The sequence below is a fragment of the Zea mays genome, chromosome 4, assembly GCF_902167145.1.
Source record: "Zea mays cultivar B73 chromosome 4, Zm-B73-REFERENCE-NAM-5.0, whole genome shotgun sequence".
NCBI lineage: Eukaryota > Viridiplantae > Streptophyta > Magnoliopsida > Poales > Poaceae > Zea > Zea mays.
In genome coordinates, this window is record NC_050099.1 from 249346652 (window position 1) to 249418558 (window position 71907).

The 71907-nt window shown below is 45.2% G+C and overlaps 2 protein-coding genes across 2 annotated transcripts; both read right to left on the minus strand.

Annotated features, from left to right (window-relative positions):
• Positions 1–6391: 6391 nt before the first annotated feature.
• LOC103654992 (WAT1-related protein) lies at positions 6392–8539 on the minus strand. The gene is made up of 5 exons (XM_008681814.3): positions 8107–8539; positions 7622–7738; positions 7145–7538; positions 6894–7045; positions 6392–6795 (listed from the first exon to the last, which is right to left on the minus strand). Exons 1-5 carry the CDS (start codon positions 8346–8348, stop codon positions 6648–6650), a joined length of 1053 nt encoding a protein of 350 aa, XP_008680036.1. The 5' UTR covers positions 8349–8539; the 3' UTR covers positions 6392–6647.
• Positions 8540–30033: 21494 nt separating this feature from the next.
• LOC103656048 (binding partner of ACD11 1) lies at positions 30034–32149 on the minus strand. Its single transcript, XM_020552391.2, has 6 exons — positions 31888–32149; positions 31517–31549; positions 31308–31407; positions 31154–31229; positions 30698–30781; positions 30034–30612 (listed from the first exon to the last, which is right to left on the minus strand). Exons 1-6 carry the CDS (start codon positions 32147–32149, stop codon positions 30034–30036), a joined length of 1134 nt encoding a protein of 377 aa, XP_020407980.2.
• Positions 32150–71907: the final 39758 nt, after the last annotated feature.

Genomic DNA, 71907 nt, shown 5'->3' on the forward strand with positions numbered 1-71907 from the left:
TGGATTGTTGAGTAATTAGACAAATTCCAGTTTAAATTCCGAATATAAATCATGACCAAATCAGAAGAACTGAAATAACAAGCCAAATCAGATGATGCGTACTGATTAGACTTACTGATAGTTGGCGCGCGCCAGAATCAGCTGGGTCGACGATGTCGAAGTAGCGAATCAACAGGGTCGACGAGGTCAGAAGATCACGAGCAGTCGCGTGAAGACGCTTCCCAAAAACCTTATTCGCCCTCTCCCGGTGCAGGATCTAGAAGACGAAGGGTTCCAGAGACCTGCTCTCCTGATCGCAGATGCACCTCTGCGGTCGGGACGAAGGGAACTAAAAGGCGGCTCAGCTATGAAGAGAGGCGAACGCGAACTGGGATCTGGGATGATCTAGAGGCTAGCTGCCGGGCTCCTTTTATAGGGCCGAGTCCGCGACCCCCGTGCTTATCCACCCACGAAAATCTCGCAATCAGTTGAGATTTTGTAGCGATCGGTTAGGATAAGCGTAACAGCCAAGAAACCAAAAAATCAAACGGCAAAAGGTAGCCGCGCCCCCGCAAGGCGAGGGGCCGGATTTCGGCGGACCATTCACGCGCATGTCGTGCGCCCGCGCCCTTCGCCCCGCCCCGGCCCGGCCAGGCGAGCGAGCGCGCGCGCGCGTGTGGCTCTCCACACTCTCTCCTCTCATCCATGACTTGGTGAGTGAGTGTGGCTTCCATATTTAAGTTAGCTCTACTCCACAAGAGCTAGCAATATGGTGCTATTGGTTCCACCTATCCCTTTGCCATCCACTTATATGGGCTTTTGAGATTTTTCTGGGATTTATTAGAAATTCTTAATTGGGCCAAGCCCATAAATCCTAACAATTTCCACATGCTTCGTACATTGATGTTGTACGAGGTTGGAGGCTAGATACATCGCACTGACATTATCACAGAATACCACATATGCACGACATTTCCGCCACAGCGTTTGCCACGCCTCGATATTCTGCTTCTGCACTGGATCTAGAAACTATATGTTGCCGCTTGGAGGACCAAGCAACAAGATTGTCACCCATAAAAACACAATAACCAGATGTGGAACGTCGAGTATCTGGACATTCATCCCAGTCAGCATCAGAGTATGCCTGCCACTAGATCGAGATTGTGACTACGATAGATATGATATGCAGACCGTAGTCCAGTGTACCGCGCACATAGCGTAAGATCCGCTTGAGCAAAACCATGCGAGTGTCACGAGGAGCATGCATAAAAAGGCAGACTTGTTGAATAACACATGAAATATCTGGTCGAGTTAAAGTGAGATATTGTCAAGCATCGCCTAGGCTTCTGTAAATAGTACGTGGGTTGCGAAAGAAGAGAAGCAGCGAAAGAAGAGGACTTAGAGTTTGTGTCAACTAATGTATGGCACGGATTACAGTTCGACATGTGTCAACAGACTGTCATGTGGGACCTGGTTTGATAGCAAGTGGGGGCATCTCTGCCTACAAAAAGGGGAAACGTGTAGACCAAGGGGCATCGATGAATCATTTGCTGTTCATCTTCTTCCTCTCATGTACCCGACTCCTCTCTCTAGTACAATTAGCTGCTACTCTGAATTTGTCTAGAAACATATGCACAATGTTCCTCTCGGTATTGGTTTGAGATCGTGAGACGAGTGTTGCTAACAACATGTGTGATCCACCGTGGGACGTGGATGGGAGAGATGATGCTGTACCTGCTGCATGTGAACTGGGTGAAGTGCAGGCGAGAAAACCGTGGGCGCAGCGCAGAGGCGTCCAAAGCTGCTGGCTGAGGAGTGAAATGTGGTGCTACAGGACCGCGCCGGGTACTGCGCCGAACAGAGACACCGGGATTTGTTGCGAATGTGTGGCCGGTTGTGAGGCTGTGGCCAGTTGTGTGGCCAACGGAAAAATAGACTCATCAAAAACAACATGCCATGCCGTGAGATAATAATTTTCAAGCACCTGTAACCTTTGTAGGCAATGCAGCCACAAAGGTTACATACAGTACAAGACTATCCATTTCTTTCGCAGGCACAAGACTATCTATCTATCTATCTATATATTGCAGTCAGACACATTGGTGGCTATATACAGTACTACTATGACGAGTGTGATGTTTATATCTCTCTCTGTCTCTGTAAAGGTTGATTTCTGACTACTCTTCTCTGATCTGCAGCGATGACACGGCTTGGGCGGCCATGAAACCAAAACAGGCAACGGCAATGGCTGGCCAATCCCCCAATCTGCCCACCTCCCTTTGGGTCTGGGAGCGTGCCGCATGGCTGGCGCGTATCAGCCCACCATCAGACGTGCTGTGCAGTGCTTCCACGGTGAATCCAAAGGCAGCCGAGGGGTTCTTCTTCTTCTTCTTCTTCTTCTTCTTCTTCTTCTTCTTCTTCTTCTTCTTCTTCTTCTTCTTCTTCTTCTTCTTCTTCTTCTTCTTCTTCTTCTTCTTCTTCTTCTTCTTCTTCTTCTTCTTCTTCTTCTTCTTCTTCTTCTTCTTCTTCTTCTTCTTCTTCTTCTTCTTCTTCTTCTTCTTCTTCTTCTTCTTCTTCTTCTTCTTCTTCTTCTTCTTCTTCTTCTTCTTCTTCTTCTTCTTCTTCTTCTTCTTCTTCTTCTTCTTCTTCTTCTTCTTCTTCTTCTTCTTCTTCTTCTTCTTCTTCTTCTTCTTCTTCTTCTTCTTCTTCTTCTTCTTCTTCTTCTTCTTCTTCTTCTTCTTCTTCTTCTTCTTCTTCTTCTTCTTCTTCTTCTTCTTCTTCTTCTTCTTCTTCTTCTTCTTCTTCTTCTTCTTCTTCTTCTTCTTCTTCTTCTTCTTCTTCTTCTTCTTCTTCTTCTTCTTCTTCTTCTTCTTCTTCTTCTTCTTCTTCTTCTTCTTCTTCTTCTTCTTCTTCTTCTTCTTCTTCTTCTTCTTCTTCTTCTTCTTCTTCTTCTTCTTCTTCTTCTTCTTCTTCTTCTTCTTCTTCTTCTTCTTCTTCTTCTTCTTCTTCTTCTTCTTCTTCTTCTTCTTCTTCTTCTTCTTCTTCTTCTTCTTCTTCTTCTTCTTCTTCTTCTTCTTCTTCTTCTTCTTCTTCTTCTTCTTCTTCTTCTTCTTCTTCTTCTTCTTCTTCTTCTTCTTCTTCTTCTTCTTCTTCTTCTTCTTCTTCTTCTTCTTCTTCTTCTTCTTCTTCTTCTTCTTCTTCTTCTTCTTCTTCTTCTTCTTCTTCTTCTTCTTCTTCTTCTTCTTCTCCTCCTCCTCCTCCTCCTCCTCCTCCTCCTCCTCCTCCTCCTCCTCCTCCTCCTCCTCCTCCTCCTCCTCCTCCTCCTCAGCCGGCGCTTTCTCCAGGGCGCCGGCGCTTCTTCTCGGCCGGTCCAGCTCATCCTTGGCCTGATTGTTGCTCATGGTAGCCTTGTCCATGACAACCGACCGTGCCCTGTTGCTATTTATCTACTACTAATTATTACCTCTGGTAGACTCCTCTCTACTAACAACTAGGGGCATGGTTAGGGAAGTTCAAAGCTCATTCTTTGGACTCCTTGGCAGGTGGTTTGATGAGGAACTATTGCTAAGTGCTAAAGACATGTGTAAACAAAGCAACATCTGAACCTAGAGTGACTTTGCCTTCAAGTGTACATCGAGTGGGAGAAACACTTGAGGTGTTGGATCAACTTCAAAACACTAAATCGAGCCCAAAGGTGAAGTGTTGAGTAAACAAAGCAACTTTTGAACCAAGGATGTTTTGGCCATAAGTTCTGAAAAAACCAAAGAAGATCTTAGGTCAAGGAACAACTTTGCTTTTAGAAGTGAATAAAAAATGAGAGGTGGTTTGGAGAAACAATAGTCGCACTAGAAACCCTGAACTAGTCCCAAAAAAATTCAAAATCTAGAGAGATTTAGCTACAAGTCCATATACCAAAGTTGTAGAGCTTAGAAAAGTGAACAACTTTAATATTTGGAGATTTCCATGTTGTGTGGAGAAATTTGGAGAAATTTGCAAAAGTTCAGATTTAGGTCAATTTGGATTCAGCACAAAACAATTGGATTTAGCTGTTTTTCGACCCCTGTAATTTTTAAACTTAGGGCTTTTAGTTAAATGTTTGTATAACAAACCTGTAGATTAACTATAAGAGAACATTCTTTATTATGTGTGATAGCCCTAAAACTCTATGCAACTAGGTGAAATAGTGGTTTAAATTAGAGATGTCAGGTTTCAGGATTTCAGACTTAGTGCAAATTCAGAGTCTGAATTTGTGTGTTTTGGTGCAGCTTTGGAGCTCTCTTCTGCTCTATCCATAGAGTTATAGCTTATGGCCACTATAACAAAGTTGTAGAGCTGTTATAGTAGTACAGGTTTGATTAAGTGATCTGACCCAAAAACTATATAGAATTGAGTGTAAAGCTTGCTCAAAAGTGGGCTATCAACTTTTGGGTTTCAGATTTAGCTAATTGACTAAGTTCTGAATTTCAGTAAACTTTAGCCATGTTTGGACCTTTGTAGTGGCTAACCTGTTGGGAAATAAATTAGGTCTCTTATAGAAAAGCGATAGAGCTATAGTAGAAGATCAGGTTTGGTTAAAGGCCATACCCTTGAAGCTATTTGGAACTAGGAGAAAAGGTGAGCTAAAGTGGAGCTGCCAGATTTCTGGAGTTTCAGATGGCGAACAGTGAGCTGAATCTGCAATTTCAGTTTTGTGGCTGTTTTGGAGTTCATTTGTGGCTAATCTAAAAGGTTTTAGGTTGTGGTGTTTATAGAGTAAGTGAAGCCCATATGATTGTGAACAAGTATACTTAAGTGAGTTTGGTTTGGTCCTGTATAAAAGGTGGAGTAAAACTTGCTCAAAGTTGGGCCGACAAACTATGCTTTGACTGAATTTAGTTCAGTTTTAAAGACTGAAAGGCAGTGAGTGATGCCTAGTTTGGAGCTCTATGGTAATTAGTTCAAAGAGATTTGGGTCAAGAGTTCCACAGCAACATCAACATAGTCTTTTATTCCCAAGAAAATTAGGGTAGGCTAGAGTTGAAACCCAACAATATGTCACCAAAAAGAGAAAGAGAGAGAAAGGGTAAGAGAAAAGGCTATTGAGAGCACTAAAAGGGAAAATGCCTAATCATGGTTTAGGCACGTGGATAGCTTCTTTCCAAGCACTTCTATCCAAACACAACTCCATTGGGATATTTCATTTCTTCAAGTCCCTTTTAATTGCATCCTCCCATGTCAAGTTTGGTCATCCTCTACCTCTCTTCACATTATTGTCCTGTCTTATGATGCCTCTGTGCACTAGTGCTCTAAGGGTCTCCGGTGGACATGCCCAAACTGTTGGAACCAGACCGCCGACACATGGCGTGTCCGTCGGGGCCGCTCCCACACACGGCGCGCCCACCCAGGCTGTCGGGCCGCGACACACGCGCCCGCACGTATAACAGCGGGCTTTAGATCTCTTGGGCCAACACTCCCCCAAAAAGCTAGCAAATTAGGGGTTGCACCCTCAACCTTATAAACCATGCTTTCACACCCTCACCACACAATGTGGGACTATTCCCAACAATCTCTCCCTCACACATAGTGAGCCAAGATTTGTCTGAGAATGCATTAGGGCAACCTGGCTTTGATACCAATTGTTGCCCCAAGGGGGAATATTCCGGGGATAAAGTAGGTAACGAAGGGTGTAATTGTCTTTGACGGGGCAGAGCCGACCCTCGGTTACCTATAAATACCTCCGTACTGCACCATTGCAGGAAAAAAAAGAAAAACACTGTTGTCCTAATACACTGTGTTAATCGACATAAAATTGTTTCTCATTCTTCCACTGTTTGAGCTTGGTTGGCCGCGAGTTAGAGAGTTCCAACAGTTTCTCACTCGGTCCAATCTTGTGTGCTCACATATCCAATGCAACATACGCATCTCTGCAACACTTAGTTGTTGGATATGTCGTCTCTTAGTAGGCCAACACTCAGCCCCAAATAACATAGCAGGCCTAATCATCGTCCTGTAGAATTTGCCTTTCAACTTCTGTGGCACTCTTTTGTCGTATAGGACTCCCGATGCTTGACGCCATTTCATCCATCCCGCTTTGATCCTATTTCTAACATCTTCATCAATATCACCATATCTCTGTAGCATCGATCCCAAATAATGGAAGGTGTCCTTCTTTGGTACTATCTGGCCTCACAAGCTTACATCTTCATCCTCACTAATTGTAGTACCAAAGTCACATCTCATATATTCGACTTTGGTCCTGCTAATTCTAAATTCTTTTGACTCTAGGGTCTGACGCCATAACTCTACCTTTCTGTTTACTCCTTCCCGGCTTTTATCTACTAGAATTACATCGTCAGCGAAAAGCATACATCAAGGGATATCTCCTTGTATATCCTCGTGACCTCATCTATCACTATGAAAAATAGATAAGGGCTTAAATCTGAACCTTGATTTTGTCCTTTGTTAATCGAGAAAACATTTGGAGTATGCCATAATAATGAGCTTGTTCAGCTACTGTTGCACAACACTTGTCAATCAAAAGAAGAAGAAAAAGCACATACAAAACTCCTCCTCTTTTATGTTAGAGAATAAAAACTGTTTTCTTCCCACACATACATAAATACATACATACAGATCGACTATATATTTGGTTAATTAGTTCCTTCTTTTTCTGCTGTGATTAGTTATCATCATACATAATTACTCTCTCCTTGTTCCGTCGTTGCTTGCTTTGATTTAACAATATTGGTGGTTGGAGGAGCATCTGATGCCGCCTCTTTGGTCTTTGCCCAGAGGACAAAGTATAACCCAGCAATTACCAGAGCAGAGCCCAGGGCGCTGGAGAATCAAGAAGCACATGGATGATAGATAGTTAGCTTTTCTATTTTTTATTTTAATTTATTTTTTGACTGCCTGCATGGTGTATACTGTCGTACCTTCCAACATGGAGCTGTTCATGGAGAGCGACGACGTTGATAGCTCCTGCTATGAGTTGTATGAGAGGCGTGAATGCAGTGGTGAAGACTGGACCTCTTTGCTCGATGCACCAAGACATGGCCAAGAAACCAACTCCAGACCCCATGATCCCCTTGATGATTATTCATAAAGTAGTAACAAATTAATTACATACTGAAAAATTGATCGATCTTATTGTGTTGACGATTAATTAGTTATATTACATACGTACCACAAAGAGCACAGTGATGATCTGCAGCTTGGTTCTGAGGATCCACACCGAGAGGTCCTTCCTCTCCGTGGCCAGCCCCACAGCAGCCATCTGAAGGAAGCTGAGCAAGAACATGAGCGCATTTCCAGAGTAGAGAGCCGGATACTTCTTCCCCAGTCTCGACTGAAGGATGAACCAAAAGGACCAACACGCTGCGCCTGCGAGCAGGGCCACAGACCCAATCGCCCACTGATGGTGAGCAAGAACATGGTGGGCTGCTGCTGCTTGGGCTGGTGAGGGTTTGGTCAGTGATGGACCTTGGTAGAGCGCAAGCACGATGGCTCCTGTGAACCCTACTGCTGTGCCAATCACCTTCGCTATGCCGGCTCCAGTCTTGAGGTCCAGTTTCTCCATCCTGCAGGCAAACATATATATGCAGTTATAAACACATCAATTAATCATATATATATATGATTAATCAATTGATTACGTACGTACCCAAAAGGGAGTGCTACGAGAAAAGTGAACATGGGAGTCATGTTGATGAAGGCACATGCAAATGTTGCTGTGGTGTATCGTAGCCCCACGAAGAACAGCCACTGGGTAAGTGAGGCACTGCAGCATGTATATATATGCACAAGGAAGTTAAGAAGAAGAAGAAGAAGAAGAAGAAGAAGAAGAAGAAGAAGAAGAAGAAGAAGAAGAAGAAGAAGAAGAAGAAGAAGAAGAAGAAGAAGAAGAAGAAGAAGAAGAAGAAGAAGAAGAAGAAGAAGAAGAAGAAGAAGAAGAAGAAGAAGAAGAAGAAGAAGAAGAAGAAGAAGAAGAAGAAGAAGAAGAAGAAGAAGAAGAAGAAGAAGAAGAAGAAGAAGAAGAAGAAGAAGAAGAAGAAGAAGAAGAAGAAGAAGAAGAAGAAGAAGAAGAAGAAGAAGAAGAAGAAGAAGAAGAAGAAGAAGAAGAAGAATTAACGAACTACTTATATATACCCAAGCACTGCACTGAAGAAGAGATAGACAAAGATCTCAAGTGTCATCTTAGGCCGTGTCTTCCTCTCCCGGTAGTAGGCGATTGGTGCGAGGAAGAGGAAGGCGGTGAGCTGACGAAGCGTGATGAGGACAGTGGTGTGCATCCCTTGGTTGAAGGCCATCTTTGTCAGCGTGTTGAGCACCGCGAACACCACAACGACGGACACCATTGTTGCCGTAGGCTTGCAGTCACCCCAGCCCATAATGGATGGACGCTCTGAATCAAATGGATACGCCAGCAGCTAGCTGATCGATGTTGCAGCACTACAATACCCTAGAATTAATGGAGCTCTATCTATGTATGCTGTGAATTAATTCACACAGACCCGGGCCTAGCTAGGTATTTATACATGTTGGCCTCCAGCTTAGGCAAGCAATCCTGTATAGCTAGCTAGCTCAAGAAAGAATGATGCCTTGACTAAGATAATATATTATGTCTGTCTGCAGCTGGTGTCCAGGGCCGGGCAAAAGATCGAATTAAATAGGTCAAATTAATAAAGGACGATGCTAGCCCTCTAATTTGGAAAAGCTAAGCATCGGAAACTTTCTTTAGAATAAGGAAACTAGCTGTCTTTGCATTATGTGCTACTAAACACAACCCCTGCTTTAATCTGCCCATCTTTCTGAACAATATATACACAATAATTTAACTCCTTACACGTACGTACGTTGCTGTCAAAATAAAACTGGACGGATAGATGTGGCTTATCACGGCACCTTGCAACCTCAATCTTCACGTGCTTACTCCCAATCATCTGTGAGTAAACGAACTAAGACAAAAAAAAAGGTTATGTCCATCAACCTGATGCAGGGGTTGGTGTTCCTTCTTGATGAGTCGGACGGTTCGCGCGTGCGTATAAGTGGCGGAGTTCACCGGCAGCGTCTAGATCTCGCTCCTGTGAGGGACCCCGTCGAGGAGGAGAGATCCTAGGCTTTGTCTTAGGATCAAGAGGCCACCCAAGATACATCTAATCGACGTAGAGCTGGAAAGATGTGAAGATTTAGAGTGAAGAATCTAATTTACTGTCTACTCTTAAGGCAAAGGTAAAAAACTAGATGTATATTGATTGATTGATCGATTGTTGGCGTTTCAATTGGCCGTAGCTCTCCATATATATATATATATATATATATATATATATATATATATATATATATATATATATATATATATATATATATATATATATATATATATATATATATATAGTAGGTATAACGGGAGCCCTGGGCTTCCAATAGTTAAAGGAAGCCCAGATCGATCATCCCTGCAACCTGGTTCAACCCAGCGCACCGACTAGACCAGGCTGTCGGTTGCACCACCCGCGCCCACGTCTGTGCGCGCAAAAAAGGAATGCATGCATGAGTCAAACACGTCCCTTGCATGCGCATAAATTTAGGAAAGATATGTACGACGGTTTGTATTTTTAAATGTTTTATTTCCTCCATAAATTTAGGATCGCTGCAACAGCCATGCAACTAGACTCGTAAGGACCATTTTATGATATATACTGCTATTAAATATGCTACCCTGTGTAGATAATTATGCAATTCGGTATACTGCGTAAAAATCTGTTACCACCTGCATGCACACGAATTTATGATAAAAATAATGTTTAATGAAAGGAAATGAATTACACGCATAGAAACAAAAATTCGTATTTAATGTTTTATTTCCTTCATAAATATAGGATCCCTCCAACAGCCATGCAGCTAAACACATTATATCTAGTTTATGATATATATTAATACAAATTATACTATATGGTGTAGCTATTTATGCAATTCGTTACACTGCGTAAAAAATCTGGCATGTTGTTCACTGGTGGACGCATCTCCGGGTTGGAGCGTAATAACCTTAAGTTTTGAGCATAAAATCCTTCCATTATAAGCGTAAATACCGAGCCAATGTGAGAGGTTGATAGCTCTAGTAGGTTGTTATTACGATCCTATTTTTATGGCAGATCCGAAAAATATGGCAGCCACATGCATGCGGTTATACAGATCCAAAAATTATGGCAAAATGCATGCATGAGTCAAACACGTTCTCTTGCATGCGCGTAAATTTAGGAAAGATATGTGTGGCGGGTTCTATGTTAAATGCTTTATTTCCTCCATAAATTTAGAATCGCTGCAACAGCCATGCAGCTAGACTCGTAATGACCATTTTATGATATATACTGATACGAAATATGTCATTGTAGATAATTATGCAATTCGGTATACTGCGTAAAAAATCTGGCATGTTGTTCACTGGTGGATGTATCTTCGGTAGAGCGTAAAAACCTTAAGTTTTGAGCATAAAATCCCTCAATTATAAGCGTAAATACCGAGTCAATGTGAGAGGTTGATAGCTCTAGTAGGTTGTTATTACTATCCTATTTTTATGACAGATCCGAAAACATGGCAGCCGCATGCATGCGGTTTCTATTTTTATACAGATCCAAAAATTATGGCAAAAATCGTGGGAGCTTCCATTGCATGCACACAAATTACGAACAACATAAATCAAGGAATTGCCTTTCCAATGTGCATGCAGTAAACTGATATACGAACTCCATGTTTAAGCATAAAATCGTACAGTTTTTGGCGTAAATAATACATGTGGTAGGCATAAAACACAATAATCGAAAAGAAAACTGCGCCGGATCGGAGGATGTCACGCGCGATCATCGTTGCGTGCATCTCGGGCCTTCCGTGACGCCGCTCGCTCGAACATCGCGCCTCATGCGTCGCCGTCGCTACTCGCACGTCGACGGGCGTCGCTTGCTCGCCGGCCTTGGAAGTGTCGCCTCCTCGGGACCTCGAGGACGCCGCCGGTTGCCCGCACAAGGGCCCCGCTGTCGCTCGCCCTCTAGATCGGGGAACCGCCGCCACTACTCTGGATCGAGGAACCTCCGCCACCGCGCGTCGAGGTCATGGAGTTGCGGCCACCGGCTGGGGATCCACCGCCGCGCACGCTCTGGGGCAACCGCCGTCGTCGCACACGGCGTCGCTAATGAATCGGGGTGGAGCGTAAAAAACTGAACCCTAGCACTCCGGGTCCTATTTTATAGACGTCCGGATGTGGTCCGGCTCGACCGGATTGCACCGTCCGACCTGGGCTTCCTCTAGTTATTGGAAGCCCAGGGCTCCTAATATATAAACTATATATATATATATAGGGGGAGGTATGGACCCATTACAAGCCTTTTCTCGAGTTAATCCCGCAGATTTAGCTAACCAATGGCGCAAGAAACTCGGTGAAAGGGAAATGGGATTAAAACATTTCCTATAATCGATTTTGGTGTTTGACGTTCATCACAAACCATGTGGACTAACTAGTTTGCCTAGTTGTCATTTATCTCAGGTGCATAAAGTTCAACACAAACCAACAAAGAAATTAAGTTGGTAAACTATACAAAGTTTGGAGCAAAGACAAGCATTGGTGCTGCCAGTGGCGTACCGGACACTATCCGGTGCCCAGGCCAAGGCACCCATGAACTGGCCGCTCTCGGGTTTTCCCCAGAGTCGCTCTGCTATAATTCACTGGATTGTCCGTGTGCACCAGACATGCCCGGTGAGCCAACGGAGCAACAATCAACTGCGCCCAACGGTCGACTGCTGTGAACAGTGAACAGTGAACAGTGCAGAGTGCAGAAGTCAGAAGTCAGAGTTGCGAAGTCAGAACGCACCGGACTGTCCGGTGCCGCAAGAGGGCAAAGGACTTCAACGGTCAACCGCTCCAAACCCCAACGGTCGGCTGACGTGGCACGCACCGGACAGTGAACAGTGTCATGTCTGGTGCACCACCGGACTATCTGGTGTGCCCATCGACATCAACGACTAGAATAGTAGTTGGGGCTATAAATACCCCCAACCACCACCATTCAAGTCATCCAATTTTTCTAAACTCCACATTCACTACAAGAGCAAAAGCATTCACTCCAAGACACATTCAAAAGATCAAATCCTCTCGAAGCCTCAAAATCAACTCATTTGCTTAGTGACTTGAGAGAGGGTGTTTTGTGTTTCTTTTGTTGCTCCTGTTACTTAGATTGCTTTCTCATTCACATTCTAATTCTTCTAAGTGCTTTGTAAAGCTAGCAAGAGACACATAATTGTGTGGTGATCCTTACGGGATCTTAGTGACCCAAGTGATTAAGGAGAAGCACTCAACCGGTCTGTGTGACCGATTGAGAGAGGGAAAGGGTTGGAATAGACCCGGTCTTTATGGCCTCCTCAACGGGGACTAGGTACTTTAGAACCGAACCTCGGTAAACAAATCACCATGTTCATTTATGTTGATCTCCACTTGATTTGTTTCCCTTTCTTTCCTCTCTCTAAAAGTTCCCTTACTTATATTGATTTGAGTTTGCTCCCAAGGTTATCCGCATTGATTGAGCAACTCATAGCAAGGAGAACTATCTTCCACACTCCGAATTATTTCTAACACTAACCCCGGGCATAGTGCGTGTTCAAAGTCTATAATATTTAGGTTTCGCCTATTCACCCCACCTCTAGGCGACTTTCACTTGGAATCCTAACTGACTCTGCGCGCGCAGACCGTCCGCGCCACTAGTGTGGAATGTCTGGACCGTGGACCGTTCGGCCTATGAGCCAGACCGTTCGCCCGTCTGTTTGGTGCTCAACAGCAGCCCCTCTCCGTCGTCGCCGTCGTCATGCCTCCGTCGCTGCTGCGACCGCCACCTCACCGTCGGCGCCCTCGCCGACACTCGCCTCGACCAGCGCCCTCACCGCCCTCCAGCGAGGCCAAGCTCGCGCCTCCGCTCGATGTCGTCCGTCTCAGCCCCGGCCTCTCTAGCGAGGTCAAGCTCGCGCCTCCGCCCAACGTCGTCCGTCTCAGCCTCGACCTCGCCCACGCCTGGTGCCTCCGTCGATCATTCCCACGTCGTCTCACCGCTATGTGAGTATATTCTTGATTTGGTATGTATATATGTATGTATGTATGTATGTGTTGTTTGATTGTAGTTATTTTATGTAGAATTAAATGAGTTGCATTTTAAATATTGTTTAGGTCGTTATGTCCGACGACCGAAATGTGATTATCTAACTAAATTAGTTTGTTTTAATTTACTTAGGTGTGTTTAAATTTATAATTTCTGAGTAATTATTAAGCCCTAAAAAATAAGGTCATTTTATATGTTTTGTCACATAAAACAATGTTATTTAATATATAATATTGTATTAGAGCTTTATTAGTCGAATTATGTAATAAAGCACGATGATTCTATTGTATCGTAGAGTCAGCAAACGGAACCTATGTGTCACCTGTTTCCGCCCAACACACCTCACATGCGACGTATGTGAGTTGTGTTGGGCCCGTTGTCGGTGTTTTAGGTCCGACCGCGCACCTGGGGTTGCCCCTCAAGGTGCTTTTTGGAGTAGGACGGTGTTACCGACTGTAGCTCGATGGTTCGTGCTAGATGCACGAGAGACAGTGGACAGTTGTGTACAGGTTCGGGCCGCTTTGAGATGCGTAACACCCTACGTCCTGGCGTGAGTACTTTATGTGGTGGGTTACAAGGAGGTTCTCTAGTGTTGGAAAAGTAGAGAGCCGGTTGGGTGACTAAGTAGTGAGGTAGATGTCTTTGAAGGGGTGCCCCCTAGGCCTTATATACTCGACCGTGGGGCATTACATATGGATATGATAACAACGTGTGCCTAAGTAATAGTGAACTGACTGAGTCTATCTTCCTACAATTCAGTCGACCCATCCTCGCTCGGTTCCGATGTACGAGGCTCCTGTGCGGGAAGGTTGGGTCAGTGTTGAATTCATCGGGCCGTCTGGGCTTGCGTCGATCCGATCTTGTGTCGATCCATTTCACTAGGCGTTCTTTCCCAGGCCCACGAAGGGATGACCTCGCGAATTATTGGGCCCACGGGCCTTTCGTGAGGTCTTTTATCCTTCTGGTGGACCCGGGGGATATCCGTCCCCCACAAACCCTCGATCTTTGGGTTGATTTTGAAATAACCGGCCCAAAGATCTAAGGTCTAGCTTGCAGTTTTTTAATTTTGATAAGGGATAATTCGAAAGTAAGTCTGTCGGGTCATTGCTCCTGAACTCTGAGTGACCCAGTAAAAGCGATCTTTTACTGTCTTCTTCCGTTATTACTCTTCAAGACTCGGTGTTCTGCCTTGAGTTTATGCTTTGGAGGTCAGCATTTTGATTTTTTAGGACCCGAATTTCATTGGGTGCACCGAAGGTGCATCCAATGGGTGTAGCCCCTGAGCTTCGAGTGGTTTTTTGTAAATAATCCACTCGAAGGTCTTCATTTTAAGTCTTCAAAAATCACTTTTATCTTCCCTTTGTGCTTTTTCAGAAGTCAGCCTTGTCTTAGTTTCACCCTATGCTTTAGAGGTTAGCATTCTGCCTCTCGGGGTAGATGATTCATTGGTGCACCCAATGGGTGTAGCCCCCGAGCTTTGAGTGGATTTTTGAAAATAATCCGCTCGAAGGTCTTCATCTCATGCTGTCTCTTTTTTTTCTTTAGAAATCATCCTTTCCTTTTGTCGAATGCTTTAGAGATCAACATTATATCATCAACATTATGCTTTAGAGATCAGCATTCATTTTTGTCTTCAAAATCGGGCACGAGATCTATCCATATCTTGCTAGATCTTGCAATTTATTTGATCTGCGACTGATTGGACATTCGATAAATGGCCTTTGGCTAGTCTTCATATCACTTTGTGCTTCAATGCTTCTATCGATTAGACTTGTACCTCATCAGCTATATTTGGCTTTCCTTTGATCCCTGTTGATATCTTCCTTCTGTCTTGAGGTATTCATTGCGTATATTGTATGGATGTGACTGCTTGGGAAAATCTATTGAAAATTCCTGGACGTCCCCCCCAATGGGTGTAGGCAAGGGACGGCTTGGTGCGCTGAGCGTTTAGCAAACTGCTTCCGAGTAGTAACTTGATGTGACCGCGGGTGTAATCATATCGCCCAAGCAGTTGACTGGATTCCCAATGGGTGTCGTGTTACGTGGAACGACGTCAGCCGCCTGACGTGTCTCCAGACGGTTTGAATTGCATATTGAATTTTTGCGACTGCTCGGTAGTCGTGGTAGGAGGTGAGCGGTTGCCTTCTTCTTCTATAAATAGTGTTCTTGCTTCTCCAGCGTCTTCACATCTCTTACTGCTGCTTGTTGCTTACTCTCTTCACTTTCCTTCTACTCTGCCATGGGCAAGAGCAAGAAGGGTGGTAGTTCTTCGCATCACTCCGGTGATAAGCGAAAGCGTGAGCCGACTCCTCCCTCGGAGGACTTTGGCGACTCGGAGTACTCGGAGGAGTAGTTCTCCTCCGAGTCAGAGGGCTCACTGGTCCATGCCTCTCCCCCGGCGTCGTCTGATGACTCAGACGACTCCCAGGGGATTGCCGCAGAGGTGTGGACCTATATCCGGGTCGTCGAGCGCACCGGGCTCGAGGGCTCGGATGAGTCGGAGTACTCCTCAGACGAGGAGAACTCCTCGGACTCGTCCGAGGAGGGCGGCGGCGACGGCGACGGCGGTGACGACGACGACGATGGAGGTGATGGTGACATCGGCGGTGACGGCGGCAAAGGCGACGGCAAGGGCGGTGACGGCGGCGGCAAGGGTGGCAGCGGTGATGGCGGCGATGGCAGCAAGGGCAGCAACAAGGCCAGTGGCTAGACGCCACTTGTTTTAAATGTTAGTATAGATTAGTAGTAGAAGTAGTATTAGTGAAATAATGTAGTAGTAGTTAGTAGTATAGTGTAGCGAAATATAATGCAGTAGTGTAGGGTATTGAACAATGGGGAGAAAATCAGCTCATAATGAGTTGATTTTTAAGTTTGGTAATGCTTCCCTTTTATAATGAAAAAGAATTTCGCCCCATTCTGTGTGCATCCTTCTGCTTTTCCGTCGATCGTCGATCATATTTATGCTTACTGCAGATGTTGTTCTTGGATGTAACGCTTGAGTAACGACTTAGAATCGTCGAGTCGCGTTTCAGATTGCCTTCTTCGCTATGCCGGCGTTTTCAGGAATAACGGTCGAGTGATTACCGGCGATGTCGGCGTTTTTAGAAGTAAGAGCCGAGTGATAACGAGCCACGTTGGTGGTTTAGAAATAACGACCAAGTGGTTACTGGCGATGTCGGCGTTTTAGAAGTAACGGTCGAGCCCTTTGGAGCCACATCGCCACTCTTAGAAATAACAGCCGAGTGACTACTAGCAATGTCGACGTTTTAGAAGTAACAGCCGAGTTACAACGAACCACGTCGGCCGCGTTGGAAACGGCGGCCGAGTGAAGTCTAATAACGTCAGCGTTTTTAGAAATAGCAGCTGAGTTATATTGGGCCGCGTCGACCGTTTTGGAAATAACAGCCGAGTGATGACATGGCACGCCAGCGTTTTAGAAATAACAGCTGGGTGATGACTGGGCACTTTTTAGAAATGGCGTCTGGCCCGAGAAAACCCCATATGTACTGCACTGTCGCATGCCTCTGCATTATGAGCCCTAGTCCTGCTTTTCTGCATCCAGACCTTCCCTGCTCTCTTGCGATATTGCTCCCGCTCCGCTCGCTGGCGAGATTGAGATGGCGCCCAAGCGGAAGACTCAAAGTTCGTCTGTCGCAATCATTCCTCCCATCGATCCCAACAGCCAGTTGCCTTTCGCAGGTAACCACATGTCCGTCGTTTCTGAATCCGATCTTCTCCATCTTGTGTCTGTCGGAGTCCTTCCTCCAAAGGAACTCTGTTCTTGGTGGATCTGTCGTGGGGTCACTGTTCCGACAGAAGACACTCACGAATCCGTCATTTACATTCCTTTTCTCATCCCCGGCCTTGCTCTTCCCATTTCTCCTTTCTTCTGCCGTCTCCTTGATTTCTATCACTTGAATCTAACCCATCTGAATCCCAATTCCATTATGCAAGTTTTCATTTTTGTTCATTTGTGCGAAGCCTTCCTTGGTATTCTGCCACACTTTGGCTTATGAAAGTATTTGTATCACTGTCGGCCTGGGATGGCCGGGGGAAGCACCAGCTCGTGGGGGTGTGAGTTTGGAGATGCGCCGTGGGAGGAAAACCGAGTACCTCGACATCCCGCTCAAGGACAGCATCAAAGGATGGCACCTGGAATGGTTTATCGTGGAGAATCACGGGAATTCCCTCCCCCTCGGTCAAGGAGACAGCCATATGTTCGCACTCCAAGCTGGACTGAATCCCCCACAGACTTGGAGGTAGCTGAGGCCGGGGCTCTGCTTGCCAAGGTTGGATTGTTCAAGGAGAGGGGTCTGACTGTCGAGGCTGTGGTTGCCGATTTTGTTTTCAAGAACATTCAGTCACTAAAAGACAGAGTGTATCCAGCTTATCTGTATCGAGGCCTTGCTGATTCAACCCGGGTTACCAACAGAAAGATTTCTGCTGTGGATTTGGTGAGCCGGCTTGAGATGATACTCAGAGGCAAGGTGTCTAATGTCGGTGCTCCTGTTGCATACTCAGCCTGGAATCTGCCTCCTTTCAAGGCCTTCATCAGTTTTGTGTCAAATCCTCCTACTGGTGATAGCGGTTTGGGTCTTAGAGTGCGACCTTCTCCCGAAGAGGTTGAGGCTTTGGTTGCTTCACTTGGCGAAATCCCCGACGACGAGAAACAGGTTCATTTCGAGGTGCCTTTGAATCCGAGTGACGCAGAAATAAGTGCCATGCTAGACATGTTGGCTGAAGATTCCTCTGATGCAGCCCCTGCTAAAACACTGGTTGTAGCACCCATCCCCGAGTCTGGCAAAGCTTTGGATACTCAGAGGTCTGATAGTATTCGCCCGAAGCGTCCTCGCCGAACCAATCCTCCAACTTCTCCTGCTGAGGGGAAGAAAAAGAAAAAGAAAAAGAGACGTCTTCGTCGGGTGTCATGCTTGAATCAGGATGCCAGCCCTTCTGCTCCTGTTGCTGAGGCAGTGTCATTTCCGGTTTTTGCTGAAGCTGATCCCAATGGGTGTGACCCGACTAATGCTGAACCCAATGGGTGTGACCTTGATTATGTTGAACCCAATGGGTGTAATCCGGCCAAAGTTGAACCCAATGGGTGTACCGTCCGCATTATTGATGAAGATGAGGAAGAGGAGGAGGAAATTCCCTTGATTCGGAAGAACAGCTGGCGCTACATAGCCAGCGGGGAGAGTAGTGGTGTTCCTTCTCCAGCTTTGTCTGCTCTCGTTGGTCTGCAAGAGTTGTCTCTGGCAAATTTTGATCAGACTCTCGAAGACATGGTCCCAGAAGATCTATTGTCAGAGCCGGTAGATGGTGGAATGATGGAAGTTTGCGCTGATGTGCCTGATGCCGGGTTAGAGTTATCCCGAGCAGCATCTCGTGCCTCGTCGACCTTGGAGAGCGGTATTAAGAGTCGAGAGGCTGATCTGGATTGCTCTGTTCCCATGGAAGTTGTTGAAGATCCTTCAGCCTTAGAGGTGGCAGCTACAGAGAGCTCGGTCCTCAAGGATGGAGCTAGCGTTTGCCCAGCCCCCGAGGGTGTTGCCGGAGATGATCCAGCTCGGATGGGTAGCGCGAGCTATGACCCAGCCCCCGAGGGTGTCCGAGTGGGTTCTCCCTCTCATACTTCCATGGATGTTCATGTAGGGTCTTCTTCTCCGCATTCTGGTTGCATGGTAGCGGCACAGGCTTCGGATCAGGAAGTCGCCTTAGAGGTCGGCGCTCCTGATGACGGAATTTTGATTTCCGCTGATGACATTGAGTTGGTCCCCACTGATGCCTTGCTTCGGTTGGTAATCCTTCATCAAGTCACCAATTGAATTCCCATGATTTGGGGTTCCTTCGTTTTCTCCAACCTTCAGGTAATTTGGTTTCTTCTGGTTTGACTATACTCTAGGTGGACTACTGTTCTTATACTCATCTGTTTTTAATGTCAGGCATTGATTGACGAGATGGCTGGTCAGCTGAGATTGCAGGGTACCTCTGTCTCAGAAGGAGCTCTGTCTCTGACACATTGGAATCCACTGCTGGCATTGGTTGACGAGATGGCTGGTCAGCTGAGATTGCAGGGTACCTCTGTCCCAGAAGGAGCTCTGTCTCTGACACATTGGAATCCACTGCTGCTTCGGCAGCGGGTATCTGATTTAGAGATGGCGAATGCTGGTCAGTGCCCTTTGTTTCTTCTTTGGTTGCTTGACTGACCTGCTTTTTAGCTGAACACCCTTGTGTGACCGTTTCTTGATAGATATGGCCCGGCGGTACTCTGATCTTGAGGAGAAATATTCTCAAGATCAGACGGACTTGGCCCGGGTTTGTGCTTCTCTGAATGATGCCAACATGCTGAATTCCACTCTCCGTGCTCAGCTCGACTCTGAAAAGGTGACCAATGAATTAAGCTTTACTTGGCTTTATCTGATGTGTTCTTAGTGCTTGCTTGACGTTGGAGAAACTAATTCTTGTCTACAGGAGGAAAAACGTGCCCTTGCAACTTCCCGTGATAACCTTGACAAGTTATATCGCGACGCTAGCAATTCGTTGACTATCTTGGAGAGGAGCCATCGTTTCACCATGGAAGACTTGGATAATCATCGTTATAAAGTGCAAGAGTCCCTGGATGATATGATTCGTCTTAGACAATTGGTGTCGAGCAAGGATACTATCATCAAGGATCTGTGCGCTTCCAAGAGGTCAGTCGCCTAGGAGTTAGAAACTGCTCGGTTGGCTGTCAAGGCTGCTGAAGACACTTCCGCTACCCTGAGGGCCCAGCGCGACAGAGCTATGGACAAAGCCATTCACGCGGGGCGAATCCTGATGAGGAGACCTGACGCGGTTGTTCCTGACGACATAGTGGCAGACGTGAATGCCGCTCCTGATTCTTCGAGTCGCCCCTCTTCATCGGTCGCTCCTGAGAAGAACATTACCAAATAAAAACACTGAATGTTTTGAATATGTGGTTAGTGTGCTCGGATATTTTGTTAGAAAACACTTTGTAATACTGAACGCCGTTATTGTTTTCCCGTTGTTAGAATACAACAGTATCTACAATTGCGGAAGTAAATGTAGTGTGATGGTTTTGAAATTTCTTCGTATTTTACGGGGCATAGAGGTCGCCCTAAGATGAGTAATTGCGAACGTGCTTGTGTTGGATTAAGTAAGCGCGAGTGTACCGTGCCAATTTAAGTCATTACTGACTTAAACCGACTGCTCCGATAGTAGGGTATAATGGTCACCCCGAGTTAAGTAAGCGTGAGCATGTCACACCGCCTTAAGCCATTGCCGACTTAAGTCAATTGCTCCGTTAGTAGGGTATAGTGGTCACCCCGAGTTAAGTGAGCGTGAGCATGTCACATCGCCTTAAGCCATTGCCGACTTAAGCCGATTGCTCCGTTAGTAGGGTATAGTGGTCACCCCGAGTTAAGTAAGCGTGAGCATGTCACACTGCCTTAAGTCGTTGCCGACTTAAGCCGATTGCTCCGTTAGTAGGGTATAGTGGTCACCCCGAGTTAAGTAAGCGTGTAGTTTGACAGTGAACAATTTGAGTGTCTTTGAAGTCTTTTTATTGATGATATATTTCCCAGTTTACAGAATACATTGTCGTCCCAATAGCTTTTGAGATATAGCTAGGGGTAAAACTTCCTGAGATGTTCTATGTTCCATGAGTTCCCAATTTCTGTGTCGTCCATTTGAGTGAGACGATATGATCTAGGCCGAGTGACCTCTGCTACTATGAATGGTCCTTCCCATAGTGGTGACAGTTTGTGCCGTCCCTCACCCGTTAAAATTCGACGGAGGACGAGGTCTCCTACTGCGAAGGATCGATGCCGTATGGCCTTGTCATGATAGCGTCTCAGAGTTTGCTGATACCGGGCTGACTGAATCACCATATTCAATCGTTCTTCTTCTAGTATATCAACATCTTCTAGTCTAGTAGCCTCAGCTTCTGCTATGTTTTCAAAGATTAACCTCGGTGCCCCAAACTTGAGATCTGCGGGTAGCACTGCCTCCGAACCATAGACCATGAAGAAAGGAGTGTTTCCATGTAGAGCTCGGCTAGGTTGAGTTCTCAGGCTCCAAACGACGTACGACAACTCTCTAATCCACTTTCCTGCGAACTTTTCATTCTTGTCGAAAACTTTCTTTCTGAGTGCTTCCAATATCATCCCGTTGGCTCTTTCTACCTGCCCGTTGGCTCTTGGGTGCGCCACCGAGGCATATTTGATTTGAATGCTTTTTTTGTTCGCAGAAATCGAAAAACTCTGAGCTTGTGAAATTGGATCCTAGGTCGGTTATGATGCTATTTGGTATTCCGAACCTGAATATTATGTCTTGTATGAATTCCACCGCCTTAGCTGAAGTTAGAGAGGCAATGGGTTTGAACTCTATCTATTTAGTGAATTTGTCGATAGCAACTAGTACATGAGTGTATCCTCCTTGAGCTTTCTTGAAGGGTTCAATCATATCCAGTCCCCAACATGTGAACGGCCAGGTTACAGGTATGGTTTGCAGTTTCTGTGCTGGTAAATGCTGCTGTTTTGATAAGTACTGGCAGGCTTCGCACCTCTGGACTAACTCGGCTGCATCACTCTTTGCTGTTGGCCAGTAGAAACCCGACCTGAAGACCTTCCCAACCAGGGTCCTGGATGCTGCGTGTATCCCGCATTGCCCAGCATGGACCTCATCCAGAAGTTGTTTTCCAGTAGTCGAGAGAATGCATTTCATGAGGAATCCTGATGCGCCCCTTCTGTATAGCGTTTCTCCAATGAGAGTATAATGAGCTGATTGCCTCGCAATGCGTTCGGCTGCATTTTTGTCATCTGGTTCCTCCTCATTCTTTATATACCTGATGATCGGCTCCCTCTAGTCATCTGGCTCTGGTTGGCTCAGAATATTGCATTCCTCTACCCGATCTAGTGAAATGCTCGGGTGCAGTACTTCTTGGACAAAAACTCCAGGTGGGACCTGAGTTCGACTGGATCCTAGCTTGGACAATGCATCAGCTGCCGTGTTGCGGTCTCTCTCCACATGATGAAATTCCAGACCCTCAAATTTGTCTTCTAGTTTTCGGACAGCGGTGCAGTATTTTCCCATGGAATCATTCGAGCAATCTCATTCTTTATTTATCTGACTTATGACCACCAGAGAATCTTTGTATACCATCAGTCTCTTGATGCTCAGTGATATGGCAATGTTCAGTCCATGAATCAGAGCTTTGTATTCTGCTGCATTGTTGGATGCTGGAAATAACAATTGAAGAGCATATTTGAGTTGTTCACCTCCGGGTGGAATGAAGAGGATCCGTGCGCCTGCCCCCTGCAGTTTCAACGAGCCATCAAAATACATGCGCCATACTTCTGCAGTTTCCGGGTTATCTGGCACCTGTTGCTCGGTCCACTCTGATACAAAGTCAACCAGTGCTTGAGTTTTGATGGCGGTGCGAGGTCGAAATTCAATGTCATGAGATCCCAGTTCACAGGCCCACTTGGCTATTCTTCCGATGGCTTCTTTATTGTGAAGAATATCCCCTATCGGAAATCCAGTGACTACTATGATTTTGTGGTCGTCGAAGTAGTGACGGAGCTTGCGTGCAGTTAGAAGTACTGCATATAATAATTTCTGAACTTGAGGGTATTTCTTCTTCGAGGTACCCAGGACTTCACTGATGAAATAGACAGAATGTTGTACTGGGTATGCATGTCCTTCTTCTGCTCGCTCGACTACCAACGCGGTGCTCACCACGTGAGTGTGCAAGAGATGTATAATAGCAGATCTTCAGCCGGTTGAATCAGCGTGGCTCGGCGAGGTGGTTTTAACACTGGTGGTGTTGTCAAGAATTTCTTCAGCGCATCTGGAGCTTCCTGTGCTTCTGAAGTCCACTGGAATTTGTCTACCTTCTTGAGCAACTTATAGAACGATAAGCCTTTTTCTCCCAGCCTTGATATGAATCTGCTTAGAGCTGCCATGCATCCGGTAAATCTTTGTACTTTCTTCTGTGATCGTGGTGCTTTCATTCTCATGATAGCCTCGATCTTTTCCGGATTGGCCTCAATTCCCCGGTGGCTGACAATAAACTCGAGCAACTTTCCTGCCGGTACTCCGAAGACACATTTTTCAGGATTAAGCTTCCATCGATATCGCCGTAGAATGTTGAAGACCAACTGTAAATCTTCAATGAAATTTTCTGAATTCTATGTCTTAATCACCACATCATCCACATAAGCTTCCACACGCTTGCCCCAGTGGTCGGCTAAGCATGTCTGAATAGCTCTCTGATAAGTCGCTCCAGCGTTTTTGAGGCCGAACGACATGGAGGTATAGCAGAAGGCTCCGAACGGGGTGATGAACGCTGTTTTTTCCTCGTCTTCTTTTGCCAAGCTAATCTGATGATACCCAGAGTAGCAATCCAAGAAAGACAACACAGAACATCCGGCGGTTGAGTCCACCACCTGGTCTATCCTAGGAAGTCCGAAGGGATCCTTCGGACAGTGTTTGTTGAGATCCGTATAGTCGACGCACATGCGCCAATCCACTTTATTCTTTTTGAGTACAAGAACAGGGTTAGGTAACCACTCAGGATGTAACACCTCTCTAATGAATCCGGCCGTGACCAAGCGAGCCAGCTCAGCACGGATGGCTTCTCTCTTGTTGGGCGTGAAGCGACGCAATTTTTGTCGGATCGGCCTCGCCTAGGGGTAGACCTTCAGTTTGTGCTCGGCCAGTTCTCTCGGGACTCTCGGCATATCCACAGGTTGCCATGCGAATACGTCTCGGATATCTTGCAAAAACTGGACGAGCGTGCCTTCCTATTTGTCATCCAGACTGGAACTGATGATAGCAGTTTTGCGCTCGTCGACGAACCCAAGATTGATTCTCTTGGTTTCTTCAGTCGGCCGTATAGAGGTCACGGCTTGAGCTTCATTCGCGGGTACCGCGAGGTCCTCCTCAGGCTCTGAGTTCGCCTGCGCAGAAGAAGTAGCCGATGGTTTGGTGGTGAGGGCCGCCTGAATGGCCACTCGAAAACATTCTGCGGCGCATGGAAGTCAGCACGCACAGTTATGATTCCTTGTGGTCCTGGCATCTTCAATATCATGTATGTATAATGTGGAATGGCCATGAACTTCGCCAATCCAGGCCTCCCGATGATGGTGTTGTATCCGTAGTCGAAGTTTGCCACCTCGAACCTCAGGAACTCGGTCCTGTAGTTTTCCGGAGTTTTGAAGGTGACCGACATGTAGATGTGGCCTAGCGGATATTCTCCTTCAGTCGACACGATGCCGAAGAAGGGTGTGTCCGACTCGTGGAGCTCTTTAAGGGGGACTCCCAAGCCTTGGAGCGTCCGGGGGAAGGTGACATTGATGCTGCTTCCCCCGTCCACTAATACCTTCTTTACCCTGCTCTCTCGGATCACCGGATCGACGAGGAGCGGGTACTTGCCTGGGTGGTCGAAGTTGAGCCACTGATCTGCCCGGGTGAAGGTGATCGGGTGCTCAGACCATCGGTACGGGGCGGGAGGACCGGTAGCCGCCACCAGTATCTGACGATCGTTGAGCTTTTGTTGTCTCTTGCTTTCTTGCGACCCGTGTCCGCCGAAGATGACGTTGACTTCTCTATCAACGCGCGGGAAGGCTCCACCTCCTCCCTCCTCCTGTTGTTGGGGTTGTCGCGGTTCTCCTCGCGGCGGGGGAGGAGGTAGAGGTTGGAAGGGTCGGCCGTTCCCCACGGAATGCTTGAAGTCTCTGCAGTTCCGGAGGGTGTGGCGCATGTCCTTGTGGTACGGGCACTGGGCATCGAGGATGTCGTCCAGTGTGCGCTCGCCTCCGTGAGGTCCTCCTCGGGCGCGAGAGGCGGGCGGTCCGGCGGCGTGGACCTCTTCACGAGGCCTTTTCTCCCAGCGTTTGTCAGGTTGCTGGTTCGTATCACGTCGCGGTGCTGCCGGTGCGGGCTTTGCTCCTCCGATGAGGTCTTGAGCTCGTTCGTCGGCGGTGATGTAGAGGTCGGCTTCCCGAAATAGCTGCTCAGAAGTGGTCGGCGCCTTCTGTAGTATGGCTCGGACGAAGGCCGAGTCATTGGATCCCCGGTAGAAGTCCTCGATCACTGCTGCTTCCGCGACCTCGGGGATGCGATTTCTCATGGTCTGAAATCTTTTGAGGTACGACCGGAGAGTTCCGTCCCCCCGGCGCTTGATGGATTTGAGGTCCCATGGTTGCGCCGGTTTATCGGAGAGAGATTGGAAGTTGGCGGTGAAGCGCCGACTGAAGTCGCTCCAGTCGTCGATGCAATGTCGAGGTAGGTGTCGCAGCCATTGCAGCGCGTCTTGTCCAAGGACAATAGGTAAGTACGCGGTCATCACATCTTCGGTTGCCCCAACGGCTCGGGCGGCAGTGGTGTAGACGGCCAGCCAGCCTCCCGGATCCTGCTTGGGTTCATATTTGTCAACGTTGGAGACCTTGAAGTTAGGGGGCCACTGAATGGCCCTGAGGCGTGGAGTAAGTGCCGATACTCCACACGTGTCCTCTTGTCGTCGATGATGATGTCTGTCCCGGGGAGGGGAGTGGTTGTCATGGTGCCTCGACCATCCCCAGGTGGTGCCACCAGTCGAAGCCATTGCCGACTCAATCCTGGTGGCCTGACTCCGTGCCGGGATGTCGTGATCCCGGTCACACTCTTCTCGGCGACGGATCTCGTTCTCGTGTCGTCGTTCGCGCGAAGCGTTGATGGAGCTCCGCGCGTCCCGCCGACTGTTGATGGCGTGTCGTAGATCGCTCGACGGATGAGCGAGTGGCAGAAGGTGGTTGGCCGCCCGAGTGAACAGCCGCCGATAGCCCTCGGCGTCTGGAGTCCGGGGGAGGCCATCAGCTATCCGAGCCAATACCCCACCGACTTCACTCGGTGTGTTCATGGCTCGGGCGAAGTCGGGGTTCAGGTTGCGTCCGAAGAGTGGATTCTCTCGACGTTGCCTTGTTTCCTGCTCAGCCTGTTCTTGAGCCTGCCGACGGTCACGTCGTTGAGAGTTCCTTCTTTCTCTGAGGACCCATTCTTCCGGAGTTTCTCCCACTTCTGAGACCTCGTCTCGTGATACGGGCTGCGCCGGATCCCGTTCTCCGGCCTCGTGATGTCGCCGAATATTTCGGCGTCGGTTTCTCCGCCGGCGAGATTCCCGATGAAGAGGTTCTTCTCCTAGTGCAGTCAGTTCATCGTCGGAGATAGGATTCGATTTTGCTCTTCCCCTGATGAAGAGGATGTCGGGGTAGAATGGAACAGTTGTCGCGACGATTCTCTTTCTGCCCTTCTTTGAGGACGGAGGCACAGAAAGAGCAGCTTGACGATCCTTTGCCTCATTCGCTTCCTTTTTCCTTGTGATCCGTGTCCATTTTTCCGTCGGAGAGGTGGACAGCGGAGTTCTCCGGGTAGACGGACCCTCGGCTCCTAGCTTGCTGAAGGTGAACTTTTTTCGGAGCGCTGGAGGTCGCACTTTTTCCTGCTTTGCTCCGATTTTCTCGAAGATCTTTGAGGAAGACTTTCTCTCCGGTGGATCCGCGATGCGATGCAGAGTTCCCTCCTCATCCGCTACAGATGAGATAGTTCCGAAGCAGAACACGGACCCGGGACGGAGGATGATCTTGTGGTGGAAGGTGACTGCCATTGAGCTAGCTTAGATCGGTGACACACCCCCTACCTAGCGCGCTAGCTGTCGGTGTTTTGGGTCCGACCGCGCACCTGGGGTTGCCCCTCAAGGTGCTTTTTGGAGTAGGACAGTTGTGTACAGGTTCGGGCCGCTTTGAGACACGTAACACCCTACGTCCTGGCGTGAGTACTTTATGTGGTGGGTTACAAGGAGGTTCTCTAGTGTTGGAAAAGTAGAGAGCCGGTTGGGTGACTAAGTAGTGAGGTAGATGTCTTTGAAGGGGTGTCCCCTAGGCCTTATATACTCGATCGTGGGGCATTACATGTGGATATGATAACAATGTGTGCCTAAGTAATAGTGAACTGACTGAGTCTATCTTCCTATAATTCAAGAGACCCATCCTCGCTCGGTTCCGATGTACGAGGCTCCTGCGCGGGAAGGTCGGGTCACTGTTGAATTCGTTGGGCCGTCTGGGCTTGCGTCGATCCGATCTTGTGTCGATCCATTTCACTAGGCGTTCTTTCCCAGGCCCACGAAGGGATGACCTCGCGAATTATTGGGCCCACGGGCCTTTGGTGGGGTCTTTTATCCTTCTGGTGGACCCGGGGGATATCCGTCCCCCACACCCGTGTTTATGGCAAGGCATGTGTTCGTGCGTCATTTCGACAGCATAACCCTTTTTGTTTTGCGTTGCGCCATTTTCAGATGTGCAAATGGAGAACAACGAGGTGATGTTGCCAAAATTTCGTTCGAGCTCACGCCTCGTCATAAATACGGTCACATCCGGGTGGGTTTAGGACCTATATATCATTTCCTATAGATGTAGAGGCTTGATTTCTTTGTAATAATCGACGGTTCATGCATTACTTAACTAAGTTAACGTTTTGTATCTAGTATGACGAAGTATCGTCAATGGATGTATGAAGGTTGGAAGAAGAAGAGTGGCTGTATCAAGTTAGTGGGTTGCCAAGACCGACACTCGTGCTTTTACTCGGTCAAAGATCAAAACCAACGTTAGGTGTACTTGTAGCGAGTGTCGAAACATTTATTTGCTTGACAGTTGGATTATGTCGATAGAACTATTTGCCTGGATATAGGCCTTGTGGATCGATCCATGTTTGATATATAGATAGACAGAGCACATGCATGGGCGACCAAGTGTAGATGACAAAGGCAAGACAAGGAGGATCTATGCGTCCCTTTGGTTTCCTCCATTTTTCCTTCTCAAATTCCTTGCACATATTGCATGCGTCACACATGGTATTCTTCGTATCGGCTGGTCATCAGTGGTCAATGTGCATTATTGCCGTTTGGTCTCTGACAGGTAGGGCCCGCTTGCTCCTGCGTGCATGCTCCCGGTTCAGCCCATAACACATTTTTTACAAAAAATAGTACTACTACACATGTCACGCGCACAGGAAGGCACATGCGCCATGTGATAACAATCGTACTACAACGCGCACAGGAAGACATATAAGCAGGTTTCAACACCAACCGATGGGCAATGTGGTACTAATTTTACCTTGCAAAAAAATGAAAACAGACACATGCGCCGTGTGAGGCCCATCTACCAATTTGTCCGAGGCCCATCTCCCATGAAACCCTAATCCGTGGCCGCGGCATCCAGCCCTGCGCCACCGCCGCTTGTCAGGCTCCACCGCCCCATCTTCTCTCCCGCTGGACAACCTGCAACGCCCCAAAGCATCGCCCGCCGATGGCGTCTCCGCCCCACTCAGTCGAGGTCCGGACCCCCGGCGACTCGCCGCGGCCCACCGCCGCTCTCCTCTCCCCCTCTATGGTCACCCCAGCCCTCCACCGCCTCCCGCCTCCTGCTCCTCCTCACCGCGGTCGTCGCCGCCGCTACGACCTTCGTCCTGCTCCGCCCGCCCATCACCGTCGTGACCGCGGCGTCCGCCACCGCGCGTCCGCTCTCCAAGCCCGTGGTGCTGCTCACCCCCTGTCATCCTCGGCGATTCAAGGTGTTCTGCTCACCACCTGTCCTTCTCGCTCTTTACTCTTTGATTGAGATTAGGGTTCTAGGGATTTACATTGCTCTCCAAGGAAGGACAGGGACTTGCTCTACCCCGTGATCCACTCCCCCACTGAGCTGCTTTCCTACCGAGGTCGCGAACTCCTGTGCGAGATCCACGCTGCTCTCCATGGAAGGCCGGGGACCTGCTGTACCCCGATGTGGAAATCTCATCCTCGGCGATTCAAGGTGTTCTGCTCATCCCCTGTCCTTCTCGCTCTTTACTCTTTGATTGAGATTAGGGTTCTAGGGATTTATTGCTTAAAGATTACGTGCTGACGATTTGATCTTTGGCCAAACCTCTTATCCCGCCTGTTGGTGAGTTAGTTTAATTGTTCTGGGCGGAGTGTGTTCTACGTAGGATCAAGGCGAGTTGGAAATTCTGAACTTGGACAAACATAAAAAGTGCCTTCAAAGTAAATAGTTGTTTAATGTGCAGTAGGTTGATTTCTCATCGGAAAATTTTGAATCAGCTTTCACACACCCCTCTAGACTATAGTTGCCTGATCGGTGCTTCACCCTCCCATTCTTCTTTTCCCTAAACAAGACAGGAGCAAAGTTGAAAAAAATAACTAAGATGATACTTCCAGCACAGATGGTAAAACAATCCGTGTCAAGAAATATAGAAGACAGATCAAGTTGTAGCTTCATGGAAATAATATTCAAAGAACAATAAAATGTTGCTACTACGACTTTGTAGCCTCTATTATGCTCAGAAACGACATTGAAGGATATCAAAATCAACAGTAAGAGCTGAATAAACTACTGCTCGAAAGCAACACTAAAGGGTGAAAAATTTAGCTGAAGAGCTGAATAAAACTATCATTGCCTGTGAACAATTAAGCAAGAAGGATGACAGATCCAATAGAAAGAGCTGAAATGAACTATCATCATCACCCCCAATCTAGATTTACAATAACATATCATAGAAAACCCTCAGCAGAATCAGGCTTCTTGGGACCGTTGCTAGAGTTCCCGTCAATAGTGGACACGGTGACCGGAATAGTGACAGGGCTTCCTGGGACATGAGTGTTTGCAAATTCACCTTCGGGTTGATTATGCTCTCGCTCACTTTGCTCTGTCATTAGAACGCTATCATGAACATTGGCCTTGGATACTTCACTCTCGTGGCAGCTAGGATCCTTCTCAGCTGTATCTATGTTTTCTTGCATGTGGGATACTACTGCTATTTCACCCTCGTGATTTTTCTACTCCTCTATACCCGTTTTCGAGTTACCTGCTACATTAGTCATTTGACGTTCACCCGCCTGATGCTCACTCTCCTAACAAGTCATTTCAGGACTTTCTTGAACGACGTTCTTTGTAGAGTCATCTTCATGACGCTTCCACTCTTGCTCATTCGCTTCAGAGATTTCAAGCAAATCAACTTTTGCGGTTTCACCGCTCTGATTGGCTCCCTCCTGCTCAGCCATCATCCTTTCCTTTATCGACTTGCTAGCATCAGTTGTAGTGGTTGCAACCTTGTTGTAGGCATCAGTTACCCATGCTGCACCTGTAAGGATATACCTGTTACTCATGATGACAGAACTAGCAGTAGAGACAGTCTGTTCGGTTGCAGCTAATGCTGACTTGGTCTTCTCTGCAACCTGGTACTTCTCATCCATCTCCTTCATTTTCTCATTCACCACTAAGGTCCTGGTGCTGAACTTCTGGCTTAAGCCCATTGTCCTGTCAAGGGAAGCGACTTTGGCAGTTGCAGTTGATGTGAGCTGATGCTTTTCAACGAAAGCCTTTGCTTTTTCAACTGCGTCCATGCCGAGAACAAACCCTTTGGCTAACATAGAAACTGCAATATCCTCAGCCTTCTGAAGAGCAGATTCCATGCCACCAGTGTTTTTTGACTGATAATGCAGTTGGCGGCATTAGGAGTCTGAGCTTGTTAAAAGAAATTTTGCTAATGGGGGATTTGATGTAACATGGTTCTACCTCTAGATCAGCTAAAACAAACGCTGGTAGCTTGTAATCGATGGCTGGTGTGATGATGACAGCCATATCTTCTATAGTCGCTCCCTGCATTAAAGCACGGATTTACGTAATAGAATTCATAAGTGTAGAAAGGTTACCTTTAACACAATGTTAGGTAAAAGACAAGAAAATCAAATGAGATGGAAAATATAGTAGTTAAAGACCAATAACAAGAACACATCATACACGGCAGTTTCATGGAAGAAACCATGTATGCAAACTGCATATTCATATTAAGTTCAGGACTCTCAAATCTAGAAAAAGAGAAGTAGTAGTAGTAACCATCTCTCATTCAACAAAATCAGTGGATATAATACTAAATTTGCAGGCCCTTATTTCATTGGCAAAGTGTATGAAGATGATCATCGTCATAAATAATTTGTAGCAGACCGTAGAAACCAACGCAAAAACTTATACCGTAAGAAGCATATCCCTCTCTGCTCCTTGATTATCTCTGAACGTGATGTAGGCAAATTGCGACCGCTCATCACAACTGCAAAAGCATTCCAGGTCAAATCATGCATGCGCTTATGCTACCGAAATATATCATGGAGATGATATTGGCACTAACCTTTTCAATTCTACATGCACAATCTCACCAAAAAATGAGAAGAACTCACTAATATCTTGCTCTGATGCTTTAAGTGAGACGTTGTGGACCTTTACCGTGCCTGTGCCTGCCATGGTCGCCTTAAAAAAAAGTTGGAGGACAAGAATCAATCGGCAGTTTCGATAAATACATGTTTTATATTCTTTAAACTACCATATCTAGAGAATTACTCAACAAGGTCGTTGATCTCATTGACCTTACATCTGAAAGGTGGGATAAAGACTTAATCTAAGGAATTCATTGTGTTCTTTTTTGTGACAAATAATGCGCCAAAAGCGCCTGCTTCTACCAGTACCGGAAGCGCGGCAACTAGCTAGAGCAAATCTCAACTTGTCCGTTGGAAAGCAAGTGAAAGAGGTATATCCTTTTTTTACATTGAAATATCAAAGTACCATGCAGATTTTATTTCAGCTCTATGGCATGATGCACTCGCACTATTATCTCTACTATTTATTAAGACGGTAAGGGTAGCCTGCCGTTATACCATTCTGCGATCTCAGCCGTCCATTCTCCCGACGTCTGATATTGTCCGATCCCGCACAGCCATCAGGCACGCAGCGTCCCGGCCACTTGCCAAAAACCCTAATCTCCAGCACCCCGCCGCTTGCCAGGCGCCAGCCATCAGGCACGCAGCGTCCCGGCCGCCCCCGCAGCTTGCCACCGCGGTCTCTAGCGTCCCCGCTGCTTGCCAGCCGCCAGCCGCGGGCTGCAGCGTCCGGGCCGCAGCTTGCCAGCTTCCACCCGTGGCCTCCAGCGTCCCTGCCGTTTGCCACCGGATTCGAGATCCTGCCCTCGCCCTTCATCCTTCTCCAATCTGCTCACCCCCTCCTCCGCGTGAGCCGCAGTCGGCCCCCGCTCACGTCCCCCTCGCCTATACCGCGTTGCCCCACCGCCCACGCCTCAGCCACCCCCCGTATAGAGCCCAACCCTAGAGCACCCATCGAACCCCGCCGGCCCGAGCCCCGGCCCCGACGCCACCTTGCACCGCCGCATAGATGGAGTTGCTGGTGCCGGTGCCATGGTAGTCGGTGTCGACGCACCGCACAGATGGAGTCTCTGTGGGCGGTGATCGATTGAAGCTTGGCCAATTCCGCACCGGAGCGCTTCATCACCGCGTGGTCGTCTCTCATCGCAAACAGAGAACTACACTGCGTGGAGGCCGGTAATGAAACCCCACCACTTCGCTCTCTGGTTCTCTATGCTTTGATCCGTCGGGCTAGGGGATTGGGGTTCTTAATCATCGGGTTTTAGTGCTCTGGCGAGACTCCACCGTGCAAGCCTGGGCACCACCGCGTCCGTCCGGGAGGTGGGGGAAGCTTCGGGCACCGTTGATCTCGGGAGGTTCAGCCACTGGAGAGGAGTTGGATAGGGAGCATTGGAATGGCCGCCGCCGCATAGGATGGAGCTGGATTCCTCCGGCCACTGCTCGGTTGCTCCCTAGACGACAAAATCAAGCACGACGCCGACGAGGACACGCTGAGCCGGGACGCGCCGCAACACAGCGCGCGACACTTGCCGCCCTTGCCGTGCCGCATCATCCCCGCAGCGACATGGCACTGGCCGCCTCCGCCGATCCTGTGTTCCTTGCTTTTTTTCGTTTTCTTCTTTGCGCCCTTACCGCCTGGACCACCGTCTGCAGATTCGAAGGCATCGTACTGCAACAGATGCTTCCTCGAACTCTTCAACGCTTCGCTGAAGGACTGACCAGAGGCATCTGGATTGTTGGTGGCTGATGGCATGCCATACGCCCCCATCTCTTTGTTGCTAATAACGCAGCCTTCCATACCCTGGGCTACTGAGGCCAATCCTGATTCCATCTTATTCTCTGTACAGTAAGATCATCAAAATTAAAAATATTGGTGTAAAGCAGACATAGCATTTCGTAGATAAATAGCAAGGTACTCCCTTCGTTTCTGATTAAATCAGTTCCTACACTTGCCTTAAGTCGAACTTCTTCGATGTTTGGCCAAATTTATAGAAGAAATTACAGATATGACACCAAAAGAACACAATATGAAAATATTGTTTATAGTGAATCTAATGATACTAAACTGATGTCTTTAATCTTAATGATATTTTCTATAAATACAGTCAAACTTAAAAAAAAAGTTCTACTGAAGACAACTCTAGAAATTGATTTATTCAGAGACAGAGGGAGTAACAAGAAAAGTACTTCGGGTTGCCTATTATTGTGCAATAAGTTGCGCACTAGCATTGTGCTCGTTCAAAATATCATAGAACATGCCTATAAGCCACCCACACTTCAGGTTTGTGATCTAGACAGTTTTAAGTTAGCAATTGACAGCTTTGTTTTAAGTGAAGCAAATTCAGCTGACTTTTATATAAAACCTCAAAGTAACATTAACCAAAGTTTGAAAAACATACCATCAAAAGATGCAAGTCCTGCTTTCTTCAGCCTGATCACTGACAGATCTGCAGAAACAGATTGAGATGTAGTACTATGTTGGGAGGAGAGGACAGTGGCCCCAGTATGCAACTGGGGTGCACAAGAAGAGGACGGTGCGCCATTGTAAAGCGAACAAAGGCAGGGGCGGGCGGGCGCCGCCTTTTGGTTCTTTGATTGCGCAAATTTTCAAGTCATGGGAAAGACATGGTAGGAATAGCTACGTAGCTTGTTTTGGGATGTAGCCGGATCATGCTGTCCCCTTGCTAGCAACAACTTGGCGTCTCCAGTGTGCTGCAATCGCCTTTGATGCCCAATTCTCAATTGGGGATTAGCTACCTAATCAAGTTAAAAACGTGACTGGCTGAGTATTAAAAATCCTAGGCATCAATCATGTTTCGTAGTCACCGTTGCTTAGTGTGCCAACACATCATAATTACAGCGACACGCGTCTGTGTGCTTTTAATCGGATGAGTGTAGAACTGAGATTTTCAGTGAAGAGAGGATTTAGTACTAGATCCATCTAGCCTACAAGCAGCTGTTTACAATACTGGATAAAACCTGCGATTAGGCTCTTAGCAGCTCAAATGCCAACCTGCAAAGTGCTTAATCCTGCCTCAGAATTCAGGTTTCCTCAAAACAGCATGGGCAGTTGGCAAAGTGCTTAAGCTTAACCTTCTCTTTCAAATCTACCCAACTAATTTCTCATGGTGCCGTGGGTTGTATTATTGCCTCGTTAATTATTTAATAATGGGATTCACAGCTAATTAAATCATGGATAAACGTCATGTCGCGTGTTAGTCTTGCAGAAACCTTTTCCTATCCCTTAGTTCAATTCATGGATAATTTTTTGTTTTAGGCTACTCTTTTGCTGTGTTACATTATTAAAAAACAACTTGGTTTTGGTTCATTTCTGACATGAAAGTAGCCTCTTGCTGTTCTTATGCTTCCCCTAATATAACTTTTATTTTTTTGAATAATTTCCCAGCTTGTCGACAATTAGAGGCTCTCCCATTCTTGGATCCACTGAAGCATTTTAGAGGTGCTCTATTCTACTATCAAAGGTTAGCATGATTGTTTCTGCACATCTCCTACTCCCTTCTTTGCTTAGTAATGGTTGATAAGTATATAATAAGCACACGAATAGTATGAAAGAAAAAAGATAATACATTATTACAAAAAACAACTTGGTATTGGTTCATTTTCTGACATGAAAGTAGCCTCTTGTTGTTCTTATGCTTCCCCTAATATAACTTTTATATGACATATGTTAAGTAATACAATGCGAGCTTGTGTGTATTGGGGTTTTTATTGGGGTATAAAGTTTATATGCATTCTTCCGGTATATATCGGTTGATGCTAATCTCTACTACACCTTAAGGGTACAGCGAGGGCGTCCACGGCATCACCGTGCCTCCGCCGCCCCGCACGCGGCTTCCTCCCCGCGCGCCAATCTCGCCGCACGCGCCAGCCATCGCTCGCACGACATGGAAGGAATTGATGCCAAGGTCACGGTATCTCGCCCGCGCCCCCACCAACCTCGAGCCCGCCCGCCACCAATCTCGCTGTCGGGTGCCCTTCCTTCCTCGACTCCCCCAAATGCTGCCAAGTCCCCCACCAACGCCGCCCTTCCTTCCCCAGCAGCCCGCCCCCGCCAGATTCACGCTCCGCGCGCCCCACTAGCCGCGCGAGCCACCGCCGGGATACTCGCCACCAATCATCGCCACCAGTTTCGCGCTCCGCGCGTCAAGAGCAGCCGTCACAATGATGCCGCACGAGGGAGAGGAAGGAAGGCCGCGCGAGTCGCCGCCGGGAAAGACGCGCGGCATCACCGTAAAGCGAGGTCCGGTTGCGCGCGAGGGAGAGGAAGGAAGGTCGCGCGAGTCGCCGCTGGGAAAGCCGCCAAGCATCACCATAAGGCGAGATCTGGTTGCGCGCGAGGGAGAGGAAGGAAGGCCGCGACCTTCGCGCCCCCACCAACCCTGCCCCCGAGCCCGCCCCCCTCCAAGCTCGCCCCTGACCTGCCTCCCACCAAACCGGAAGGCGAGATCCGTGGACGCGCCCCATTCCATACGCGGCGACAACATTCACTGCGCCCCCTTCCTTGCCTCAATCGACTGCTATTAGAAGGATGGACAGAGGTGAGTCCTCCAACCCATCCCCACTCTCCTCAGATTCACCGATTCACAACCGTTCTTTTCATCTCAGAGGTATTGTTAGACATTTTACACTTTCTGAACCATTCCTTAAGGTTGTTCATGTTCCTGTCCTCTTTCCATTCTTTTAATCCCTGAAGAAATTAGTACCAACTCAGAGGTATTGTTAGACATTCTACACTTTTATTAATATGATATGCTTATGTTCCTGTCTGTTTAGTTCCATCTTGCTTATTTTTTACTCCCAAATGTGGATTAGAATGGGGGCACGGTGATGGAGTTTTGATAGGCTCTAAAACACCCACATGCATGCCATGTACAAGACAAGAGCATAGAGACCATACTGCTTAAGCCAAGAAGACAAGAGCAGACCATTGCAATGCTCAAGAGCAACTGTTGCAATGCTCCTTTTAGTTTTTTGGCAAAAGAATTGGTGCATAGTTTTCCAATATGAAGACAGATTTGATGTTCATGATCGTGTCTGTTGGAGAGGTGAATCAAAGCTTGTTTTAGTTTTTTGTCTCAGCAAAATATTCCCTGTCTGTTGAGCGCATTGCAGTCTTGCTGGGTTGTGCTGCTACTGCTTGGTATTGGTCAGCTTCTAAAAAAAATTCAAAACGAAGGAGATGGTTATTGGTACTAATTCATGACTAAGTTTACTGCTGACGTATTTTAGCTGTCGGAGAGTTCATTTTGTCACTTTCAATCATTACATTGCATTTCATCTCCTTCAGTGCACACTATGACAACCTACTGTGATATTATTACTGACAGTATTCTTTGCATATTTTTTTCTCTTTTAGTTGGTTACAACATTAGCCGGATCGATTGCAAAGGGACCACCATTTTGATGCTCTGGTAACAATCTACGTTTTCCTTTTGTTAGGTTACATACATGTAGTTCTCATTTATCAAGTGGGACAGTGAAGCCTAGAGATATCAATGGGGAATTCCCCACCGGGTTATAGCATCCCATACCCATCCCCATCATGTTTGATCTGTCCCCATACCCATCCCCATACCCATCATGGGTGCAAAACTCATCCCATACCCATACCCATTCGGGTTTCGGGTCCCCAATGGGTCCCCGTCCCCAATTAAGGGATAACTAGGTATTAACAGGTAGCACAAACTATCTAGATTTCAGACATCACCACATCGGCAAGCACTCATCCATGAACCATGATCCATTCATCCATCCATCAAAAAAGAAATAAGTACTTCGAGACCGATAGAAGAAATGGAGAAATGGAGTTTTCTCACCTTCCTTGGTCACCATGTGAGTTTGTTGGCGCCTGAGAATCCATGGTCGTCACCGTCGTCTGAGCAGGGCGTAGCATAAGGCTGGTTATTTTAGGGGTTTGTTTTTTGCTAGTCTGCTAGTTGCCTTGCCGTTTTGCCTTGTTGGGCTAGGACCTGGGGCCTGGTGCGCTGTCATGCTAGGCTTGGTGGTCGGCTCGGTCTCAACTCATTCATACAAACACGACAGATGTACACGTATGAAATACCCATGGGTAATCGGGTTCGGATTATTGCTTCCCAAACCCATACCCGTTTACCCAATGAGTAGAGATTTTGTCCCATATCCATACCCATGGGTACAATTTTTGTTCCATACCCATACCCTAATAGGGGAATTCCCCACGGGTTAGCGGGTATCGGGTCCCCATTGACATCTCTAGTGAAGCCAGACATTACATGGCACTATAATTTCACACCGTGTTAAATCTGCCCATACGCACCAGTAAAATTTCAATATGAAGGAGATGGTTATTGGTACTAATTTCTATCCTCCTTCAGCTGTTTTACTGTTTCATCCAAGTGCAATTGACCAGCAACATCTTAATTTGGAGCGGGTGTTTGACACAAAATACTTGCAAGTGGGTATTTGAAAAACCCCTAAATTTGCAAGCGTGTTTATGCAGTTTTCCCTAATTAATATTAGGTGTCTACTACTTCTTAATCCACTGACCACGCTGCACGTAGTAAACTGAAAAGATTAAAAAACTGAAAGACATGCTAGATTGGTAGGATAAAACTGAAAGAGTTGAGAATGGCATGTCTTTGGGCCTGAATTTTGCACAAGATGTGTCTGTTCATTTGGTTTGAATCTTTGTATTATATATTAATACATTATTGATTCAAACCTAAAATGCATTGTTATGTTTATGCTTTATATTTATATTATGAAGTTTTTTAAACGTGCGTCCATCACAGGTTTGATCCCTCTGCTTGATGTCCTAGCAAACAAAGTGAAGGCTATCAGGAGGCTTAGGGAACTCTTGACAACCAAACTTCATATCTGTCACGTTTCCAGCCAAGGTAAACTATCTGGCACCTTGATTACATTACTCGTGCTTCTAGCATATTACATCTTGCCATTTATTCCAATCAAAGGATAGGCTAAAGTCTTTGAACTTGAATTTTGGGCCACGCGACTCTATTTTTTGTACTGGTTGATTTCAGTTAGTTTATTAGATGGCAATTGAATTGAGTTTGGTTTCTTTATGTGCTGTTGTGTAGAGTCTAGCCCTTTCGTTCTGCTTAGAGATAGATGACTGGTTCGGTGAAACTCAATTTATATAGTAATACGTTCGGTGAAACAGCATGCCAGAATTCTAATGTTTCTTCTTAAAACTACTACCTGTATTTGGTAAATGTGTATGGGAGTCATATGAAATCTGCCAAACTTTGTCTGTTCCACTTCCATGATGTTCTCTCTCTTTTTTTCTATTCTTCTTTTTGGCTTGGTGTGGTCAGTGCCGGTGCTGCTAAAATAGCTGCTAAAAGGTGACTACTTTTTCTTCTTCTTCCCCAGGAACATCTTGTGAGGACGAGATGTGGTTCTATGACTGTTGCCGTGTACGGAGACGGGGACAAGCCAACGCTTATAATGTACCCGGATGTAGCTCTGAACTGTAAGTGCTGTCGATCAAAGATTTTTTCTGATTCACTGCCAAGACTTAACATTGTTTATATCTCGCTGCTTCCTATTGGCTTGGACAGACATGTCCTGTTTCCAAGGATTTTTCTTCTGCTCGGAAGTGGCGTCTTTGCTGCTACACAACTTCTGCGTCTACCACACCAATCCCCAGGGGCACGAGGTCAGTGATGCTGGTTCAATCCCTGTGATAAGGTGTGCTGCCTCTGTATTTCGAGTTGGTTACTTACATGATCTTTGTTGTGTGGCTTTTGTTAAGAGTCCTACAGATGGGAGCAGCTCCAATGTCGTCAGATGTGCCGGTGCCATGTGTTGCTGATCTCGCTGATCAAGTCGCAGATGTGCTTCATTTCTTCAGGTATCGTATCATGACATGGCAATAGTCCTAATGCATGGCTTCTTCATTCTTGAAAACTGGAGGCATAATTGGAGGAGGCGATGTTGGCCAGTACCAGCTCTACGACGACCTCCAGGCTCGACTGGAGGCAGACACCGTCGGGATGGCTTCTTCATCTGTAATTGGGATGATAGTTTTATTACGATTTACAGGTTGAGGGAAGAAGTTTTGTTGAAGTCCCCTCTTAGTGTGGTGGAGATTAGCAAATGACCTGAAAAGATGCTGGAGCAAACGAGCCTTCACAGGAACCATCACAAGAACCATCACAACCAGTATATGATAGGTGAATAATTGATCCACTACGTTTCTATGGTCATCTCGTGCTACCATTCAAACCTAAGAATGTTTATTTTTTCAGTTTCTATGTAGTCGTCTTGTGCTATTTTCAATAAGTGGATGTCCATCCTCAACTGTGTTGAGTACTGAAGTTCAGGTTACACAAGGTGAAGCAGCACAAGTGATGCAGGCAGTAGTAGTTGAAGGGTGGCAGGCATTAGCAGTGCAAGGCAGTACCAACGAAGTTTAGGCTACATCTAGCCAAGTGAGCCCAAGTGAAGGTTCAGGTGTTTGTATGCTTAGAAAGAAGTTGACACTAAGGAAACTGCTGCAATGTAGGACGAATTAAGTTTCTTGTACTTCTATGAACTTGTATTGGTCGCCACCTTGTAGCTCTGTGAACTTGTTCCAGTTTCAATTTATGTGGACTTTTGTGAACAATTTCAGTTCGTGTGAACTTCCATGAATGTCATATATGCTTGTGTTATATATGTCTGATAACTGATGGCTATATGTGAATGCTATATGGGTTCTGTTACCAGTATAGCATGAATATCCTAAATTGTTCTGTAACCCTTATTGGTTAATGGACATTTATGTTAGCTATCTTAAGACTTATGTTACGCTTATAGCTTAAGACTCATGGTAACAGGGTTTTTACAATTATTTTCTTCAAGGGCATTTGATTTTTTCTAACGTTAAATTTTTATTACTAGATATTTGAAATCAATGATGTAAAGGACTAAAGGCTTGGACATCAATGTAAAGAAAGAACACTTGTTCTGTTTTCTTCTCATTTTCTATTGGTGTAGGAACTCACTACCATTGCCAAATTCCATATATGTTTGGTCAATATTTGGTTTTGCTAAACTGTTATTCTGTGCTTGGGCTCGACTGATCTGTGCAAACATTTTTGACTCTGTAACACAGATTAGTCCAGTTGCAATTGGATTTATGCTTTTTTCCTTTTGTTCGTGGCATCTTGTTTCCTATGGTTTTTATGCAGGTCTGTTATGTTGTGTTAATCATGCCTTAGCAAACTTATGTGGGTAATAGCACTGATCTTGATGATGAACCAGATGGAGAAAATCCTTGCGGCGTAAAGAAAGACTTGGAAGCAATGGTGTTCCACCCAGAACAAGCTGGCTCAAGGTATGACATGGTCTTGTTGGCCCCCTGTGGTAGCGCAAGGCCTTCGTTGCTAGCTGCACTGATGTGAGTAGTGACTTTTTGTCTACTCTTTGTAAAATAGTGAGGCAACGGGACAGGAAGCGCACCATGGTCGGATGAACGAAGAAGAAAAATCTGTGGCATGGAATGGATGTATGTTATTAGATTAAAATAACAAAATTTATGTATGGATAGGATCACAAATGGATTCCGAAATATTTTCTCATAACAATATAACACACATATATACATAAGTTATCGTGTTATTATACGGTTCCGTTGCAACGCACGGGCACTCACCTAGTATATTATATATGCTTGCATTGATCAGTCATATCTGGTGGATACATATATATGCCTACCATGCATGCATGCAAGATCTATCACCACTAACTAACATATATTCTGATCTTATGCTCCTCCAATATATATATACTAACGAAGAACATTATAAGACTACTAGCTAACATGAAATAGCAAAAGAAACATCAGTAGTGGCGGGCAGGACATACACGCAGCTAGCATCTCGACTCTGACTAACTAAAAGTGAATGACGAAATGAATCATGTAATAATAAGATGGAGACACAAATTAAGCTAATAAGGGCCGGCGTGTATGCATGCGTCGAGGATCATGCTAGCTGCCGCCGCTTTTCCTTGGTGGCCCTGCAAATCTGATGCTCCTGACCCGGACGGACGATATCAATTTCCAATAAGCACTATTATATTATTTATATATTCACGCGTTTACAAATTGGGAATCTCTATTAGTTAAAAATTGATGCCAGCAATGCGTGCTTAGCAAAGCAAAAAGGAAAGCACACAGTGCATATGTAGCTATAGTAGGGAATATCAGTCTCTCTCTCCCTCCATCAATCGAAGTGATCGACCTTTTTAATTATTTTAACTTTACCAACACATGATGATTGATATATATGCGTCTATAGTGTTCAGATATTATGAATGATTATTATCAAGTAGATCGATGATCATCTTTGATTGAATTTCAAATAATCTTAACGTAAATATATGGTGAAGGTCAAGCATGTTCGTGTCGATGGACTGAAAGCAATGAATGACATCATGAGGCTTGAATCAAGGGTCCAAGAAAGTCGATGTTGGTGGTTGACACTTAGGGATATCGATAAGTGCAAGTGTACATGAAGGAGTAGATTGTGTTGATCAAGTCAAGACAATGGTTGACCAAGTCAAATAAAGGCGCTAGAGAACTTAGTGATTAGACGGTCGAGGACAAGTGTTCACAGACGCCAAAATCATGGAGAGAGCATAGAGGATACATTACATGGAATTATATTTAGTGGTTTCAGCCTTAAACCACCGGAAGGTGGTTTTGGGGCTTAGGCCTCAAACATGGTTAGAGTTCGAACAAGAACATGAGGTGACAGATGATGTTATTGCAAACCTTATGTTGAGGCAAAGCAAAGTCTGGTTCAGCCAAAATATATAGGGATACGTTAGGGATTGTGTAGTAGCTCTATAAATAACAGGATGATTGTTCCTAATCAACTCTCTTCTGGTGTGTCTACTTCCATTAGGTGTTTCATTAATCTCTATGTTTTCTCCGGTCCTTGAGTTTATATTGTTAGATGAAAGAGTTATAGAAGAATCTGTTGTTTGTATCTTGCCTTGTGTAACAAACTGTGTATACAAAGAACAATCTGGACTTTTGGGATGTAATTGAGAATAGAATGTCATGTAATTATAGGCTACCAAATATAGCTCTTTGAGTTACAGACTGCGATCTGAGTACACCTATTTGTATGCCACGGTTGGGACTTTTCCAATCATCAATTAATTCAACACGCATCCGCCTGGTACCCAAGATAGGGGCCGACGTTCCTCCACCTGTCCTCTGATTCATCTCACATAAATCACTAAGAGAGAGAGAGACCGCAATTCGGTGTTTGAAGCAACTATCTATGTGTAAGACCAAACATCGTGGATCTTGGCAGTAAAGAGATCATGTCCTCTAAATATCTTGTCCAAAATCTCGTTTGAGTCTTGTTTGTCTTGCTTTTGGGGGATTTTGCTCTTTGCGAACCCCTCTCTTTGCTCTGTGTTGCGATTTTATTTTTACGAAGATTTGAGACTAGTTAGGATAGATGGATACATGCTAGGACCTTAATGATCTTATCTGCCTTAACCTTCCTGATGTACAAAGGCATGTGGCGCGATAGTGGAAAACCACCATTTTTTGATGGCTCTAATTACCCATAATAAAAGATACATGTATCAACATACCTTCAGAGCATCAATGCTTGGGTTTGGAAAATTTTCTCGATTTTTACGTATGTGGTACTTACTATTTGAGTCGATCAGGATCAGATTTGAAAGGGAAATGTGCCCTTGGGCAAATTCTATAATGTTTTGGTGATTAAGTGCCCAACACGTTTGATTAAGTTCTTATGTGCCAAATAAAATGAGAAGTGCAAATCAAGGAAAAAGGTATGTTTCTAGACTTGGTGAATTGTTTTGTGTACTAACATAGTTATCCAAATGCTAGAAACAGAGCTGAGAAGAAAAGAAACAATTGGAAAAGACTTGGCTGTGTGCAGTCAAACACCAACTCTGGTCAGGTGCACCTGACAGTGTCCGGTGCGCCAGGCTGGGCAACGGTGAAAAGGCCGCTCTCGGGATTCGACGGTGGCGTACGGCTATAATTCACCGGACTGTCCGGTGAGCCAACGGTCGGCAGCGCCAACGGTCGGCAGCGCAATCTTCGCGCGGCACGTGGACTGCTCCAACGGTCAGCTGGTGCACCGGACAGTGTCCGGTGTGCCAATCAGCCCAGAGGAGCAACGGTCGCATGTGCCCAATTTGGAAGGCAATCGCGCACCAGACAGGCTACAGTAGCTGTCCGGTGGCGCACCGGACTGTCCGGTGCGCCACTCGACAGAAGGTAAGGATGGCCTTCCAAGTTTGCCTCCAACGGCTCCTAGCTGCCTTGGGGCTATAAAAGGGACCCCTAGACGCATGGAGGAGTCACTCAAGCTTACAAGAAACATTCTAAGACTTCTAGACTCCGACTCCACACATTTGATTCTCTATGTTAGCGATTTGAGCTTCATTTGAGTTGCGAACTTCGTGTGTTGTACTTTGAGCTCAAGTTGTGACTTGTGTGCGTGGTTGTGCTGTGGATTTGAGTCTTGTGTGTGTTGCTCTCCCCTCCCTTACTTCTGTGCTTCTTTTGTGATCATCATTGTAAGGGCGAGAGGCTCTAAGTTGTGGAGATTCCTTGCAAACGGGATAAGACTCTACAGGAAAAGACCGTGGTATTCAAGTTGATCATCAGATCACTTGAAAGGGGTTGAGTGCAACCCTCGTCCATTGGGACGCCACAACGTGGAAGTAGGCAAGTGTTACTTGGCCGAACCACGGGATAAAATCGTGTGTCTCTTGTGTTGCATTCTCTGTGATTGTTTTGTCCACAAGAACTCGCCTCAAAACTACTTAGTCGCACTAACACTTCTATAACTAAGTTTTGTGGCTATTTAGTGTTTGATTTTACAGGATCACCTATTCACCCCCCTCTAGGTGCTCTCAATTGGTATCAGAGCCGTACTCTTCATCTAAGCGGCTAATCACCCGAAGAGATGGATCCTAAGGGAAAGGGGATGGTGGTCAACGACAAGGAGAAGGTGTCCATCTTCAACGAGCCAAGAGACGACAAGCCCACTGACTCAGGCTCGAGTCACAAGAAGAAGGACGGGAAGAAGAAGAGGCGCATCAAGAAGATCATCTACTATGATAGCGATGCATCTTCTTCTTCACCAAGAGATGACGATGACGACGACTCTTCATCGAAAAAGAAAGCGGTTAATCAGAACTATTCTTTTGACTACTCTCACATGCCATATAATTTGAATGCACATTTGCTTTCAATTCCCCTTGGAAAACCTCCACACTTTGATGGAGAGGACTATTCGTTTTGGAGTCATAAAATGTGTAGTCATTTATTATCTCTCCATCCTAGCATATGGGAAATTGTTGAAAATGGGATGCATTTTGATAGCACTGATAACCCTATGATTATCAATGAACAAATTCATAAAAATGCCCAAGCCACTACTGTTTTGCTAGCATCTCTGTGCAGGGATGAATACAACAAGGTTAGCGGCTTGGACAACGCCAAGCAAATCTGGGACACCCTCAAGATATCTCATGAGAGAAACGACGCCACCATGATCACCAAAATAGAGCTGGTGGAAGGCGAGCTGGGAAGATTCGCGATGATCAGGGGAGAGGAGCCAACTCAGACTTACAACTGGCTCAAGACCCTAGTCAATAAGATCCGAAGCTATGGAAGCACAAGATGGACAGATCATGATGTCGTCCGACTCATGCTAATGCCATTTACTGTAATTGACCCCCATCTTGTCAATCTTATTCGTGAGAATCCCAGGTACACCAAGATGACGCCCGAGGAGATTCTTGGAAAATTTGTGAGCGGGTGCATGATGGTGAAGGAGGCTCGATACGTGGACGATGCTCTAAACGGTCCACTACCCGTCTACGAGCCTCAACCTATTGCTCTTAAGGCAACCAGTAGCAGGGAGGTGCTTCCAAGCAAGGTGGCATAAGTGGAGGCTGCTGGCCTCAATGAGGATGAGATGGCGCTTATCATCAAGCGCTTCAAGACCGCGCTTAAAGGACGCAAGGAGTACCCCAAACAGGAACAAAACAAGGGGAAAGCGCTCCTGCTTTAAATGCGGTAAGATTGGTCACTTTATTGCAAATTGTCCCGATAATGATAGTGACCAGGGACAAGAAAAGAGCGGGAAGAAGGAGAAAAATAAGAACTACCGGAAGGCAAAGGGCGAGGCGCACCTTGGAAAGGAATGGGACTCGAACTGCTCCTCTTCAAACTCCGACGACGAAGGACTCGCTGCCTCGGCCTTCAACAAATCCTCACTCTTCCCAAACGAACACCATACATGTCTTATGGCCAAGGAGAAAAAGGTACGTGTTCGGGACACACCCAAGTACACTTCATCTAGTGATGAAGAATCCTCCGATGATGAAGTAGATTACTCTAGTTTATTTAAAGGTCTAGATAGAGCCAAAGTAGAGAAAATTAATGAATTGATTGATGCTCTAAATGAAAAGGATAGACTTTTAGAAAAGCAAGAGGACATTTTATATGAAGAACATGATAAATTTGTTAGTGTTCAAAAATCTCTTTCTCTAGAAATTAAAAGAAATGAAATGCTATCTGACAGGGAAATGTGCCCTTGGGCCATTTCTAAGTATTTTGGTGATTAAGTGCCCAACACAAATGGTTCAAGTAGTAAATTGAGCCAAATGGTGGATGAAGTGCAAATCAACACAAAGGTATGATTCTAGACTTAGTACATTGGTTTTTGTGTACTAACATATTTGTCTAAGTGCTAGAATCAGAGAAAATACAAAAGGAAAAAGACTTGGCTGGAACAGCCAAGACTCTGCGCAGTCTGGGTGCACCGGACTGTCCGGGGTGCACCGGACAGTGTCCGGTGGTGCACCGGACAGTGTCTGGTGCGCCAGGCTGGCGTCTGGTCAACTGGCCACTCTCGGGAATTCGTTGGCGGCGTACGACTAAAATTCACTGGACTGTCCGGTGGTGCACCGGACTGTACGGTGAGCCAACGGTCGGCCGCGCAATCCGCGCGTGACGCGTGGCCGAGCCAACGGTCTGATGGGGGCTCCATACTGTCCGGTGTGCACCGGACAGTGTCCGGTGCGCCAACGGCTCCAAATCTTCAACAGTCGGCTGCACCAATTTAGGAAGGCGATCTGCACCGGACAGTGAATAGGGGATGTCCGGTGGTGCACCGGACTGTCCGGTGCGCCACCCAACAGAAGGCAAGAATTTCCTTCCTGGAATGCCTCCAACGGCTCCTAGCTGCCTTGGGGCTATAAAAGGGACCCCTAGGCACATGGAGGAGATAGACAAGGATTCTTTGATCATCTCTAAGCACCAAGACTTCATTCTAGCGCATTTGATTCTTTGTGATAGCAATTTGAGCTCCTCTTGAGTTGAGAACTCTGTGTGTGAACTTAGAGCTCAAGTTGTGACTAGTGTGTGTGTTTTTGTGTTGTTGCTTTTGAGACTGGTGTGTGTTGCTTTTCCCTTCCTTACATCTGTGCTTCTTTGTGATCATCATTTGTAAGGGCGAGAGGCTCCAAGTTGTGGAGATTCCTCGCAAACGGGATATAGTGAAAGAAAGAAAAACACCATGGTATTCAAGTGGATCTTTGGATCACTTGAAAGGGGTTGAGTGCAACCCTCATCCATTGGGATGCCACAACGTGGAGTAGGCAAGTGTTGTACTTGGCTGAACCACGGGATAAACCATCGTGTCTCTTGTGCTTGTTCTCACTGTGCCTATTGTGTTTCACAAGAGCTCGATCCTTAGCCACTTGATTTCATTGTGCTAACACTTAATCAAGTTTTGTGGCTTTAAGTCTTAAGTTTTTACAGGATCATCTATTCACCCCCCTCTAGGTGCTTTCAATTGGTATCAGAGCTGTTCTCTTCACGAAAGGGATTAATCGCCCGAAGGGATGGATCCTAAGTGAAAGGGGATGGTGATTAATGACAAGGAGAAGGAGTCCTTCATCAATGAGCCAAAAGACGACAAGCCCACTGACTCGGGCTCAAGTCATAAGAAGAAGGATGGGAAGAAGAAGAGGCGCATCAAGAAGTTAGTCTACTACGACAGCGACGAGTCCTCTTCTTCCCAAAGAGACGACGACGACGAGAAAAAGAAAACTGTCAACTCAAACTTTTCTTTTGATTATTCTCGTATTCCGCAAAATTCCAATGCTCATTTGCTTTCCATTCATCTTGGTAAACCTCCACACTTTGATGGAGAGGACTACGGATTTTGGAGTCACAAAATGCGTAGCCACTTGTTCTCTCTTCATCCAAGTATATGGGAGATAGTAGAAAATGGAATGCAATTTGATGGTACGGATAATCCCATGTTTATCAATGAACAAATTCACAAAAATGCACAAGCTACCACTGTTCTTTTAGCATCCTTGTGCAGGGAAGAGTATCATAAGGTGGGCGGCTTGGATAATGCCAAGCAAATTTGGGACACCCTCAAGATCTCACATGAGGGGAACGACGCCACCATGATCACCAAGATGGAGTTGGTGGAAGGTGAACTAGGAAGGTTCGCAATGATCAGGGGGAGGAGCCAACTCAAACATACAACAGGCTCAAGACCCTAGTCAACAAAATCAGGAGCTATGGAAGCACGAGATGGACGGACCACGACGTCGTCCGGCTTATGCTAAGGCCCTTCATTGTCCTTGATCCTCATCTTGTAAACTCTATTCGTGAAAATCCTAGGTACACCAAGATGACGCCCGAGGAAATACTCGGAAAGTTTGTAAGCGGGCGAATGATGATCAAGGAGGCAAGATATGTTGATGAGGCGTTGAATGGCCCAATGCCGATCCACGAGCCTCAAACCGTTGCTCTCAAAGCAACAAGTAGCAGGGAGGGGCTACCTAGCAAAGTGGCGCAAGTTGAGGCGGCCGGGCTAAATGAGGATGAAATGGCCCTCATCATCAAACACTTCAAGATGGCGCTCAAAGATCGCAAGGAGCATCCCAACAAGAGCAAGACGAAGGGAAAGCGCTCCTGCTTCAAGTGTGGTAAGATTGGTCACTTTATTGCTAACTGTCCCGATAATAATAGTGACCAGGAACAAGGAAAGAATGGGAAGAGAGAGAACAAGAAGGTTTACAAGAAGGCTAAGGGCGAGGCACACCTTGGAAAAGAATGGGACTCGGATTGTTCTTCATCCGACTCCGAAGGACTCGCCGCCACGGCCTTCAACAAATCGTCTCTCTTCCCCAACGAGCATCACACCTGCCTCATGGCAAAGGAGAAAAAGGTAAGCACTCGAAATACTATTGCGTATGCTTCTTCAAGTGATGATGAATCTAGTGATGATGAAGTAGACTACGCAAGTTTATTCAAAGGCTTAGATAGAACTAAAATTGATAAGATCAATGAATTAATTGATGCGTTGAATGAGAAGAATAGATTGCTAGAAAAGCAAGAGGATCTTTTATATGAAGAGCATGATAAATTTGTAAATGTGCAAAAGTCTCTTGCTTTAGAAGTTAAAAGAAATGAAATGCTTTCATGTGAATTATCTACTTGTCATGAGTCTATTTCTAGTCTAAAGAGTGTCAATGATGACTTAAATGCTAAGTTAGAAGTAGCAAATAAATCTAGCTCATGTATTGAACATGTAGTAATTTGTAATAGGTGTAAGGATTTTAATGTTGATGCATGTGTTGAGCACCTTACTTCTATTGCAAAATTAAATGGTGAAGTGGCTAGTCTTAATGCCCAACTTAAGACTAGCAAGAATGACCTTGATAAACTAAAATTTGCAAGGGATGCCTACACTATTGGTAGACACCCCTCAATTAAGGATGGGCTTGGCTTTAAAAGGGAAGCCAAGAACTTAACAAGCCAAAGAGCTCCCATTTTCAACAAGGAAAAGGGAAAGGCTCCTATGGCTAATAGTAGTCAAAAGAATCATGCATTTATTTATGATAGAAAATTTTCTAGAAATGCTTATCATAATAGGAGTTGTAATGCTTATGATTCACATGCCATGATTGCTTCAAGTTCTTCCTTTGTGCATGGTAGAGATATGCCTAGGAGAAATGTTGTTCATCATATGCCTAGGAGAAATGTTGTTAATGTGCCTAGGAAAATGCATAATGAAAATGCTACTGTTATTCATGCCTGCAACACTGATTTTATGCTCACATGCAAAAATAAGAAAGTGGTTGCTAGGAAATTAGGGGCAAAATGCAAGGGAGACAAAACTTGCATTTGGGTCCCTAAGGCTATTGTTACTAACCTTGTAGGACCCAACAAGAGTTGGGTACCTAAAACACAAGCCTAATTTGCCTTGCAGGTTTATGCATCCGGGGGCTCAAGCTGAATTATCGACAGCGGATGCACAAACCACATGACGTGGGAGAAGAAGATGTTCACCTCCTACGTCAAGAACAAAGATTCCCAAGATTCAATCATATTTGGTGACGGGAATCAAAGCAAGGTTAAAGGACTAGGAAAGATAGCTATTTCATCCGAGCATTCCATATCTAATGTGTTTTAGTTGAATCGCTCGGGTATAACTTGTTGTCCGTTAGTCAATTATGTAATATGGGTTACAATTGCTTATTTACAAATGTAGATGTGTCTGTCTTTAGAAGGAATGACGGTTCATTAGCTTTTAAGGGTGTACTAGATGACAAACTCTATTTAGTTGATTTTTCGAAGGAGGAGGCCGATCTAGATGCATGCCTAATCGCTAAGACTAGCATGGGCTGGCTGTAGCATCATCGTCTAGCATATGTGGGGATGAAGAACCTTCACAAACTTCTAAAGGGAGAACATGTGTTAGGTCTAACAAATGTAACTTTCGAAAAAGATAGACCTTGTGCAGCTTGTCAAGCAGGTAAACAGGTGGGAAGCTCTCATCATAGCAAAAATGTGATGACCACATCAAGACCTTTGGAGCTACTTCACATGGACCTCTTCGGTCCCGTCGCCTACCTCAGCATCGGGGGAACTAAGTATGGTCTTGTTATTGTTGATGATTTTTCCCGCTTCACTTGGGTATTCTTTTTGCAAGATAAAACAGAAACCCAAGGGACCCTAAAGCGCTTCTTAAGGAGAGCTTAAAATGAATTTGAGCTCAAGGTGAAAAAGATAAGGAGCGACAACGGGTCCGAATTCAAGAATCTTCAAGTGGAGGAGTACCTTGAGGAGGAAGGAGTCAAGCACGAGTTCTCCGCTCCCTACACACCACAACAAAACGGTGTGGTAGAGAGGAAGAACAGGACACTTTTAGACATGGCAAGGACGATGTTTGGTGAATTCAAGACGCCCGAACGGTTTTGGACGGAAGCTGTGAACACGGCCTGCCATGCCATAAACCGGGTCTACCTTCATCGCCTCCTCAAGAAGACGTCATACGAACTCCTATCTGGTAACAAACCCAACGTGTCATACTTTCGTGTATTTGGGAGTAAATGTTATATTCTAGTGAAGAAAGGTAGAAATTCTAAATTTGCTCCCAAAGCTGTAGAAGGGTTTTTGTTAGGTTATGACTCAAATACAAAGGCGTATAGAGTCTTCAACAAATCATCGGGTTTGGTTGAAGTCTCTAGCGACGTTGTATTTGATGAGACTAATGGCTCTCCAAGAGAGCAAGTTGATCTTGATGATGTAGATGAAGAAGATGTTCCAACGGCTGCAATACGCACCATGGCGATCGAAGATGTGCGACCACAGGAACAAAAGGAGCAAGATCAACCTTCTTCCTCAACAATGGTGCATCCCCCAACTCAAACTGATGAACAGGTTCATCTCGAGGAGGCGTGTGATCAAGGGAGAGCACAAGATGATCACGTTATGGAGGAAGAAGCACCACAAGCCCCTCCAACTCAAGTCTAAGCGATGATTCAAAGGAATCATTCCGTCGACCAGATATTGGGTGATATAATCAAGGGAGTAACTACTCGCTCTAGATTAGCTAATTTTTGTGAACATTACTCTTTTGTCTCTTCTATTGAGCCTTTCAGGGTAGAAGAGGCCTTGGTAGATCCGGACTGGGTGTTTGAAAGTAGCCTAGAGGGGGGGTGAATAGGCTACACTTGAAAATTTTCACTAAAAACTTCGAAATAGGTTAAATTAAAGTTGCACTGGTGCAAACCGGTTCAGTCGATTTTAATCACGACTGAACAAGTTTGAACCTGCTCAACTTAAATTTAATAATATATTGAACAAATGCGAAGTAGTGAAGAATATAGCTAAAGATTTGCCCTACACAAAATCTACTCAAATGAATAATATGAACCAACCACTGAATATAAAGCGCTTGACAAGAACACACAAGAACACGCGATATAACCCGAGGTTCGGCAACCACCACAAAGGTGTCCTACTCCTTGTTGAGGAACCCACAAAGGGCCGGGTCTTTTCCAACCCTAATCCTCCACAAGCCGACCACAAAGGTCAAGGCAATCTCTTCTCAAATCTGCTCAAGGAGCGGGTGATACAAACTTCTTGGGGTCGTCCACAAATTTGGAGACTCCCAAGCAACCTCTAACCATCAAGGAACACGAGGTTCCAAGAGCAACAAATCCGCACACGGTTAAGTTTGCAACGAGCTCAAGAACAAGAGAATGGGAGAATCGAGATGAAATTGACAGCGAGTTCGATCGAGTTCACCTCACACCAAGGGTCCTTCAAATGATTGAAGGAGATGCGATTGCGGGTGTGAAAGGTGAAATGAATGCGCTTGTTTGAAGGTTGGTCAGCCAAGAATTCGTGGGAGAGGCAGGAGTAAATAAGAGAGAGAGAGAGTGTGAGGGGGTATATAAAGGATCCCCCAAAAGCTGGCAGCCGTTGGGAGAAAAGGAGCAAAAACCGGTTGAACCGGTTTTCAGACCGGTTGAACCGGTTTCTACCAGGGGGATCCCGGTCCACTGAGCTACTCAGCCGGAGACTCGACCGGTTTCAAAACCGGCTGAGTAGGGAAAAATTTCGGCTCAACCGGTTTCTGAAAAATATCTGCTGCGACTTTTCTGACAGCTCTGACTGTCAGACAGGTCAGAGCAGAGGTGGCAGATGAACAGTACCGAAACCGGTTGAACCGGTTTCAGGACCGGTTGAACCGGTTTTGGGGGCTGAAACCAAATTTTGAGTATTTTGAAGAGAACAAAAGGGGAGTCTTTGTGGGAAGTAAAATTTGTTTTTCTCAAGGGCATTCATGATGTGGGAAAATGATCTCCAAGGAGTTTTCAAAAGATTTTGAACTTGGCTCGTTTCACAACTTACTTAACCGTCGTGGATCCCTCTTAATTGTACGGCGATTCCTATGACTCAAGAATTATAAATTTAGCACCTCCGTTATTTCTTATCACTTGGAGCACGCCATTTGATGTGGAATTTTAAATCCGCTGTGCTTTATACTTTTATGCTCGTAAGATCTGTGCTTCTCCTGTCTGTAGAAACACTGTGTACATACTAGGAGCAAACTTGTTAGAATCTTAGTTTGTTTTGTCATTAATCACCAAAACCCTCAATTAGGGTTGATTGCACTTACAATCTCCCCCTTTTTGGTGATTGATGCCAAAACAAACTAAAATGGAAATAAGAATTAAAAGTTACAAGTACTTGCGAGATAAAATCTTTTGTGTATGTGTAGTTCCCCCTAAATATGTGCATGAGTTTTGCGATATTAACATTGACTTGATATGTCAAGTTGCAACATATTTAGAGAGAAAGAACAATCAACACCATACACAAAAATGATGAGGTATGAAACATAATTGGATAGAAAGAGTAAAAATTACACATTCAAGCTCATTATTGCATATCATATGATATGAAAAATTCTACAGCTATTACAATAATGAGATCTCATCTCATCACATCATAAAAATGTTTATGGCATTCGAGCCATGCATGCATCAAATAGTTATTACAGACCGGTTGTTCATTACAAAAAATAAAAGGGGTACTGCATAATAAACTTTCTCCCCGTTTTTGGCAACAAGAACCAAAAAGAGAGAGAGAAGCGCCAATCCAATGATCACCAGTGGGGAGGAGGATGATGAGGAGCGAAGAGGTGGTGCGCCAGGTCAGAGGCAAAGTGTTCCTCTCCAGACTGGGCCGGAGGAGGAGCACTGCCAGACGGGTCCTGGGGCGGAGGGTAAGAGGACGATTGGCCCGGATCCCCGTGATACGAAGGCGGGACAAACTGCTCCGGATCATCAAAATAAGTTTCTTCTTCTTCGATGTCATCAGCTGTCGTAAAAGGCACCCCATATGCCTGCTGGTACCACTCGTTGACATCTGGAGGAGGAGGGTGGAGAGGTACATCAGGAGAGCGGGGGGGGGGGGGCGAAGGGAGTACCCAAAGCGGAGGCTTGACGACGTAGGTTGTCGTCGGTCTCCCGCTGACGTCGAGCCACCTCATGGACATCTGCAGCAATGTTTCGGCACATGGAGAAGAAAGCTGCAAACCCGTGGGCCAAGCGGGCACCCATCCCACGGCCACGACCTCGACCACGACCATGACCACGTGGTGTGGGAGATCCACGGCCAGGAGAAGGGCGCAAGGCACCACCAGCAGCAGCAGCAGCACCAGCACCAGCAGACGGACCCGCAGATGTATGAGCACGAGAACTGGAGGGGGCTTTCCTGAGGCGCCCTGCTGGATTGTTGGGATCAATCCAGAAAGGGGTGTATGACTGATGTCTGGTACCTTTGTCAAATCTGAACTGGGTCACGACCTCAATCATCTTCATGATGAATGGAGCATGAAGACACCCCTTCAAAGGAAAGCAGGCGACATGAATGATTTCCTGCCAAATCATGTCAAAGACATTTATCCTTTCTGAGCTGTTGGGTTTCATAAAAGAGAGCAAGACCTTGCTCTCCCCAAGAATGTTCATCTGATTACCCCCTTTTGGAATGAGGGTCATCCTGCAGAGGGAGTTGATATAACGATAATACTTATGAATGTTTGTCGACTCCCAATACTTCCCAGACTCAGAAAGATGAAGATCCTTGGCTTCATCTCTAGTAGGCTGCCGGAAATCATGAATCTTGATCTTGTCGCCAGATATATCATCGTCAGAAAAGCCAAGAATGTGAGCAAATCGACGATAGCTCACCTTATATCAACTACCTTCAATGAAGAAGTTCAGATAGGGGTAGTTGTAATGACTCTCCTCGTCAGCTAGCTTTATCCATAGAGTGGAGTAGAATTGAGCAATAACTTCATCATTCCAATCATATTGGAATGTCATGATATTCTTCATCTGTTTCCTTTCACAGGCCCTCAATGCCTGTGACATTTCTGGGTCCCCAATGGCTTCACAACCTTCCCAGTTGATATAACGTTGATGCAGGATAGGTTGATGCTTCTTTGGGAGAATGACGGAATTATAGAAATCCACATGATGAAGTGACCAAAAGCGATTTCCATCGATCCTGGCATCGCGAATGCGCAATACAGGATTTTGGAAACGAAGATCCTGGAGGAGAGCAGAGCCTCCACTGGCAGTGAAATCAGTGACTGGCTCATTGCCAGCATGCCGAGCCTCTGCCCGGTGGAGGACCAAGCCACAAATCACAGGAGCGTGGGCCGGGGGAAGATCAACTTCATCATCCTTCCCCCCTTCATCATCACTTGCAGGCTCCCACGCCTGCGGATTCGTCGCAGGACGAGACCGACCGGAAGGATTCCGGGATGTCCGACCGCGAGCACTTTGAGACCCAGAGGCCTCAGCACCTGGCATGACATTGCCGCTTCCGCGCCCTCGCTTGGATCGAGAGCGAGGTGGAGTATCTCCGTGGATTTCCTGGTCATCCGAGGAGTCGGATTCAACCACAGACGGGTTCCTTCGACGCACCATTCTAAGAAATAAGAAACAGAACCTATGATGAGCAAGGATCAAACACGTTTGAGTAGAAACGCATAAGATATTGAGCATGCACTTCAACCGTTCATATGAGCGGTTCAACTACAAAGAACAATATCAAATCGCTAATCTCTAACAATGTTTGTGACAAATGAAGATAATCTAGGTGTTTCAATCACTTAAACTAAAATGTACCCAACGAATGATACATTAGATAATCAAGAACGCGTAGGATCGAGTACAAGGAAATAAAATAGGGCAATACCTCGATCCGGAGATTGGGTCAAGAACTCCCAACGAGATGGAGGAAGATGATGGAAAGCGCCGGGATGGACGGATCTCCAACAACTCTTCCAAAAGTGTGAGAGCACGAGAGAGTTTTTGGAGTGGAGTGTGAAGGTGAGAGAGAGAGGAATGAGAGGGCGGCGACGACTGGAAAATGAGTCTGAGAAGGGAAGAGGAGAGAGGGAGAGGAATAAAAGGGGAAAAGTCGTCCGCTAGAAAACAGAAAACCGGTTCAACCGGTTCCGAAACTGGTTCAACCGGTTTCTGGTCAAACTGCGCAGTAAAAGCGCACAGAAAACGGTGTTGACTGCGCGAAAATTCTGGCAGTCTGACAGCACAGACTGCAAAAACTGACAGCGTAGACTGCGCAGCTATCAGCGCAGACTGCGCGCTGACTGACGGCGCGACGGCCAAAACCGGTTCAACCGGTTTTTATACCGGTTCAACCGGTTTCCACCAGGGAGAAACCGGTTGAGTGGCCTACTCAGCCGGTTTACTCAACCAGTTTCCAGATATTTGCCCGGAAGGGCTATAATAGCACTTAGCAAATATGACATGAGATAATTTAAAGATAAAAAAATGTTATTTCTCATTTCATATTGCTCAAACAATCAATTTTCAACCATCAAATTTGATCAAAATTTTAGTTATTAAGTCACGTTTCGAGAATCCAAGATATTTAGTTCACTCCTAAGAAAACAAAACCTAGTCTCATCAAGGGGTTTTGTGAAGATATCGGCTAGTTGATTTTTGGTGCTCACATGAAATAGTTCGATATCTCCTTTGGCTTCGTGGTCTCTCAAGAAATGATGTCTGCTGTCAATATGTTTAGTTCTAGAGTGTTGCACCGGATTGTTTGCAAGTTTTATGGCACTCTCATTGTCACACAAAAGTGGAATTTTGTTAAACTCACAACCAAAATCTCTAAGGGTTTGCTTCATCCATAACAACTGTGCACAACATGCCCCAGCTGCTATGTATTCAGCTTCTGCAGTGGAAAGTGCAACACAATTTTGTTTCTTGGAACTCCATGACACCAAGGACCGCCCAAGGAATTGGCAAGTCCCAGTAGTGCTTTTTCGATCTACTTTGCAACCGGCATAATCTGAGTAAGAGTAGCCAAGCAAATCGAAAAGGGAGCCTTTGGGATACCATAATCCTAGGTTTTGGGTGTGGACTAAGTATCTTAGAATTCTCTTAACGGCTACAAGATGACAATCTTTACGATTTGCTTGAAAACGTGCACACATGCAAACACTCAACATTATATCAGGTCTAGATGCACATAAGTAAAGCAATGATCCTATCATTGATCTATATAATTTTTGATCTACAGGTTTACCTTCCTCATTTAGGTCGAGATGTCCATTTGATGACATTGGAGTCTTGGCGTGTTTTGCTTTTTCCATGCCAAACTTCTTGAGCATATCTTATGTATATTTGGTTTGGCATAGAAAAGTACCTTCCTTGAGTTGTTTGACTTGAAATCCCAGGAAGTATTTAAGCTCGCCCATCATAGACATCTCAAACCTGTTCGTCATTACTTTGCTAAACTCTTCACAAAATTTTTCATTAGTACTACCAAATATAATGTCATCAACATAAATTTGGCACACAAATAATTCATTGTCAACTTTTCGAGTAAATAAAGTAGAGTCAGCTTTTCCTATTGTAAACCCATTCTTAATTAAAAAATCTTTAAGACAGTCATACCAAGCTCTAGGGGCTTGTTTAAGCCCGTAGAGTGCCTTGTGAAGAAGATAAACATGATTTGGCTTCTTTGGGTCTTCAAAGCCTGGTGGTTGCTCCACATATACTCTCTCTTGTAGTGGTCCATTTAGAAAAGCGCTCTTGACATCCATTTGATATAGCTTGAAATCATGGTTAGTAGCATAGGCAATTAATATTCTAATTGATTCTAACCTTGCTACCGGCGCATATGTTTCACCAAAATCAAGTCCTTCCACTTGAGTATAGCCCTGGGCAACCAACCGTGCCTTGTTTCTTGTAACCACGCCATGTTTATCTTGCTTGTTCCTAAAGACCCATTTAGTCCCAATCACATTTTGTTTGGGTCTTTGGACTAAGGACCAGACTTCATTCCGAGTGAAGTTGTTCAACTCCTCTTGCATGGCGATTATCCAATCCGGATCACCCAATGCTTCTTCAACCTTAAGTGGCTCAAGAGAGGAAACAAACGAGTAAAATTCACAAAAATTAGCTAAACGAGATCTAGTTGTTACCCCTCTCCTGATGCTACCCAGGATGTTGTCCACCGGATGATCCCTTTGAATGGTTTGATGGACTCTAGGATGAGGCACTGATGGTTGTCTTTGTATTTGCCCCTCCTCATCATCCACTTGATCAAGAGGCACTTCACCATCAATACTTTCTTGTTCATCTTCTACTATTGTTGGCATCCTTTGGTTATTTTCTTCATGGCTTGGATGACTTGAGGTTGATGGGTGTGCTTGGGTGGAGACTTTGTCACTCACCACCCTTGCACCCACATCGACAACCTCATTGGTCATCCATAAGGTTCCTTCTTCATCATCCCTTTCTTGAGGTCTCACCTCACTTATTGCAAGTTTCTTTATGGCCTCACAAGGTAGTTCTTCATTTCCTGCAGTGTCATTAGAAACATGCCCTTGCGAGCCATTAGACTCATCAAATGTCACGTCTATCGCTATTTCAACAAGACCAGTGGTATTGTTGAAAACACGATATCCATGCGCATTTGATGCATAACCAAGCAAGAAGCCCTCGTCCACTCTAGGAGCAAACTTTGATTTCTTGACTTTCTTGTTAAGAATAAAACATTTACAATCAAATACTCTAAAATAATCAACTTTAGGTTTGTTACCAGTGAGAAGCTCATAAGCAGTCTTTTTGTAGATCTTATGAAGATAGAGACGGTTGATTGCATGACAAGCGGTGTTGACCGCCTCTGCCCAGAAGTTGTCAGGTGTCTTGTATTCATCCAACATGGTTCTTGCAGCTTCAATTAGAGTTCGATTCTTTCTTTCCACAACACCATTTTGTTGTGGAGTGTAAGGCACCGAGAACTCATGTTTGATTCCCTCTTCTCCTAAGAATTCTTCGACACCTGTGTTCTTGAATTCCGTCCCATTATCACTTCTCACTTTCTTGATTTTGAGCTCAAGTTCATTTTGAGATCTCCTCATGAATTTCTTCAAAATTTCTTGAGTTTCACCTTTGTCACTCAAAAAGAAAACCCAGGTGAATCGAGAAAAATCATCAACAATGACTAAACCATACTTACTACCACCAATGCTAATGTAGGCCACAGGTCCGAAGAGGTGCATGTGAAGAAGCTCTAATGGCCTCTTTGTTGTGACCACATTCTTTGATTGATGTGGTACTCCATGTTGCTTTCCTGCTTGGCATGCGCCACAAACCCTATCTTTCTCAAATACAACATTTGTTAGTCCAATGATGTGATTATCCTTTTGAAGTTTGGCCAAATTCCTCATACCAACATGGGCTAGCCGGCGATGCCATAGCCAACCCTTGTCGGACTTTGCCACTAAACAAGTCTCAGGCGTCACTTTACTTGTTGTGAAATCAACAAGATAAAGCTTGCCCTTCAAGCGACCGGTAAAGGCAACTGAGGAGTCCTCCCTTCTAAGGATCTTCACATCCACATCCGAAAATAAACAATTATAACCCATTCCACAAAGTTGTGAAACGGACAACAAATTATAGCCTAAAGAATCTACCAATAAAACATTTGACAGTGATTGTTGGTCAGAGATAGGAATTTTACCAATACCAATCACCTTACTCTTGCCACTATCTCCAAACACAATTTCTTGTGCTTCTTGAGTTAGTTGCAATGTATGAAACATGTCTTTCTCCCCGGTCATGTGATTTGTACATCCACTGTCAAGCACCCAACTTGACCCACCAGAGGAGTAGACCTGCAAAACAAGTTTAGGCTATGCTTTTAGGTACCCAAATTGAATTGGGTCCTACAGTGTTAGTTATAGCCTTGGGTACCCACACACTTCTTTTCATGACTTTTCGTTTAGTGTAGGCACCCACATATTTCACAACCAATTTCCCTAAATCCCAAGTCAACATATAATCACAAAGATATGAGTGGGAAATGGGAGCATTAGATTTTTGTCCACTTGAGGATCCCACTTCCTTCATCTTACTCTTTGTGGAACTCAAGTTAACCTTTACCTGAGGTGACTTGTCATTTGAGGAGTGAATCCTCCCCAAGGTATCATATAGGGTGGTTCCCTCTATGAACTTGGGGAATCTCCACCCCTTATGCACTGTGCTAGGGTTTTCCTTGGATGCGTTGAACCCAAGCCCCCTTCTTCCATTGTTGGGCTTAAGAGACTTCTACTTGGGCTCAACTTTCTTTAACCCATCATTGCTAGAGCATCTTTTCAAAATTTCTTTGACTTTCACCTGTGGGCTATTCCTCCTTGCATGGTTAGTTAGACAACAAGAAGCATGATATTTGGCACAATATTTGCAAGAATTATCACTTAAGCTAGACTTAGATTCAAGTACTAAACATGAGGCATTGATGTTCTTGCAATTTTCAAGTTGCACTTGAAGTTCTTGATTTTGAACATTCAAGCTCAACATGCTTGATTCAAGTGCATTCTTTTCATTTGCAAGATCATCTATAGAGGTTTTCATGTTAATTACTTCTTTATCTTTATTCTCTATAGTTATCTTGACTAAAGAGACTTCCTTAGTCAAGACATCTAGCATTTCATCTTTATTGTGAATCAACTCTTGAAGCTCTAGGTTTCTTTCCTTTTCAAGGATAAGCAAGTCTTCTTGAGCATCAAGAGTTGCTTTTCTTTTATCTAGCTTTTCCATTAATTTGGTGATAACATTGTATCCATTCAAGCCAAATTATTTAATCATTTTATTTTTCATGGCAATTTGATCATCATCATCATCATTTGAAAAATCATTACTAAATAAGGTTACCTTATCTCCCTTTGCCATGAGGCAAGTTGGAGTGTAGGAGTCGTCTTGTAGGTTGGTGAAGAGTTGCGCGCTTGATGTAGATTGGATGGCCACATTTGCCACCACTTCCTCTTCCTCGGAACTAGAACTCTCTTCATCGGAGTTCCATTCTTCACCAATATGGGCTTGATCATACTTCTTCTTCTTGAAGTATCCCTTGGTCTTGCCTCCCTTTTTAAACTTGTCCTTCTTGTATTCCTTCTTCGCTTCTTGTTCCTTCTTGTTAGGACAATCCGCTATGAAATGACCGGTTTGGCCACATTCATAGCATGCCCTCTTCTTTCCTTTCCTTTGGAACTTGTCATTCTTCCTTACAAATTTCTTGAATGTTTTGATGAACATAGCTGTGTCTTCATCACTTGAGCTATCTTCATCACTTGAGGTCTCGACCACTTTCTTTGCTTTGTGGTCTTTGTTCTTCTTGGGGTTGTCTTGTTCATTTGTGATCAAGGCATGAGAGTCTCTTGTCTTGATGGGGGCTTCTTCGGACTCGTGTTGTTGAATTTTTGCAAATAATTGATGAGGCGTCATATCCTCATAGTCATCACGATCTCTTATCATCCTTGCAAGACTCTTATCCTTCTCTTTATAAGCTCTCATGAACAATCTTGTGACCTTGGAGTCACTCCAATCTTCACTCCCAAGAACTCTTATTTTGTTGACCAACACCATCAACCGATCAAAGAGTGATTGAAGCGACTCACCCTTTGTCCAATCATATCTTGCAAGCTCACTTTCCAAAGCTTCAACTCTATGTCTTTTAGCTTTGGGATCTCCTTCATGTGACATTTTAAGAATATTCCAAATGTCACGGGCATCTTCTCTTCCTTGAACTTTCCGGTATTCTTCCGGACAAAGACTTCCTTTAATTATGCTCACTGCTTGAGCATTTCGATGAACCTCTTGCATCATTTCCGGAGTCATCTCTTCTCCTTGGGCAGGCTTATACATACCTACATTAACAATCTCCCAAAGACTAGGATGCACATCGATTAAATGCGACTTCATCTTGTCGGCCCACTCATCATAGTTCAACTCGCTAAGAGTTGGTAACTTTCCAAGTGGGGCGGAAGAGAAGTTGGGAACATAATTTCTAGAGTAATCGAATTGAACTTTGCTAAATTCATTACCTTTGCTTTTGGTAGATGATCCTTCGGTGTTGAGACTTACCTTGCTCAATACCTTAGACACCAAAAGATCCACTAGATCATCATTATAATCAAATGTTCCCTTACCTTTATCTTCTTCGGCCTTTCTTCTTGATTCTTCTTCTTCGGCCTTTTTCTTAGCATCTTCCTCTTTCATTTTGAGGAACATTCTCTCGGCAATCTTCATGGCGAGGTCGAGGACTTTGGGGTCCACTTCCTCACCGGAAGATGTGACGGGGATTTCCTCGAGGAGAGGATCCACATGGTCCTGTTGTGTAGACATGATCGTTTCCTCACGCGGTTAAGCGTAAAATGAGGCACGAAGCTTTGATACCAATTGAAAGTAGCCTAGAGGGGGGGTGAATAGTCTACACCTGAAAATTTTCACTAAAAACTTCGAAATAGGTTAAATTAAAGTTGCACTGGTGCAAACCGGTTCAGTCGATTTTAATCACGACTGAACAAGTTTGAACCTGCTCAACTTAAATTTAATAATATATTGAACAAATGCGAAGTAGTGAAGAATATAGCTAAAGATTTGCCCTTCACAAAATCTACTCAAATGAATAATATGAACCAACCACTGAATATAAAGCGCTTGACAAGAACACACAAGAACACGCGATATAACCCGAGGTTCGACAACCACCACAAAGGTGTCCTACTCCTCGTTGAGGAACCCACAAAGGGTCGGGTCTTTTCCAACCCTAATCCTCCACAAGCCGACCACAAAGGTCAAGGCAATCTCTTCTCAAATCTGCTCAAGGAGCGGGTGATACAAACTTCTTGGGGTCGTCCACAAATTTGGAGACTCCCAAGCAACCTTTAACCGTCAAGGAACACGAGGTTCCAAGAGTAACAAATCCGCACACGGTTAAGTTTGCAACGAGCTCAAGAACAAGAGAATGGGAGAATCGAGATGAAATTGACAGCGAGTTCGATCGAGTTCACCTCACACCAAGGGTCCTTCAAATGATTGAAGGAGATGCGATTGCGGGTGTGAAAGGTGAAATGAATGCGCTTGTTTGAAGGTTGGTCAGCCAAGAATTCGTGGGAGAGGCAGGAGTAAATGAGAGAGAGAGTGTGAGGGGGTATATAAAGGATCCCCCAAAAGCTGGCAGCCGTTGGGAGAAAAGGAGCAAAAACCGGTTGAACCGGTTTTCAGACCGGTTGAACCGGTTTCTACCAGGGGGATCCCGGTCCACTGAGCTACTCAGCCGGAGACTCGACCAGTTTCAAAACCGGCTGAGTAGGGAAAAATTTCGGCTCAACTGGTTTCTGAAAAATATCTGCTGCGACTTTTCTGACAGCTCTGACTGTCAGACAGGTCAGAGCAGAGGTGGCAGATGAACAGTACCGAAACCGGTTGAACCGGTTTCAGGACCGGTTGAACCGGTTTTGGGGGCTGAAACCAAATTTTGAGTATTTTGAAGAGAACAAAAGGGGAGTCTTTGTGGGAAGTAAAATTTGTTTTTCTCAAGGGCATTCATGATCTGGGAAAATGATCTCCAAGGAGTTTTCAAAAGATTTTGAACTTGGCTCGTTTCACAACTTACTTAACCGTCGTGGATCCCTCTTAATTGTACGACGATTCCTATGACTCAAGAATTATAAATTTAGCACCTCTGTTATTTCTTATCACTTGGAGCACGCCATTTGATATGGAATTTTAAATCCGCTGTGCTTTATACTTTTATGCTCGTAAGATCTGTGCTTCTCCTGTCTGTAGAAACACTGTGTACATACTAGGAGCAAACTTGTTAGAATCTTAGTTTGTTTTGTCATTAATCACCAAAACCCTCAATTAGGGTTGATTGCACTTACAGTGTTGGCCATGCAGGAAGAGCTTAATAACTTCAAGCGAAATGAAGTTTGGACACTGGTGCCATGGCCCAAGCAAAATGTTGTGGGAACCAAGTGGGTATTCCGCAACAAACAGGACGAGCACGGGGTGGTGACAAGGAACAAGGCTAGACTTGTGGCAAAAGGTTATGCCCAAGTCGTAGGTTTGGACTTTGAGGAGACTTTTGCTCCTGTGGCTAGGCTAGAGTCTATTCGCATTTTGTTAGCCTATGCCTGCTCACCATTCTTTCAGGTTGTTCCAAATGGATGTGAAGAGCGCTTTCCTCAACGGGCCAATCAAGGAGGAGGTGTACGTAGAGCAACCCCCTGGCTTTGAGGATGAACGGTACCCCGACCACGTGTGTAAGCTCTCTAAGGCGCTCTATGGACTTAAGCAAGCCCAAGAGCATGGTATGAATGTCTTAGAGAATTTATAATTGCTAATGCTTTCAAGGTTGGGAAAGCCGATCCAACTCTTTTCACTAAGACATGTGATGATGACTTATTTGTGTGCCAAATTTATGTCGATGACATAATATTTGGTTCTACTAACCAAAAGTCTTGTGAAGAGTTTAGCAGGGTAATGACTCAAAAATTTGAGATGTCGATGATGGGCGAGTTGAACTATTTCCTTGGGTTCCAAGTAAGGCAACTCAAGGACGGCACCTTCATCTCCCAAACGAAGTACACACAAGATTTGATCAAGCGGTTTGGGATGAAGGACGCCAAGCCCGCAAAGACTCCAATGGGAACCGATGGACATGTCGACCTCAACAAAGGAGGTAAGTTCGTTGATCAAAAGGCATACCGGTCTATGATAGGTTCTTTGCTTTATTTATGTGCTAGTAGACCAGATATTATGCTAAGCGTATGCATGTGTGCTAGATTTCAATCCGACCCAAGGGAGTGTCACCTTGTGGCCGTTAAGCGAATACTTAGATATTTAGTTGCTACGACTTGCTTCGAGATCTGGTATCCAAAGGGGTCAACCTTTGACTTGATTGGATACTCAGACTCCGATTATGCTGGATGCAAGGTTGATTGGAAGAGTACATCAGGGACGTGCCAATTCTTAGGAAGGTCCCTGGTGTCTTGGAGTTCAAAGAAACAGACTTCCGTTGCCCTATCCACCGCTGAGGCCGAGTATGTTGCCGCATGACAGTGTTGCGTGCAGCTACTTTGGATGAGGCAAATCCTCAGGGACTTTGGCTACAATCTGAGCAAAGTCCCACTCCTATGTGACAATGAGAGTGCAATCCGCATGGCGGATAATCCTGTTGAACACAGCCGCACAAAGCACATAGACATCCGGCATCACTTTTTAAGAGACCACCAGCAAAAGGGAGATATCGAAGTGTTTTATGTTAGCTCCAAGAATCAGGTAGTCAATATCTTTACCAAGCCTCTAGATGAGTCAACCTTTTGCAGGCTGCGTAGTGAGCTAAATGTCTTAGATTCGCGTAACTTGGATTGATCTATAGCATACATGTGTTTATGCCTTTGATCATGTTCTTTTATGCATATTGTTGCTTATTTATGGTGCTCAAGTTGTACACATGATCCCCGGACCTCACAAGTCCATTTGCAAGTGATGCACTTATTTAGGGGGAGGCATGCTATAACTTGACACTTTGAGACTAATCTTGTGTTTGAGTTTACTTGTTTTAGTCTCAAAAGTGGATTGAAAGGGAAAGGTGGACTTGGACCATGAAAGACTTCCACTGCACTCCGATGAGAGGGTAATTTACTCCAAGTTCATCTCCATGCTCTTATTGCCTTTTTACTCCTAATTGAAGATTGGTGAGGCAATGAGGTTAAAGGGCCAAAAATGATCCCGTTTTGGTGATTGATGCCAAAGGGGGAGAAATTAAGGCCAAAGCAAGCAAATGGATCAGCTACCACTTGAGAATTTTGACCTTAATTTTGAAAATAGTAGAGTTAGTACTTTTGATTTGTCAAAATACTCTTGTTGTCTCTTATTGTCAAAAGTTGGTATCTTGTAGGGAGAATGTTTGATTATGGGAAAAGGGGGAGTTTTTGAATCTTTGATCAATTTCTCTTGGAATACCTCTCTTTATGCCTCAACAAGTGTGTTTGACTTAGAGATAGGAAATTGAGTTTGATTTACAAAAACAAACCAAGTGGTGGCAAAGAATGATCCAAATATGCCAAATTTGAATCAAAAACAATTCTTGTTCTTATTTGCATTAATGTTGCACTTTTATGTGTTGCTTTGTGTTGTGTTGGCATAAATCACCAAAAAGAGGGAGATTGAAAGGGAAATGTGCCCTTGGGTCATTTCTAAGTATTTTGGTGATTATGTGCCCAACACAAATGGTTCAAGTAGTAAATTGAGCCAAATGGTGGATGAAGTGCAAATCAACACAAAGGTATGATTCTAGACTTAGTACATTGGTTTTTGTGTACTAACATATTTGTCTAAGTGCTAGAATCAGAGAAAATACAAAAGGAAAACGACTTGGCTGGAACAGCTAAGACGCACCGGACTGTCCGGGGTACACCAGACAGTGTCCGGTGGTGCACCGGACAGTGTCTGCTGCGCCAGGCTGGCGTCTGGTCAACTGGCCGCTCTCGGGAATTCGTCGACGGCGTACGGCTAAAATTCACCGGACTGTCCGGTGGTACACCGGACAGTCCGGTGAGCCAACGGTCGGCCGCGCCAACGGTCGGCCACGCAATCCGCGCGTGACGCGTGGCCGAGCCAACGGTCTGATGGGGGCACCGGACAGTGTCCGATGCGCCAATGGCTCCAAATCTTCAACGGTCGGCTGCGCCAATTTAGGAAGGCGATCTGCACCGAATAGTGAACAGGGGATGTCCGGTGGTGCACCGGACTGTCCGGTGCGCCACCCGACAGAAGGCAAGAATTGCCTTCCTGGAATGCCTCCAACGGCTCCTAGCTGCCTTGGGGCTATAAAAGGGACCCCTAGGCGCATGGAGGAGATAGACAAGCATTCTTTGATCATCTCTAAGCACCAAGACTTCATTCTAGCGCATTTGATTCTTTGTGATAGCAATTTGAGCTCCTCTTGAGTTGAGAACTCCGTGTGTGAACTTAGAGCTCAAGTTGTGACTAGTGTGTGTGTTTTTGTGTTGTTGCTTTTAAGACTTGTGTGTGTTGCTTTTCCCTTCCTTACATCTGTGCTTCTTTGTGATCATCATTTGTAAGGGCGAGAGGCTCCAAGTTGTGGAGATTCCTCGCAAACGGGATATAGTGAAAGAAAGAAAAACACCATGGTATTCAAGTGGATCTTTGGATCACTTGAAAGGGGTTGAGTGCAACCCTCGTCCATTGGGACGCCACAACGTGGAGTAGGCAAGTGTTGTACTTGGCCGAACCACGGGATAAACCATCGTGTCTCTTGTGCTTGTTATCACTGTGACTATTGTGTTTCACAAGAGCTCGATCCTTAGCCACTTGATTTCATTGTGCTAACACTTAATCAAGTTTTGTGGCTTTAAATCTTAAGTTTTTACAGGATAACCTATTCACCCCCCTCTAGGTGCTTTCACTATCCTTTGAGTTGTCTGCATGCCATGAATCTGTCTCTAGTTTAAAGAATTCAAATGATGAATTAAATGCTAAGCTAGAGGAGGCAAATGCAACTAGATCATGTGTAGAACATGTAGTTATTTGCAATAGATGCAATGACTTTGATGTTGATGTCTGTGATGAACATCTTATTGCTATTACTAAATTGAATGATGAGGTGGCAAGTCTTAATGCTCAACTTAAGACTTGCAAAAGTGATTTTGATAAATTAAAGTTTGCTAGCGATACCTACACTATTGGTAGACACCCCTCGATTAAGGATGGACTTGGTTTTCGAAAGGAAACTAAGAACTTAACAAGCCAAAAGGCTCCCGTTCTCAACAAGGAGAAAGGGAAGGCCTCTATGGCTAGTAGTACTCAAAGGAATCATGCTTTTATTTATGATAGGAAAATTGCTAGTCATAATAAGAGTTATGTTCATACTGCTTACAATGATTCACATGCTATGTTTGCCTCTAGCTCTACTTTTGTGCATAGTAGAAATAGGCCTAGCAAAAATCATGTTGCGCATCATGTGCCTAAGAAAATGTGTAATAAACCTACTACTATTTTCCATGCTTGCAAAACTTCATTTGTACTTTCATGTAAGAATTAAAAAATAGTTGCTAGGAAGTTGGGATCCTAATGCAAGGGAGACAAGACTTGTATTTGGGTTCCAAAAATTATTGTGACTAACCTTGTAGGACCCAACAAGAGTTAGGTACCTAAAACCCAAGCGTAAATTGCTTTGCAGGTTTATGCATCCGGGGGCTCAAGCTGGATTATCGACAGCGGATGCACAAACCACATGACGGGGGAGAAGAAGATGTTCACCTCCTATGTCAAGAATAAGGATTCCCAGGATACAATCATCTTTGGAGATGGGAACCAAGGCAAGGTCAAAGGCTTGGGCAAGATAGCCATCACCAACGAGCACTTCATATCGATGTATTTCTAGTAGAGTCGCTTGGTTACAACCTTCTGTCTGTAAGTCAATTGTGTCACATGGGTTACAATTGTCTTTTTACAAATGTTGATATATCTGTCTTTAGAAGGAGTGATGGTTCATTAGCTTTTAAGGGTGTATTAGACGTCAAACTCTACTTAGTTGATTTTTCGAAAGAGGAGGCCGATCTATATGCATGCTTAATAGCTAAGACTAGTATGGGCTGGCTGTGGCATCACCGTCTAGCACATGTTGGGATGAAGAACCTTCATAAACTTCTAAAGAGAGAACATGTGTTAGGACTAACTAATGTTTATTTCGATAAAGATAGGCCTTGTGCAGCATGTCAGGCAGGGAAACAGGTGGGAAGCACTCATCACGGCAAGAATGTGATGACAACATCAAGACCACTGGAGCTTCTTCACATGGACCTCTTTGGACCCGTTGCCTACCTTAGCATCGGGGGAAGTAAGTATGGTCTTGTAATTGTTGATGATTTTTCTCGCTTCACTTGGGTGTTCTTTTTGCAGGATAAACTAGAAACCCAAGGGACCCTAAAGCGCTTTTTAAGGAGGGCTCAAAACGAATTTGAGCTAAAGGTGAAAAAGATAAGAAGCGACAACGGGTCCGAGTTCAAGAATCTGCAAGTTGAGGAGTATCTTGAGGAGGAAGGCGTCAAGCACGAGTTCTCCGCTCCCTACACACCACAGCAAAACGGTGTGGTAGAAAGGAAGAACAGGACACTTATCAACATGGCAAGAACGATGCTCGAAGAGTTCAAGACGCCCGAGCGGTTTTGGTCAGAAGTTGTGAACACAGCTTGCCACACCATAAACCGGCTCTATCTGCATCGCCTTCTCAAGAAGACCTCCTACGAACTCCTTACCGGTAACAAACCCAACGTCTCCTACTTTCGTGTATTTGGGAGCAAATGTTACATTCTGGTGAAGAAAGGTAGACATTCTAAATTTGCTCCCAAGGCAGTAGAAGGGTTTTTACTAGGGTATGACTCAAATACAAAGGCGTATAGAGTCTTCAACAAATCATCGGGTTTGGTTGAAGTCTCTAGCGATGTTGTATTTGATGAGACTAATGGCTCTCCAAGAGAGAAAGTTGATCTTGATGACATAGATGAAGATGAAATTCGAACGGCCGCAATACACACGATGGCGATAGATGATGTGCGACCATAGGAACAACATGAGCAAGATCAACCATCTTCCTCTACAATGGTGCATTCCCCAACTCAAGATGATGGACAGGTACCTCAAGAAGAGGAGCGTGATCAAGGGGAGCACAAGAAGAACAAGTTATGGAGAAAGAAGCACCACGGGTCCCTCCAACTCAAGTCCGAGCGACGATCCAAAGAAACCATCCCATCGATCAGATTCTGGGTGATATCAGCAAGGGAGTAACGACTCGCTCACGTTTAGCCAATTTTTTGTGAGCATTACTCGTTTGTATCTTCTATTGAGCCTTTCAGGGTAGAAGAGGCCTTGCAGGATCCGGATTGAGTGTTGGCCATGCAGGAAGAGCTCAACAACTTCAAGAGAAATGAAGTTTGGAGCCTGGTGCCACGTCCAAAGCAAAATTTTGTGGGAACCAAGTGGGTGTTCCGCAACAAGCAAGACGAGCACGAGATGGTGACAAGAAACAAGGCTCGACTTGTGGCAAAAGGTTATGCCCAAGTCGCAGGTTTGGATTTCGAGGAGACTTTTGCTCCTGTGGCTAGGCTAGAGTCTATTCGGATTTTATTAGCCTATGCTGCTCACCACTCTTTCAGGCTGTTTCAAATGGATGTGAGGAGTGCTTTCCTCAATGGGCCAATAAAGGAGGAGGTATACATGGAACAACCCCCTAGCTTTGAGGATGACAGGTACCCCGACCATGTGTACAAACTCTCTAAGGCGCTCTATGGACTTAAGCAAGCCCCAAGAGCATGGTATGAATGCCTTAAAGATTTTTTAATTGCTAATGCTTTCAAGGTTAGGAAAGCCGATCCCACTCTTTTTACAAAGACTTGTGATGGTGATCTTTTTGTGTGCCAGATTTATGTCGATGACATAATATTTGGTTCTACTAACCAAAAGTCTTGTGAGGAGTTTAGCATGGTAATGACGCAAAAGTTCGAGATGTCGATGATGGGCGAGTTGACCTACTTCCTTGGGTTCCAAGTGAAGCAACTCAAAGACGGCACCTTCATCTCCCAAACGAAGTAAACACAAGACCTTCTCAAGCAGTTTGGGATGAAGGACGCCAAGCCCGCGAAGACACCGATGGGAACCGACGGGCATGTTGACCTCAACAAAGGAGGTAAGTCCGTTGATCAAAAGGCATATCGGTCCATGATAGGTTCATTACTTTATTTATGTGCTAGTAGACCGAACATTATGCTAAGTGTATGCATGTGTGCTAGATATCAATCCGACCCCAAGGAATGTCACCTTGTGGCTGTTAAGCGAATTCTTAGATATTTAGTTTCTACGCCTTGCTTCGGGATCTGGTATCCAAAGGGGTCTACCTTTGACTTGATTGGATACTCAGACTCCGATTATGCCGGGTGCAAGGTTGATAGGAAGATCACATCAGGGACGTGCCGATTTCTAGGAAGGTCCATGGTGTCCTGGAGTTCCAAGAAACAAACATCTATTGCCCTATCCACCGCTGAGGCCGAGTATGTTGCCGCAGGATAGTGTTGCGCGCAACTACTTTGGATGAGGCAAACCCTCCGGGACTTTGGCTACAATCTGAGCAAAGTCCCACTCCTATGTGACAATGAGAGCGCTATCCGCATGGCGGATAATCTTGTTGAACACAGCCGCACTAAGCACATAGACATCTGACATCACTTTCTGAGGGACCACCACCAAAAGGGAGATATCGAAGTGTACCATGTTAGCACCGAGAACCAGCTAGCTGATATCTTCACCAAGCTGTTGGATGAGAAAACCTTTTGCAGGTTGCGTAGTGAGCTAAATGTCTTAGATTCGCGTAACTTGGATTGATCTATAGCATACATGTGTTCTATGCCTTTGATCATGTTACTTTATGCATTTACAACATTTGTTATCTATTTGTGGTGCTCAAGTTGTACAAGATCTCCCCGGACCTCACAAGTCCATATGCAAACTGTGCACATATTTAGGGGAAGATGTGCTACGACCTGACCCTTTGAGACTAACCTGTTCGTGTGAGTATACTTGATGTAGTCTCGAAGGTGCATTAAAAGGGAAAGGTGAACTTGGACGATGAAAAGACTTCCACTGCACTCCGGTATTAGTGTATTTAATTCCAAGTTCATACTTATGCTCTTATTGCCTTTTTGCTCTTAATTGACAGTTTTTGGTGAGGCAATGGGGTTAAAGGGCCAAAAATGATCCTGTTTTGGTGCTTAATGCCAAAGGGGGAGAAATTAAGGCCACAGCAAATGGATCAGCCAACCACTTGTGATTTTTGAAAATAATAGAGTTAGAATATTTGATTTGTCCAAAATACTCTTATTGCAAAATTTGGTCTCTTATGGGGGAGAATTTTGATTATGGGAAAAAGGGGGAGTTTTTGGCACTTGATCAATTTTACTCTTGGAATAACTCTCTATGTGCCCAAACAAGTGTGTTTGACTTAGAGATAGGAAAATGAATTTGATTTGCAAAAACAAACCAAGTGGTGGCAAAGAGCGATCAAAATATGCCAAATTATAGTAAAAAACAATTTGGTCTTCAATTGCATTTATGTTGCACTTCTTTTGATTGCTTTTGGTTGTGTTGGCATAAATCACCAAAAAGGGGGAGATTGAAAGGGAAATGTGCCCTTGGGAAATTTGTATAATGTTTTGGTGATTAAGTGCCCAACACGTTTGATTAAGTTCTTATGTACCAAATAAAGTGAGAAGTGCAAATCAAGGAAAAAGGTATGTTTCTAGACTTGGTAAATTGTTTTGTGTA

What these genes read in the sequence shown, in the direction of transcription:
- LOC103654992 (XM_008681814.3), bottom strand. Translation starts at nt 8,348, where the DNA reads ATGGGCTGGGGTGACTGCAAGCCTACGGCAACAATGGTGTCCGTCGTT. An exon ending in TCATCACTGTGCTCTTTGTG is followed by an intron (nt 7,046 to 7,144) that starts GTACGTATGTAA and finishes ATAATCATCAAG; the next exon opens with GGGATCATGGGGTCTGGAGT. An exon ending in GAACAGCTCCATGTTGGAAG is followed by an intron (nt 6,796 to 6,893) that starts GTACGACAGTAT and finishes TTGATTCTCCAG; the next exon opens with CGCCCTGGGCTCTGCTCTGG.
- LOC103656048 (XM_020552391.2), bottom strand. Translation starts at nt 32,149, where the DNA reads ATGAAGGGCGAGGGCAGGATCTCGAATCCGGTGGCAAACGGCAGGGAC. An exon ending in ACGCTGCGTGCCTGATGGCT is followed by an intron (nt 31,550 to 31,887) that starts GTGCGGGATCGG and finishes CCCACCTTTCAG; the next exon opens with ATGTAAGGTCAATGAGATCA. An exon ending in AGAGGGATATGCTTCTTACG is followed by an intron (nt 30,782 to 31,153) that starts GTATAAGTTTTT and finishes GCTTTAATGCAG; the next exon opens with GGAGCGACTATAGAAGATAT.